General features: G+C 41.4%; 1 protein-coding gene across 2 annotated transcripts; it reads right to left on the reverse strand.

Moving 5' to 3' along the window:
- Positions 1–13,566: 13,566 nt before the first annotated feature.
- Positions 13,567–43,022, reverse strand: RGMB (repulsive guidance molecule BMP co-receptor b). Of its 2 annotated transcripts, XM_044264998.1 has the most exons (5): positions 42,999–43,022; positions 41,952–42,027; positions 38,464–38,735; positions 32,418–32,926; positions 13,567–16,964 (listed from the first exon to the last, which is right to left on the reverse strand). In XM_044264998.1, the coding sequence occupies exons 2-5, from the start codon at positions 41,954–41,956 to the stop codon at positions 16,296–16,298; spliced, it is 1,455 nt and encodes a 484-aa protein (XP_044120933.1). In that variant the 5' UTR covers positions 41,957–42,027; positions 42,999–43,022; the 3' UTR covers positions 13,567–16,295. The 2 variants fall into 2 exon arrangements, with proteins under 2 accessions (XP_044120933.1, XP_044120944.1); XM_044265009.1 differs by lacking the exons at positions 41,952–42,027; positions 42,999–43,022 and adding an exon at positions 39,236–39,251.
- Between the last annotated feature and the right edge of the window lie 29,067 nt (positions 43,023–72,089).

Below are 72,089 nucleotides of genomic sequence, written 5' to 3' on the forward strand. Positions count from 1 at the left end.
AAGTGTTTTAAAATTATGATCCCATTAATTCAAATAGGGATGGTAAATTTGATTTTTATAGTAACAACAAAATATTGAAGCAAGATTATAGATATGTGATTTACCTTCTTATGACAACATCTTTAATGTAGGCGCATTGTTAGCAAACAAAATGATTATTTGTAGTATTTATTTATTCATAAAAGAATGATTTTTTTTTTAAGATTTTATTTATTTATTTGACAGACAGAGATCACAAGTAGGCAGAGAGGCAGGCAGAGAGGAGGAAGCAGGCTCCCTGCTGAGCAGAGAGCCCGATGTGGGGCTCGATCCCAGGACCCTGGGATCAGGACCTGAGCCGAAGGCAGAGGCTTTAACCCACTGAGTCACCCTGGCACCCCAAAAGAATGATCTTAATAAGCTATTTATCTAGATTCTGGGCATTTTCTTTCAAGTAGGTGCTATAAGTTAATGTAAATCATATAGCAACAGGAAGACATGATTGGACTGGAGCATGGTTTTACATGGCAAGCGCGGGTTTTATAATCTCAGTGAGCCTGGATAACAACATAAGCTTCACTGCTCACGGCTTGGTGATGACACTCTAATTAGTCACTCTACTCTCTCTGCTCATTTTCTTCAAACTGCAGAGTTTGGAGGTTGCTTGCCCTGACGCAATAGATAATCAACAAATCCCTTTGTTTCCTGTCTGTTGGGTGCAGGATCAATCCAGTTCTAGGATTAACTTGATCTCTTGCACGTAGCCTCCATCTTGGTATTCCTAATGGGTGTCAGAAAAAGTGGCTGCCATGAGCTTAGAGTCTTTATGATGTTAATGGTTACATCTGGCAGCTTATTCTTCACTCCTCCCTTCTTTGTTTCTTCTAATACCTGTCCTAGTTTACTCTTGTGGCTCACTAAATTGAATTTCAGCTTGTCTTCATCCCTCCCTTTTTTCTTTCCTCCCTTCCTTTCCTTTCCTTCCTCCCTCCCTCTCAGAGCCTGAATAAAGTGGGCACCAATGTACTCGAACTTGAAAGTGTCAAAACTTCACGGAGGTCTGTGGTGAAGTGGGGCAGAGGCTCACTGCCCATTTTGGGTTGTTTGTCTATCTGTCCCAAGCTGGGCCAAAGAGATTGTTCCTAGGGATGTACATTCTCTGCAGGGAGCTGGAACTACAGCTTCGTGAGGTGGCCGTGTTCCACTGAGAGTTCCTGTGAGGTTGAGAAAGCAGCTTGCAGAGTGAGAGAGAAAACACTTCTTGTAGAATCCAAAGCAGAGATGAGATCCTAACGGCTTTCCAGGCACTTACCAGCCTTGCAGTCTTCACTCCATCCCTGCCCTTAGGGTTCTCTAAGATACCTCTGAAACCTTAGAATAAGTCCCTCGTTCTCCCTTTGTACTTGAGGTAGCTCAAATTGAATTCTGTTGAGGAAATCATAGAGTCTTGATCAGTCATTACCCCTTCCAGTGCCTGAGGTGATGTATAATAAATTTTAAAAGCAAATATATAAAAGGAAGATGTGATATTTAATTTCATATGTCAACTTGAGTGGACTAAAGGATGTCCAGAGAGTTGTACAACATTATTTCTGGGTGTGTCTGTGTAGAGTGTGTCTGGAAAAATTAGCATTTGTTTCAGTAGAATGAGTAAAGAGATCCATCCTCACCAATTTAGCTAGACATCATTTAATCCACTGGGGACCTGAATAAAACAAAAAAGATTGAGGAAGGGTGAAATCCTCTCTTTCCATGTGCTGGGACATCCATCTTCTCTTGCCCTTGGATATTGGATTTGCTGGTTCTTAGACTTTCAGAGTCTGGGACTTACACCAGCTGTCCCGCAGTTCTCAGGACTTTGGACTCAGACTAAATTCTACCACTGGCTTTCCCAGTATTCTAGCATGCAGGTGGTAGACGGCGGGACCTTTCAACCTCCATAACTGCATGTGCCAGTTTCTGTAACAAATTACTTGCCCCCCCAACCCCCATCACCTGACATTTGAATAACAGAGTGCTTAGGGGTCCCAATTCCCAATACAGTGAAAAATCCTCGCATAACTTTAATTGCCCTAAAGGTTAACAACTAATAGCCCACTGCTGACTGAAAGCTTTACTGATAACATAAGCAATCGATGAACATGTATTTTGTATGTCATATGTATTATATACTGTATTCTTTTCCTTAAAGGTTTTATTTATTAGCATGAGAGGGAGAGCGAAAACACGAGCAATGAGGAGGAGCAGAGGGAGAAGCAGACTCCCTCCTGAGCAGGGAGCCTGACGTGGGGCTCAATCCTGAGTCCTTGGGATCATGACCTGAACAAAAGGCAGACACTTAGCTGATTGAGCTACCCTAGTGCACCTATATACCATATTCTGAAACAAGAGAAAATGCTGTTAAGAAACTCCTAAATGAACCCATGCAGTTCAAACCTGTGTTAAGGGTTAGCTGTATATATTTACACACACACACATACACACACACACACAATGTATATACACACACATATGGTCATATATGTGGGACACTTATATCTAGCTAAATATATATATATATATATATATATATATATATATATATATATATATATATATTCCATTGGTTCTATTTCAGGGAGAACCCTGACTGATGCAGAGGATATATCTGGTTACTCCATGCCACTGCTTTTCTTCATAAATGTCTCTGGCATTCCCTGCATTTTTGTGTCTCTGTTTCATGTCTTTTTTTAGCCATGTACAATTTTTTTAGCCATCCCTCCTACACAGCTTACTTTTTTGTCACTTTCTCTTTCCCAGTACTATTATTTTTGTAGTCCTTTTCAACATCTTGTCATTAACCTTTGCCCAGGTTGCTTTCTTATTGAGTCTATGAATAATTTCTCAAAACTCCTCCTCTCTCACTTGATACATTTGAAAAAATTCTAAGATCAGAGAGTGGAAAGGGGCCATGATGACCCTCTTGCCTTTTGCCATTCTCTACTACAAGTCATTCTGAAAAGTTAAGAATGTTGTAACTGGGGGCGCCTGGGTGGCTCAGTGGGTTAAGCCTCTGCCTTTGGCTCAGGTCATGATCCCAGGGTCCTGGGTTCGAGCCCCGCATCGGGCTCTCTGCTCAGCAGGGAGCCTGCTTCCTCCTCTCTCTCTGCCTGCCTCTCTGCTTACTTGTGATCTCTCTCTCTCTCTGTGTCAAATAAATAAATAAAATATTGAAAAAAAAATGTTGTAACTGGCCTCATCTGAATGACTGGAAGGGATCTACAGACAAGAGCTGAGGTTATGATGCAAACATCACAGGCCCTGTCTCCAAACCCTTTATGTGCAACCCAGTCAAAGAGAACATTTTAGAGTGCCCTTTCCTGAAGCTGTATTCTCCACTGGGACTCTTACTTGCTGAGGTGTAGAATACAGGACCAGTGAGAGATCTGTAGCAGCAATTTCACTGGCAGCAGATTTTCTTCAGAGTCCTTCTTGTCCCTCCAGGTCCTTCCAGGTCACTCCTAATCCCTGAAGTTCTGTTCAGGGCTTATGGTTGTTTGCAAGTTAGGAGGAGCCTTGAGATTTCTGGGGCAGCACAAGAGGAGGCAAGCCTGAGTCACCTGGTATGTCCAAACTTTGCATTGGTCTCATTCCTTCTTTTAGGAGACATGGGTACAGAGTTCAACTCCCTTATGGGATTCTGGAATGTTCATAGGGGTCATCAGTGCAAATTTAGTTCTAGGAATAGCTCAGGGGTTTGCCGGTTCCCAAAGATGAACATAAAATTCTCCATCTCATGTGTATTTTGGAGTAACCTATTGATTGCTAGGTCTGCACTAGGTAATGTGCTAAGAACTTTAGATGTGGTAACACATTTAATTCTTACAATGAATATTTGAGGTTCAAAGTTCTAATAGGATCTTCATTTTATTTATTTATTTTTAAAGATATTTTTTATTTATTTGACAGAGAGAGGGGTCACAAGTAGGCAGAGAGGCAGGCAGAGAGAGGGGGGAAGCAGGCTCCCTGCTGAGCAGAGAGCCCGACGTGGGGCTCGAACCCAGGACCATGGGATCATGACCAGAGGCTTTAACCCACTGAGCCACCCAGGTGCCCCAGCATCTTTATTTTATTTTTTTATCTTATTTTATTTTTTTTTAAGATTTTGTTTATTTATTTGACAGAAATCACAAGTAGATGGAAAGGCAGGCAGAGAGAGAGAGGGAAGCAGGCTCCCCGCTGAGCAGAGAACCCGATGGGGGACTCGATCCCAGGACCCTGAGATCATGACCTGAGCCAAAGGCAGCGGCTTAACCCACTGAGCCACCCAGGCGCCCCTGTGTGTCTTCATTTTAAAGATGAGGCTATAGTTTGGCATTAACTAAGGCTGTATAACTAGTAAAGTTGGTGATTTTGAACTCTGAACCCTGTGATTCCACAGTCTATAATCTCGATCCTTATGCTATGCTGCCTGTTGTAGCGCCACTTTTATGTAGTGTGTAGAACATATTTACACACAAATGGACCATAACAATGCTCCTATGGCCTAAAAAGTAATCTGTATCCATTCCATATTTGTCTTTCTGGTTTGTGAGCTCTTCCTCTGGTATCGGCACCCTTCTTCCCAGATGCCCAAATACTTCTACCTCTCTCACAACCTCCAGGTGTCAACGAAATTTCCAATTTAGCAGAACACTGACAATCTTCATTTTGTGCCATCCCAAGTTATTTTACTACTCTTTCTTCTTCCTTCCCAAGAAGGAACGTGGTGACTCTGGCTTAGAATTCATCCCTTGTACTTAGGGTTAGCAAATGATTAGCTCTTTCTGCAGTTCTCAGTGCACCAGTGACCAACAGTGTAATAATGACATTGCTGTTTGGCAGCTCAAAAGAAGATCTTGCTAGAAAATAAATGTATTGTCTCCTTTAGTGATTACTACTTTGCTGTGTCCTCCGTGAAGTCTTTGAAAACCCTTTGTGTCCTAAGTAGCACCATTGCCCTTGGCAGTGCCAAATTAATTTAATTTTTATTATGACTGATGTACAATATGAGTTTCAGGTATACATGATAATGATTTGATATTTTTACATTATGAAATGATCCCTATGATAAGTCTACTTACCATCTGTCACCATACAAAGTAATAATGATACCACCGACTTTATTCCTTGTGCTATATATTACATCCCCAGGATTCATTTACTTTATACCTGGAAGTTAGTGCTTCTCAAATTTCCCTCACCTATTTTGCCTGACCTCCAGCTCCTTCCCCTCTCTGGTAACCAACAATTTATTTCTTGTATCTGTAAGTCTGTCTTTCTTTTCTTTCTTTCTTTTTTTTTAATATTCCACATAGAAGAGAAACCTTATGGCATTTGCTTCATTTAGTATAATACCCACTAGGTCCATACTCGGTCCATACCGAGTATCCATACTCGGTCCATACCGAGTATGGACTTGTAACCGGTTGTTACAAGTGGCAAGATTTCACTCTTTGTATGACTGAGTAATACTCCGTTGTTTGTATATACTACATTCTTCTTTATCCCTTCATCTACTGAGGAGCCTTTGGGTTGCTTCCACATCTTGGCTATTGTAAATAATGGTACAGTGAACATAGGGATGCATATATTTCTTCAAACTTGTGTTTTTGTTTTTTTTTCAAATATGCAGAAGTGGAATTTCTGGATCTTATAGTGGTTCTATATAATTTTTGTGCAGAACTTCTATACTGTGTTCTATAGTGGCTGCACCAACTTACATTCCCACCAACGGTGCATGAGGTTCCCTTTTCTGTATATCCTTGCCAACACTTTTGTCTTTTTGGTATTAGCCAATTTTATAGGTGTCCTGCTGGATCTCATTGTGGTTTTGACTTATGTGTTCATGATGATCAATGATGTTGGGCACTTTTCATTTATCTGTTGGCCATCTTTATGTCTTCTTTAGAAAAGGTCGTGGCCCTTTAAAAATTTTTTTCGTTTAATAAGTTGAGTGAGTTCTTTGTATATTTTACATATTAACTCCTTATCATGAATATAATTTGCAAATATCTTCTCCCATTTAGTGAGTTACCTTTTTGTTTTGCTCATGGTTTCCTTCACTGGGCAAAAGCTTTTGAGTACTTTAATTTGTTTATTTTAGCTTTGGTTGCCCTTACCTGAGGATATTCTTCTAAAAAAACAAATACTACTAAGTCTGGTGTCAAAGAGTTAATTGTCTGTATTTTCTTCTAGGAGTGTTATGCTCTGTAGGCTTTCAAGTATTACATTTAGGTCTTTTTTTTTTTAAAGATTTTATTTATTTATTTGAGAGACAGCGAGTAAGAGAGAGCATGAGAGGGTAGAAGGTTAGAGGGAGAAGCAGACTCCTTGCAGAGCTGGGAGCCCAATACAGGGCTCGAACCCAGGACTCCACGATCGTGATCTGAGCTGAAGGCAGTTGCTTAATCAACTGAGCCACCCAGGTGCCCTTACATTTAAATCTTTAATCTACTTTGAAATTATGTTTCTTTATGTTTTAAGATAGTGGTCCCATTTCATTGTTTTGCATGTAGCTGTCCAGTTTTCCCAAGACCATTTATTGGAAAGACTGTTTTTTCCCCCATTGTATATTTTTGCTTCCCTTTTCTTAGATATATTAACCATATAAACATAGGTTTATTTTTGGGCTCTCTACACTGTTCCATTGATCTGTGGGTCTGTTTTGATGCCAGGACCACACTATTTTGCTCACTATAGCTTTGAACTATAGTTTGAAATCAGGGTTTATGATACCTCCAGCTTGCTCTTCCTCAAGATTGCTTGGGCTACTTGGGGTGTTTTGTAATTCCATACAAAATTTAAGGTTATTTGTTCTAGGTCTGTGAAAAATACCATTGACATTTTGCCTTCAGTTGCATTGATTCTGTAGATTGCTTTGGATAGGATGAATGTTTAACAATATTCTCCCAATCCATGAGCACAGAGTATCTTTGTATTTATTTGTGTCATCCTTCAACTTCTTTCATCAACATCTTGTGGTTTTTATCATGTAGGTATTTCACATTTATGGTTAAATTTGGCCCTAGATATTTTATTTTTTGATGAAATTGTAAATGGGATTTATTTTTCCCTTCCTTCTTTCCTTCCTTTTGTTTCCTTTCCTTCCTTCCTTCCACTTAAGATGAATCTTTATTTTTGTGTTTTGGTATCTACATGTTTCATTTTGTTTAAGTACAGTTAACAGTATTATATTAGTTTCATGTGTATAACATAGTGATTCAACAATTCTATACATTAGTGCTTACCATAATAAGTGTCAATATCTATCACTATACAGTTATTACAATATTACTGACTGTATTCCCTATTCTGTACTTTCCATCTCTGTGACCTATTTATTTTATAACTGGAAGAGTGTTTTAAGCCCCTGTATCTATTTCACCCATTCTGCTAGCCATCTCTCCTCTGACAACCAGCTTTTTCTCTGTATTTAAGAGTTTGGTGGTTTTTTTTTCTTTGTCTGTATTGTTATGAATATGACAATGTCCTTTTTTATAGCTGAGTAATATTCCATTGTGTGTGTGTGTGTGTGTGTGTGTGTGTGTATACACACACACACACCAGGCTTCTTTATCTATTCATCTATGGATGAACACTTGGGTTGCTTCCATATCATGGCTGTTGTAAATAAAGCTACAATAAACCTATTGGTGCACCTATATTGTGAATTAGCATTGTCATTATTTTTTGGTAAATACCAAGTAATGGATTACTGGATCATGTGGTATTTCCATTTTTTTTTTCAATTTATTTATTTTCAGAAAAACAGTATTCATTATTTTTTCACCACACCCAGTGCTCCATGCAAGCCGTGCCCTCTATAATACCCACCACCTGGTACCACCAACCTCCCACCCCCCCCCCGCCACTTCAAACCCCTCAGATTGTTTTTCAGAGTCCATAGTCTCTCATGGTTCATCTCCCCTTCCAATTTAGGTATTTCCATTTTTAATTTTTTGAGGAACCTCCATACTGTCTTCCATATTGGCTGACCAACTTATATTTTCACCAGTGGTGCATGAGTGTTCTCTTTCTTCACTACCTTGCCAATACTTGTTATTTCTTGTCTTTTTGAGTTTAGCCATTGTGACAGGTATAAGGTGATATCCCATTGTGATTTTGATTTGCTTTTCTTTGGTGGTTAGTGATGTTGAGCATCTTTTTGCGTCTCTGTTGTCCATCTGGATGTCTTTAGAAAAATTTCTATTCAGGTCCTCTGCCCGTTTTTTCTCCCCAGAGACCACTGCGGTTTAATCCTGCTGCAGCCACCTATATTGTAAGATAAGTTGGTCCCCAAGTGTCAAAACTTCATCAAAACATCAAAAACATGATGGCAATATCAGTAAATTACCAGAGTGGATTTACCTGTGGTGAGACATTTAGTTAGCCAAATAAATGGTCTTGTTTCCAGCAGGTAGCAGATTTTACCAGATACAGGATTTGCTCTTTTTTTGATTGGACTGCTTTGTGTGTGTGTGTGTCAAGCTGTACAAGTTTTTTACGTATTTTGGCTTTTAATCCCTTATCAAATATATCATTTGCAAATATCTTCACCCATTCCATAGTTGCCTTTTGTTGATCATTTCCATTGCCATGCAAAAGTTTTTCATTATGGTGTAGTCCCAGTAGTTTATTTTTGCTTTTGTTTCCCTTACTTGAGAAGGACTATCTAGAAAAATGTTACAGCCAATGTCAAAGAAATTATTTTGTGTTTTCTTCTAGGAGTTTTATAGTTCCTAGTCTCAAATTCAGGTCTTAATCCATTTCGAAATTATTTTTGTGCACGGTGGAAGGAAGTGGTCCAGTTTCATCCTTCTGCAGATAGCTGTCCAGTTTTTCTGGCACCATTAGTTGAAAAGCCTATCTTTCTCTATTATATATTCCTGCCTCCTTTGCCATAGATTAATTGTCCATGTAAGAGTGGATTTCTTTCTGAGCTTTGTACTCTGTATCTGTCTGTTTTTGTGACATTGCCATACGGTTGTGATTACTGTAGCTTTGCAGTGTATCTTGAAATCAGAGATTGTGAGACCTCTAGCTTTGTTTTTCTTCCTCAAGATTGCTTTGGCTATTCAAGGTCTTTTGTGGTTCCATAAAATTTCAGGATTATATTCTGTGAAATATATAATTCTGTGAAAAATGCTATCTGTATTTAACTGTGATTGCATTGAATCTGTAGATTGCTTTGAATAGGATGGACATTTGACAGTAGTCTTTCTATCCATAAGCATGGCATGTCCTTTGTATATGTATCATCTTCAACCTCTTTCATTATTGTGTTATAATTTTCAGACTACAGGTCTTTTACCACCTTGGTTAAGTTTTATTCCTATGTGTTTTATTCTTTTTGGTGCATTTGTAAATGGGATTGTTTTCTTAATTTGTTTTTCTTTTCTTTACTTTAAGATTTTGTTTCTTTATTTGATAGAGATCACAAGTAGGCAGGGAGGCAGGCACAGAGAGAGGGGGAAGCAGGCTCCCCGCCGAGCAGAGAGCCAGATGCAGGGCTCAACTCCAGGATCCTGGGATCATGACCTGAGCCGAAGGCAGAGGCTTAACCTATTGAGCCACCCAGGTGCCCCTTAATTTGTTTTTCTGATAGCTTGTTATTAGTGTTGGAAATGCAACCAATTTCTGTTTGTCCATTTGTCTTGTGACTACCAATGCAAATGTACTTTTTCTCTTTTCTTGGCAATTTGGATGCCTTTTTATTTTCTTCTTTCTTTTTTTTGTCTAATTGCTATAGCTAGAACTTTTAGTATTTCATTGTATAAAGGTGGCAAGAGTGAGTGTCCTAGCCTTGCTCCTGATGTTGGAGGAAAAGCTTTCAGCTCTTCATTATTTAGTATGATGTTAGGTGTGGGCTTGTCATAAATGGACTTTATTATATTGAGGTACATTACTTTTATACCCACTTGTTGAGTTTTTATCACAAATGAATGTTGAATTTTGAAATGCTTTTTCTGCATCTATTGAGGTGATCATAGAACTTTTCTCCTCTTTGTGGGGTGCCTGTGTGGTTCAGTGGGTTAAGCCTCTGCCTTCAGCTAAGGTCATGATTCCAGTATCCTGGGATCAAACTCCGCATCGGGCTCTCTGCTTAGGGGGCAGCCTGTTTCCTCCTCTCTCTCTCCCTGCCTCTCTACCTACTTGTGATCTCTGTCTGTCAAATAAAATCTTAAAAAAAAACAAAAACCCAAAACTTTTATCCTCCTAATTGTTACTGTTGATTGATTTGCAAATGTTGAACCATCCTTGCATCCCTGAGATAAATCCCACTTGATCATGGTGTATGAGTCTTTTACTGTATTGTTGAATTTGGAAATATTTTGTTGAGGATTTTTTGCATCTGTGTTTATCAGGGGTATTGGTGTATAGTTTCTATTTTGTGGTGTCCTTGCCTTGTTTTGGTATCAGGATAATGCTGGCCTTGTAAAATAAATTTAGAAGCGAAGCATTTTTTCCTACTCAATTTTTGTTGGAATAATTTGAGGATAGGTACTAACACTTAGCTAAATATTTTATAGAGTTCACCTGTGAAGCTGTCTGGTCCTAAATTGTTATTTGTTAGGAGTTTTAGAAGTAGTGGCTTAATTTCATTTCTTGTATGGGTCTATTCAGGTTTTCTAAATTTTTGTGAGTCATTCCTGGAAAGTTGTATGTTCACAGAAGTTAATGATTTTTTTCTAGATTTTTCAATTTGTTGGCATGTAATTAACAACTGTAGTAACCTCTCACGATCCTTTGTATCAGTTATAAGTTCTCTCTCTTTTTTTAAAAATTTATTTGGGTCCTTTATTTTTTCTTGATGAGTCTGGCTAGCAGTTTATCAATTTTGTTTATCTTCTTAATGAGCTTTTAGTTTCATTGATATTTCTATTTTTTTAAATCTTTACTTCTATTCTAGCCTTTATGGTTTCCTTTCTTTTACTAACTTGGAGCTTTACTCTTCTTTTCCTGATTCCTTAAGGTATAAAGTTAGATAATTTGAAATTTTTCTTGATTCTTGAGGCAGCCTGTATCACTATGAACTTTGAACTGGTTTTTCTGCATTACATAGATTTGCTAAGTTGTGTTCCCATTTTCATTAGTCTTAAGGTATTTTTTGATTTCCTCTTTAATTTCTTCACTGACACATTGGTTGGTCAGTTATGTATTGCTTAGTCTACACGTGTTTGTGTGTTTTTTTTAATCTTATAATTTCTGCTTTCATAATGTTGTGGTCAGAAAAGATGATAGGATTTCAGTCTTCTTGAATGTATTCTTGTTTTGTGGCCTACCAAGTAATCTGTACTGAAGAGTGTTCCATGTACACTTGAAAAATAGGTCTATTTTGCAGTTTAGGATAAAATGTTCTATATATATCTATTAAGTCCATCTGGCCTAAAGAGTCACCTAGGGCCAATGTTTTCTTACTTATTTTCTGTCTGGGTGATTTGTCCATCGATGTCAGTGGGGCTTATTAACGTCTCCTACTATTACTGTATTACTGTCAATTGTGCATTTGTTAACATTTGCTATATTAGTAATTGAGATCATTTTTTAAAATATGTCATTTATGGCAAGTGAAGTTCCTGCTTGGTTAATTTGTGTATGGTTTGGTCTAAGGTATTACCCGTCTGGTAGCAGAGTGTTTGCTTTTTTTTTTTCTGGAGTTGGGAGTTTTCATTATTTTAATTTTTAAAAAGTTGGGGACTCATTGAGCTTTGTCCATGAAGAACCCTCAATTAGAAAACTTGGCTCTGTTGCTATCTTCTTGTGGAGTTTGATGGACCTACTTTAATATATGTTAGTTGACCAGACTGGTTTGTTCACTTGGTTTGAACATCAGCGTAACTGGCAAAGGTGCACGTTCCACCTGTGTAGGAGCTGTTAGCACATGTTCCCGGGCTGTAGATGCCCTGGTCTCCATGTACACCTACATGCTACTCCAAAGAAACACAGACACTTCTGCACTCCAACCATATGCTTCCTATTTTGGGTATAGCAGGCTGTATATCCTATTATTTAGTTGATAGGGTCACACATCTATGTGTGTGATGGAGGAGGTAGAGTAGCAAGTTCAGAGTAAAATACAGTTTAAATAATGTTGTGAATATGCCTGTTCCATTTGGAGGACAGAAAATGAGTGAAAGGAGAAACCATATGGTGAGCTAGGCAGTCAGATAACAAGGAGCCGTGAACTGCTTTCTCTGAGGCAGGGAGATGCTCCTTGCCACACATGCAAAGACATTGCTAGAGTTTTTTCCTGCTGTTCCCATAGACAAATTATCTTTGTTCAGAAAGGAGTGCAGTGATCCAAGACTGTTACTCTGACCACCTTTAGGCATTAAAATGCTAAATGTTGTGGTTACCAAACAAAAAAAAAAAAAAAAAAGAGGTAACAGGATTTTTAGGATTTGTTAAAGTCCCTGTTTACTGTTTAAGACAATAAAGACATCTCTGTTAGGTTTTTGGACAGTCGCTTAAGTTTCAATCCCTGCAAAGCTGTGGGTCTGGACATAAAGAGTACGCTGAGAGAGAAGTTTTGACTTCTAAGCATAGACTTCATTGTAATGTGGATTATTTCTTAGTGTTCAGTGAATACCAGTTTATGCATTTAGTCAGTGGCTTTATCACTGTCATCCGATTTTGTGTGTTTCAGACATTTTTTATTCTGAACTAGATATAAGCACTAGGAGTATGGATTAAACCTTCGATTTAAGAAATGATTATGTAGGTTTCCTCCAGCTGGAATTTGTCCCATTTAATATTTGACCTAGTAGCAATAATTGATTTTCTTTGCCTTAAGTTTGGGTTTCTTTTTCAGTTTGGCATGTTTCTTGCACAAAGAACAAGTTGAGATCTTGTGATGTCTCTTTTTTTTTTTTTTTTTAAGATTTTTATTTATTTGACGGACAGAGATCACAAGTAGGCAGAGAGACAGGCAGAGAGAGGAGGAAGCAGGCTCCCTGCTTAGCAGAGAGCCCGATGCGGGGCTCGATCCCAGAACCCTGGGATCATGACCTGAGCCAAAGGCAGAGGCCTTAACCCACTGAGCCACCCAGGCACCTCATTTAGTATTTGACCTAGTAGCAATAATTATGATTTTCCTTGCCTTAGTTTGGGTTTCTTTTTCAGTTTGGCATGTTTCTTGCACAAAGAACAAGTTGAGATCTTGTAATGTCTCTTTTTAGAACACCCAAGAAAAGGGGATTTACAAGTTCCCAAAGCCAAAAAAAATCCTGCTCCGAAGTCTTGCCCACCAGAAGGAAGTTGTTGCAGTCCGTGCTATCTTAACCACAGTGCAGGTCCCATGTCTGTAAGCCACCAAAACTATTACTAAAGACAAATTTTGGATGATACCAGAGGACCAGTTTCACAGCCAGTGACTTATTTGAAATTTCTTTAAGCTTAAAAATGAAAAAACTCTAAGAAAGATGTAGTTTAGAGAATGAGCGTGGGCTGGCTGTATCATGGGTTGTCAGCGATCACCAAGGGTTTTGCACAAACACAACCTTGCTCCCTTTCTTCTCCTGTTCTGCACTTCCTCCAGCAGGTGTCACTATAATCACAGAACAAACATTCCACAGCATGGTATGTAACTTTATTTTTCTAGCATAATAATTTAAAGTATTTACACACTGCACACACACTGTTTTACACAGATACTTATTCATATACCTATGAACCACATCTAAAGGTTTCTTTGCAAAGACTCGACACACGGGGAATTTCCAAGCATAACAAAGACAAGAAAAGGACAAAAGAAAGTTTTGAGTCTTTTAAAAGACAGCCATGTGGAGCATCTGTGAAAACCAGTGTTTTCCCCCAATTTTAAGCTCCCCCAAGAGACCTCTGAATAGCTACAGCCTATCCACGTGTTGATACAACCTGAAACTCTCTGGGCTGAGGATTTAAAAAAGTAAAATGTACAAGTACTATTTTCTCTAAAAGTTCTAGACAGAAGAGGAAATGGAAAAACGATCTGGTCCTTCTCTAGAGAAGCATCTGTATTTGTCAGTTATCTGTGGGGATTGTAAATGTTGTGCAGGAACACTGGCTGTAAAGGGCAATAGCCAAATACACTGGTGTAAATACTAGTAGTGATAGAGAATGCTTTTAAGTGGCCTTCCCAGCTCTATATGGCTGCACAGCGTAAGTGTCTTTCCCCAACTGTAGAGGTGGTGGTTTGACTTTCCCTGAAAAGGACACAGGTTCTTTTAACCATAAACACTCGAAAGCCAGATACTGTAGAAAGTTCTACTGCTTTTACTTCACTTTCATACTGTTTGTACAAGAATAGTGGTTGTAAGTACTCTATTTTTCCTCCTCTGTTCTATTCAATTACATAACAAAGTTGCTAGCTAACTAGCTTCTGATCCTGGCACATGGTTCCATAGGTGAACCAAAACAGCCCCAGTTTAGAGGTGATGGCAGGTGGGCCCCTGTCCAGTTTTATAAAAAGGTTACCGGGTGTAGGTTTCAGTTCTCTCGTGTTGCATCTTCGTCAAAGAAGTGGCAGGATGCCTTTGTGATTTTTCCCAGACTTGCCAAGTGATTCTGTCATACACTAGAAAACGAGCGGAGGCTTGCCGCCTACCCATGAACCCACAGCTCCGTCCTGTGTTCGGATGATAGCTCAGTTCATAAGAAATAGACTTTCACAACCTGAAATCCTCTTTTCCTGCCAGTTGGGGCCTCTGGCAGTAAGCCTAATGAACGGGACATGGCAAAAGGCAGAAATTACCTGGCTATCTAAAACGGAGCACAGTCTGGATCCAAACTGCTGTGGTATTTAAAGTTCATTACCTTCTTCTTGCACTTAAACTAGAAATTGTCTCCTTTCTCCTTGGTACCAAACATTTACAGACACACAAGAGAAAGTGACCTACCCTAGAAGGTAGGTGACCTGCCTCATGGTTCTTGAATTTTGTTGGTGGTGCTCTTCCTGTGCAAGAGCATGACAACAGTGAAAGGCAAGAGGCAAGGAGATACTTTATAGGAATTTTACCAAATTAAATGAGCAACTGACTAAAGGATATTCACTACAGATGTTAAGAGGGAGCTTATCTGATAAAAAGACCTCCCAAGGAGCAATATGGTTTAGTGAGAATGTCTGGATTAACCAGCACCCACTTAGTCGCCTCCTGGTTCAGGCCAGGACAGTGTTCCTGTCGTCTAACACCCTATTCATTCCACCATGCATAGATACATCGGCGACTGTTACGAAGACCGTGGTGTGGAGGGCGAGGAGGAGTGGCAGGGCCTTTGTGACTGAAGCAGGGCCTTGATATGAAGCAAGAATCCAACAAAGCCTGATCTCTGGGTTCATAAGGTGAGATTAAGGAGGGTTTACTGGGATGGGGTGGAGTGCAGACAGGGTTGCTTCTGAGCAGAAGCAACCAAGGACCAGAAGGCAAGGAACTTGGGCTTGCACGAATTAGAAAAGCAAGGTGTGAAAGACACAACAGGGACATGGGGTGAGGAAAAGTCTGAGAGCTCCTGGGGTCTAACAAAATGCCTGGTATTTATTTATCTGTGAAATTGCTACCTCTAGACCGTTCTGACCTATTGGAACAGCAGTTTTGTCTGGCTCAACCCCACATACGGTAAGTGCTCAGATCACAAGATCTTAGTTCGTAAAACTGTAGTGATATTCTCCCTGCCCTCTGAGAAAGTGACAGCGGTGAAGGAGGGCGAGGGTTCCTTCGAGATGCGTTGTGTGCGTTGCTTCACAAAAGCCAAAGTGCCTGTCATGGGACTTGGCTGTCCGTCCACACCGAGTGAGGGCAGGAGGAGGCTAAAGACACCCCCTAGCTCACAGGAAGGACGCAGCTTCCCCCAGAAGGCGGCGAGTGAAAGCTGCACCCCCAGGGAGGCAGATCAGTAGCCAAGGGAAAAGGCAGGATTGAAGGGCCAGGAACATATCACCACTGTCACTGGGCATCTCCGAAGGGAACGCTGCATATGGTGTCTGTGTATATGTACTATACGTACTAACCAGGTACACACATAAATATTTAATATATAAAAAATAAAGTGCTTTCTAACAGGTCCCCAGGCAGGGACATTATAAAATATTTCACAAAACTGCCAAACAAAATCAGTACAATCAAAGAACACTACCTCCAACATACATGAAAACAGTCAAACACAGTATGTACAATCTGGTGGGTGCCCCAGGACAAACATCCTGTCATATACATGGTATATACATATATACTCTTTTACTCAATATATTATGACAATATATATTTTAAAATTCTGTTATAGACAAAAAGAAAAACCCAAAAAAACACAAAAGACGACCCCTACAAAAACACAATGAAGATCAAGCATGGGAGTCCGAGGCTGACAGCCCAGTGGCCGCGTCCGTGGGGCGTCCCCTGGCTGCCGCTGGGGAAAATGTGCCAGCGTTCCTTCCGCGGGTGCAGCGCCTCCACGTCCTCCAAGGCACTGTGGGCAGCGGCGGTGAAGTTGGCATCACCAGTGGTGAGCAGGTCAAAGACACAGGACTGGAAATAGATGTCCTTCACTGGCATCTTCTCGTGGCACTGGGCATTGGCAGCCTCCAGTGTGTAGCCCGGCCAGGCCGGTGCCAGTGAGGTGCGAGGCACGCTGTGCCCCAGGATGGCAGACACCTGGCCCTGCCCGTCGTCGATGCGCTCGCTCAGGGGGCAGCCGTTGACACACAGCTGCAGGTCCTGACTTTCCTCGTAGGACATAGCCAGGTCCTCAGGCATGCGGATGGCGAGCGTCAGGTAGCGACCCAGCTGCCGCACGAAGACAGTGGTCCCTATGTAGCGGGCGTGCATCTCCACGTAGCGGCCACTCTCCCTCTCCAAGATAAGCAGGCTCTTGGTGTCGCCATCCCCGCCGCTGGTGCTGCCGTCCACAAAGGCAGCCGGCAGGTCATCGGTCACAGCTTGGTACACTTTCTGATCTGTACACTCCCGGTGAGCTTTGAAGATGATGGTGATCTGGGGGAAGGAACACACACAAATTGAAACAGGCGGGCAGGGACAGAGGTGGTGTCGTCCGCCAAGCTGGAGCTGAATGGCCAGATACAGAATCTCTCAACTCACTCAGCCCATGGGCTCCTGTCTCAGAAATGAAAGGTGTCACTGGTAAGGAAAAAGAAAAAGTCGTATAGGTTTAGAATAAAAATTTGATGCAAATCTTGGGGATGTACATTACGAAAAACTTTTCCTTTACTTTCCTAAAACAGAACTATGTTGCTGTTGGGGTACAGTGATTTTTACTGATAATCTGATGTCCTGTCTTCTTCCCCAAACAGGTGAGTGGTGGTATAGCTCCGAGAAAAAGACCAATTAAGTCAGGTAGAAACGTCAAGGGACATAATTAATAATAAACCCATCAGAACTTTGATTTCTACGAAGATTCTTCTACAAACTTTCTTACTAACACTTGGGAACAAAGCAGAGTTGAGTTGAGGGGGGCCATCTCATCCACAGCCACCAATCATGTGCCTCAGCAAAGATTTCTCTAAGTCTCTTAATCAAATGTCTCACATGACTGGCTAATCCCTGTGACTTGGAAATCACTTGGCAAATACAGCTCCCAGGCCCTGGCAGAGAATAAATACCCTCAACCTAGTTACAGCAAATGTTTTCCCCAAACAGCACCAGGCCCTTGAACTTCTTGAATTTTTTCTCGAGCCAACTCTCAATTCTCCTAATTAAGCAGAAAAAACCTGATGCTATAGAAACTTTCCTTGTGTAAACCCATTTTCCTTCCTTATTTAGAACAATTACAAGACAACGGAATTGTTCCACCTCCAAAATACTCCATATCCTCTGGCACACGTGGTGGAAGGGAAGAGGACTGAAGACAGACGGGGCCTTCTGGGTCACACAAGGTGGGAAGAAAGAACATTTTGAGATCTATGTTATTTTCAGGAACTGAAGTAATGGCTTTTCTTTCTTCTTAAAGGCCAAAAAAACCCCACAAAAAACAAACAAACAAACAAAAAAAAGGAAAGTACCGGTCAAGGAAGAAGGTAGGCCACTCTACAGATTTTCCTGGATAGAGGAAACCTACCTCCTGCAAGGGAACTAATCCAAACAATAGACCCTTGTTAAAAAGGCCAGAAAATGCCCTGCCTGTCCCCTCCCCACGCCTCTCGACAAGTCCTCAACGCCACCCTCAAGTTTATGTCTGAAGTTTTTTTCCTCATCCAGGCCAGCATTTACTCACACTATTTAATTCCACATGTTCCCACTGGTGTTACTTGACTGGAATTTTCCAGCCATTTCATTTTACTTCAGCCAGTTATAAAGCTAGATCTGAACCAGCTGCACTGTAGCAACTGGTTAAATTCATATCCGTTGTTTGCAGCTGCAACTAAGAGCCAGACAATATACTATGAAAATGCTTGGTTTTCTCTCTTCCTAATTACCCTGACCCACAATTTAATTTCACTACCAGCCTTCTCAGATTTCAACACCTTCTTAACAACCCAAAGGAGGTGTACCAGAGATGACTGCCGGAAATTTGTTGTGCATCCAACCATAGGACCTTCCAGAGTGAATGGGATTTTGAGCGAGCTATCTAATGGGACTATAAAATAGATTTATTTGGTGGCTCTAAAGACAGTTTGACAAGTGTTTTTAGGGCAAGCTAGGATCCCTTGGAGGTAAAAAGATTAATTCAAGTAAATTCTGCACCTGAAAGAGTTGAAAGCTAATACAGATGGCTCCAATAAGGGTGAGTAAGACTTTTCATATAATCATTGTCTTCATTTTCAACTGGAGCATTCACATTCGAAGACTCTCTTTCTAAGCTAAGAAACCTCAAATTTAAACTAGATTAAAATTATTTGCAAGAATTAAGTACTTTTTTTGTTCATCTCAGGAATAACAACGAGGAATTAGTTTTGTTGAGACAATAAAACAGATCCATTTTCAAACCAGTTTCCAAACGGGCAAGCCAGCCCAGTGCATTCACTAAGCACACCAATTCCAACTCAGGAGTCATTTCAAACACCTCATGCATTACTGTCCTCTGCCACTAACCCCCATACCTCCAGAAGATTAAATAACACTCAAAGCTTGACTTCTGCACCAGGATCTACACTGACCAAAGATCCCAGTTTACGTAACAGATTTTTGTCCAGTTTTCTAGCAGTCATTTTCTCCTTGAGACAGTGAAGCTGGTATTAATTTGTCTCTCTTCTAACTGAACTAATTCTCACACAGAGCAAATAAATGTACAGAATTAGCCTGTGCATCGAAATACTGAGGGTGATAATGGATCTATCTCCAACCACGGAGATAGATGAGTTGTCCGCTAGTCTGAGTGTGTACTGAAGAGGTATCTAGAGGTACAATCAGTGTAGGTGTAGAAAACACTAGGCAACTGTTGCACCTGACTTAACATTTTGTAATTTTAATTTCGTTCCTCATACTCAAGCTTTTAAAAAAGGCATTCAAGCCAGCTGGGGCCAGAAATTCAATTTCAGAAAAACCAAACTTGTTCATTCTTATTAAGGTTTTAAAAAAAAAAGAATTTTTGGAAATTCCAAGTTTTTTTCTATTTAAGCTCTGATAGCAAAACAGGATATTCAAAACTGTATTATAATGCTTTCAAACAGATAATTTAGAAACATCAGCCATGCCGCTTACTTTCCCCTTCCGTGAACTGATCCATATGCTATAATAACTCATTTTGGCACATCTCTTCTCTGCCACACCATTTATTATTAATGGATGGCATTTCTGTGCATTTAAAACATCAATGCCTTTTGTTAAACCTTTCCCACCAAGTCCCTCTCAACCCCTACCTCAGACAAACTACTCTAGTTCCCCTCATTCATTTTTAATGCTTCACTCCCTGAGATCTTTACCACCCACACAAGGTCTATTAGGAAGACACAGATACCAGCTACAAATCAACCTTTCTACATGTGATAGAAGGATATGAGGTCCGTTGTGAAAAATCAAAATTTAGAGGCACTGCCATGAAAAGAAAATGCATTAAGGAAAACAAGGTAGCCAAGGACGGAAAACCCAGGCACTGCTTTGCCAACAGACAGACATGGCTTCCCTAGGCTTGGGCAGCTTTGCAAAGTGCTGGGCATAGGTTTTCAAACAGTAGATTCCCTGAACTCTGTACACTTAACTACTTGTGCTTCTTGTATCTTGGAAGAAACAATTACCACTGTGTAGTTAGACTACTTGGTGTTGCATGTGCAGGACCGCACCAGGTTTGATATGAACCTGAGGATTCACCAGAATCCTTCAATTCTAGAACCGGACTCCCAGATCAAGGGACTCACAGCTGTTGGGTTAAAATGGGCCAACAAAGTAACCTGAAATAGTCACAGAAATTAGGGTGGAAGAGAGAGAAACACAATTTTGGTAAGTACCTGGTTAAAATTCTGCTTGAGGTAAAGGAAGCTAAAACAAATTCTATTTCATATAATTAGCTGACATGTCTACTGCATCAAATCCTCTGGGTGCAATTATAGGTTGAAAAAATAGGCACCTCTGGGAGGCTAAGAGAACACTGCTCACAGCCCCTTTTACTCTTACACAGGTCAGTAGCATCCAGCCTCTACATTAAGTCCCCAAATGTGAGCAAAAATAAACTACTCCAGTAAGGACACATGCTTCCAAAGAGCACATGGAATTGTGAATTTTCTGATTACATGGACCAGGAATAAAATAAAGATATCTACTTTTGCCACAGCAATCAGACAAGAAAAAGGAATCCTTCCAAATTGGTAATGAATAGGTACAACAGTCACTATTTGCAGAGGACACTGATCTAGCCTCACCAAAAACCCCATTAGAAGAAATCAATCCAGTAAAGTTACAGGACACAAAATAGATATCTGCTGCCTTTTTATACACTACTAAGAAGTTATTAAAGAGTAATTAAGAAAATTACCCCATTTATAATTGCAGCAAAATGAATAAAATACCTAGGAACACATTTAACTGACTAGGTGACACACCTCTGCTCTGGAAAGTACAAAACAATGATGAAAGAAATTTAAGGGACAAATAAACAGATGTACAAATAATTAGGATACACATGCTTATGGCCTGGAAGAATACCATTAAAATGTCCACACTACCCAAAGCAGTCTACAAATTAAATGCAATCTCCATCAAAATGCCAATAGCATTTTTCACCGACTACAATAAATAATCCTAAAGTTTGTTTTAGCTATCCAGGGTCTTTGGGGATTTCATACAATCTTAAGAACAACAAAGCTGGAGGCATCTCAATCCCTGATTTCAAGCTGCAGTACAAAGAGGTAGTAATCAAAACAGTAAGGTGCTGGCACAAAAACAGATACAAATATATATGGAACAGAACAGCCCAGAAAGAAACTCGTGCTTATATGGTCCATTATTAATCTGTGATAAAGGAGAACAAGTACATACAATGGAGAAAAAAGTCTCTCCAATAAATTGGTGTTGGGAAAAATAGACCATTTTCTTACACTATAAAGGTAAAATCAGAATGGATTAAAGACCTAAATGTGAGACTGGAAACCATAAAACTCTTTTTGAAGAAAACACAGACAGTAAACTCTTGAACATTAGACTTACCAACAATTTTCTCTATATGTCTTCTCAGGCAAGGGAAACAAAAGCAAAAATAAACTACCGGGACTACATCAAACTAAAAAGGTTTTGCATAGTGAAGGAAACCAACAAACAAAAAGGCAATCCACTGAGTGGAAGAAGGTATTTGCAAATGATGTACCTGGTAAGAGAATAATTTTCAAGATCTAAAAGGGCACCAAAATCCAATAAAAAATGGGCAGAGGAAAGTATTTAAAAATACAGATTCAAAGGGGGTACATGCACCCCGATGCTGATAGCATCATTATCGACAACAGTCAAACTATGGGAAGTGTCCATTGACCAATGAATGGATAAAGAAGATGTAGTATGCATGTATACATTGGATTACTCAGCCAACAAGAAAAGAAATCTTGCCATCTGTAGCAACATGGATAGATAGAGCTGGAATGTGTTATGCTAAGCAAAATAAGTCAGGAAAACAAATACATGATTTCACTCATACATGGAATTTAAGAAAAACTGAAGAATGTGTGGGAAGAGGGAAGAAAAAGATGAGAAGGGGGAGGCAAATCCTAAGAAACTCTTAACAACGGGGAATAGAATGAGGGTTAACAGAAGGAGGTGGGTGGTGGACAGGGTAGACAGGTGATGGGTATTTTTTTTTTTTTTAAAGATTTTATTTGTCAAAGAGCAAACAAACACAAGCAAGGCGAGAGGGAGGTGCAGGCTCCCTGTCTAGCAAGGAGCCCGACGAGGGACTTGATCCCAGGACCCTGGGATTATGACCTGAGCCAAAAGTAGACGCTTAACCGACTGAGCCATTCAGGTGTCCCCAGATGATGCATAATACGTATGGTACTTGTGGGGAGCACTGGTGTTATATGCAAATGATGAATTACTGATTTCTACTCTTAAAACCAGTATTACACTCCATGTTAACTAGAACTTAAATAAAAATCTGGAAGAAAATACATGGGCAGAGAACCTGAATAGGTATTTTTCCGGAGAAGACCTACAGATGGCCAACAGACACGTGGGAAGATGTTCAATATCACTAATCATCTGGTAAATGCAAATGAAAACCACAATGAGCGATTACCTCACACCAGTCAGAAGGGCTAGTATCAAAAAGACAAGAAATAACAAGTACTGGTGAGAATGTAGAGTAAAGGAAACTGTTGGTGGGAATGTGAACTGGAGCAGCCACTTTACAGAGCCACTATGGGAAACAGCATGGAAGTTCCTCCAAAAATTAAAAATAGAAATATCACACAACCCAGTAATTCCACTGCTTGCTCTTTTACCCAAAGAAAACAAAAACTAATTTGAAGAGATACATGTATCCCTAGGTTTATCTCAGCGTTATTTACAATCAACAAAATATGGGACCAACCTAGGTGTCTACCGAAGTAGAGCGGATAAAGTAGAATGGATAAACACACATAAGGTGTTGCCATTTGCAAGAACATGGAGGGATGGAGAAGGGATTACATTAAGTGAAGTAAATCAGAGAAAAGAGATACCATATGATTTCACTATATGTGGAATCGAGAAAACAAACTCAAAATAGACCAAACTGGTGCTGGGTGGGTGGGTGGATGGATGGATGGAGGAAAGAGATAAAGGGGATTAAGCAGTACAAACTTCCAGTTATAAAGTAACTCCTGGAGATGAGAAGTAAACAAAGTCAATACAGTCAGTAAGACTGTAACAACACTGTATAGTTACGAACAGTGATTACACTTACTGTGGTGAGCATCTTTTAATGTATGGAATTACTGAATCACTATGTCGTACACCTGAAACTAATGTAACATTGAGAAGAATACTTGAATTAAAAAACAGCATTTATATATGTGTGTGTATATATATATGTTGAATTAAATTACATTTAAATTACATTAACAGCATTTACACACACACACACACACACACACACAGGATTTAGGGAAAATGTTCAGATGGTTACTAACATTTTTGTAAAATGTAACTTTACAATTACGACTTAACGTATATATCAAGTATCCACCTATGGGAAGGCTGAACTTCAGACCTAGAAAAGTTTATTTTGTTAAATGCTAACACAAAGATAGTACATGTGCTAAAAGGGAAGGCAGCAGATGAAAAACCTTACCCTAGATTCCTCTTCAGGCTGGAATGAGTGCTTAAGGTTCTGCTACCTTCAAAAGCCGTCTCAAATTAGGTTGCTCTACCCTCAGAATCTCTTTGCACAGAGCTCTGTTCTAGGAGCTCTTCCAGAATTCCAGAGAAATGGAATGGATCAGCCTTATTTATTCTTCAGTGTTGCCCCAGGTAATACATGCAGGAACAAGGGCTGCCTTGGCTGCTAGAGGGCTTCTTGGCAGCAGCCAGAGAAAGAAGAAACCAAAGCAGAGGCGAAGGACACCCACAGCTGAGGCAGCTAGGGTGGTCCAGGGGAGAAGCATTAAGCTCAGGGGCTGGAAAGAATATGCAAGAGTGAAAGGGAAGCAGGCCCAGGGAGGATACATGAAAGAGGCACAAAAATGTCGACTTCCAAAGAGTAATTTCTGTACACTTAAAGCAAGGAAGGCTGGAAGCATAAATAGGCTCTGAGACAGCGAAATTGGGCCCGCTTCCTTGTACACACCAGAGCCAGGCTGCGCTGGGCATGAGGAGGAAGGGGCTGGAGTCCTCAAGTCTTAGCCACTCAGAGGACTCAACATGGAACGTGTTTGCTGTGTTCAGACTTCGTGTTATAAGGAGGCCAGCAAGTACGGGAGGGACCCCTGATACTTCCAAATGGGAAGTTAGGCATGTGTGGACAGTATTCTGGGCCTCAGCTCTCACTGTACTTCAGACCAGAGGCCACAAGTATGGGGAAAGGTGAGAGCCAGGGCTGGAGGCAGCGACTGCCCCAGCACATTGTGCCTTCAGGGAATCTCCCTTCTGGGGGTGGGGTGGTCAGGGCTACAGATCCTGAGGCCCTAGAACGGGACCCCTTGCAAACAGCTCTAGGCCTTGGTTCAGCACAGCTGTTGCACGAAGCAATGGGGATTAGGAAATAACAGCCTCTGATCATTTTTCAGTTTTGAGAGGCGATTTAAAAAGGAAAAGGGCTTGAAGGTCTTTACAGTACAGTCGCACTCCACAACTTCTAGGTTCAATTTCAAGTTCCCAGGACTATTAAAAAAAGAAAGAAAGAAAGAAAGAAAAGCCCATTCACAAAGAGGTGGTTAGAGGCGGTGACCCTCTATTCCAAGAAGCCAGTTAACTGAAATGCTACAAAACAATATCCTCTGTCTCCACTGGCCTGAGGCAGGGAGAGAGGAAGGCAGCAAAAGCAGAGAAGCGCAGAGGGGGACACACGGACGGATGCACTCTCCCACACCTTTAGATCTAGAGATTAAACCCTGACCCCTACATGTCAGAAGCAAATGCAGAGCAGAAGAGAAACTTGGGGTTTAAATGCCGTCCTATCAATCTGCTCACAATATACAGACTGTGTTCTAACACTGAAAGAACCCCACCAGAATTAGCCAAACATTCTTTTGGCTCCCACTCTTCAAATAACCAGCTAACTAGGACACAAAGAACTCCTCTTGCCACAGACCCAGTTTCACCGAAAGCTCCTTCTACAAGCAACAGTGCGGTGTTGTCACTGCAAGCCCGTCTAGTTCGAGTCTGTACCTTGCATGTGTGTTGCTGTTCTTGTTGGTTATCACCTACAAGCTGAGCAGTTTAAAAAGTCCTTCGTTACCCCACCCACGAGAACACAAAATTCAGAACGGTGGAAGAGCAAGTTCTACTGCAGTCAAAACAAATAAAGACGGAATGGGCAAGGTAGATTTTGCCTTGTTCACTACTGTAGGTAACTTGTGACGTGCCACATTCCACACTGGCAGAAACTGTTTGGTTAGCATTAACTGAAGCCAAGAGAAAAGTACCAACTATCCAAGGTTTCCTTCTCGCCCCTTCCTCTCAAAATTCTGAGTCACAGAAAATCTGGCAGGGCAGAGAGACACTGGGAAATGCCACAGTGAAAGCAGTTCTAACTCTCAGCTGTGTATCAGACTTGGCCTGTGCCTCTGGTTTCAACTGCGGAGCAGCGAGGCTCTGTTTAGAAGCAGCAGAGGCCCACAGCACAGTGATGGAATCCTGCCTGGCTTGGGCAGGAGTTGGGTTATTTTCATTTACAAATGGGGGATATTTTGAAAAGTCTCCTCCTCCTCCTAAACCACAGCTGGGACAGAGGGAGTGGCACAGTGAAGGATGGTTCAAAATACAGAACTCAGTAGATACGCAGATATAAACTTTACACAATTTTAAATGGTTTCTACTAACATCTTTAAGTCTCTTCATTCTAGAGAATTAAGATGGTAAAAGATCATTATGCAAGAGTATTTACATGCATGCGGACAGCGTGATGATATGCAGCCTATACAGAAAGCACAGGGATGTCTCAGTGGCTCAGTCTCGGTTAAGCGTCTGCCTTAGGCTCAGCTCAGGTCCTGGTCCCAGGGTCCCGGGATAGAGCCCCACACTGGGCTCCTTGCTCAGAGGGGTGTCTGCTCGCCCACTGCACTCCCCCCGACCCCGCTCATGCATGCATGCTCAGCACACTCTCTCTCATGCTCTCAAATAAACAAAATCTTTAAAAAAAAAAAAAAGGACAAGTACAGCATAAACAATAATCAAGGTAGGCCCACTTATCTTATAAAATGATCTTTCACACTTTTGGATATATCGTACAGCTAGTAATTTCTCCTCCTTCTTCTGCCTGCCCTTCCCCTCCCTCATACTTGGAAAACCTTTTACCTCCAGAAAATTTGCTGAACCTGTATGAAACAAAGTTGAATATTTCCTGGGCCTCAAACCTTACATCCAATACAAACAGGAGCTATGCAGGAAATGGAAAAGGGAAAAATAAGAACATTACCACCTGGAATGATAGCTGACTTCTGCTCTTCTGTTCTTCACAGTTTTAATATTCTTTCTACAATAAGTAAATTCAGGGAGGAGGAGGTCACTGACAATATGCTTTCATGGGTTTTAAAAATGAGACAGGACCCAGAAAAAATGAATTTAAGAATTGGAGATTCTGATGGTCAAATTCTAGAAAGCTTTTGGTATTAAAGACCAATAGCCTTTAAAAAGTGGCAGCCAGGGTTCTAGACCCTGCTGGGAAGACAGAAATCCCAGAGTAGGTGAGGGGCCCACCTTGACTGTGGTAAGTGGAAAGCGAGACTGTGCCAAATCCCGGGAGTAAAAACAGTGAACTGTGACCGCGAGCAGGGGGACAGTTATGCGCTGGCTACATCAGCCCATCTCTCTAGCCTTTCTTGACACCGGTGACAACTTGCTAAGTAGGATCACTGAGAGCCAGTCTACCAATGTTCTAGAAAGAAACCCTGAACGGCTTGTTTTACACACAGCACTCCAACGACTGCTGCAGGTTTGTTCTGTGCTTCAACTGAGAGGGAGACAGATCCCCCCATATCTCCCTCACCGGTTCCTCACTCCCACAGGGGGCCCTCTGACACAGAGTGGGTTCCAATGCAATGCTGAGTTAATCGTGCGTTTTTATCAGAGAAAAGGCTACACTGAGCAGGAAGCTACAACTGCAAACTTCTTCCCCATCCGTTCCCCAATATGCCTCCATCAGTCTCTTTCTGTTTAGTAACCATTTTTGCAAAAACGAAGACCAAGATAAGGAGCTATTATAAAGAGATGGCAAGAATTTCCTATGTAACAGATACTCATAACAAAAGAAAGAGCCATTTTAGCCATTAAAAGTTAGTAGCAATGTATCTGCAAGAAAGTTTGTGATCTCTGGAAAGAAAGGGCTTTTTAAAAGATTTTATTTATTTATTTGACAGAAAGAGATCACAAGTAGGCAGAGAGGCAGGCAGAGAGAGAGAAAGGGAAGCAGGCTCCCTGCAGAGCAGAGAGCCCGATGTGGGGCTCCATCCCAGAACCCTGGGATCATGACCTGAGCCAAAGGCAGAGGCTTTGATCCACTGAGCCACCCAGGCACCCCAGGGCTCTAGAATTTTAAGGAAAACACCACTGCCCTGTCTGTAACAATGCAACATCCAGAACAGTGTCCATAGATACACAATACAATCCTGCCACTGGAGTATGAGGCACTGTCTTTAGTTGATAAAAATAAGAATGATCACTATGTGTAGCTCAGACTATCTCTATCAAGATACTAAAAAACATACTGGGGGGACAAACACTTGGCCACAAAGAAGATGCACTCGGCCTGGGGTTTAAGGAGGATGGTTTCTCCAACCTTGATCCAGAAATTGCTTAAAATGACAGTTGAAAGCCTCTGAAATGCAGGCAGGCCTGGCTTTTCCCCTATTCTCCAATAGAGAATGGGTCCAGAACACTAGTTAACAAGCCTGTATACCGCTGTGAACAGCAACTACAAGCGAAGGGGCATCAGAAAAGGGGAGGACTCAACTCAGGCTCTAGGACCCCACAAAGGAGAATGTCTTGTTGTGAGGGAACACCTTGGGTTACACAGTTTGAAGGAAGGAGAGGGAAAGCAAGAACAAACTGAACAATCTAAGTCTTCCTTAGATGATCTCTACTATCATCAACCAGTCCAAGTTTTCAGGCATTTCCCAGAAAGTAGCTGGAATCTGGGATTGAGGGATAATTATAATAATTTTCAGGCCATTTCCCAGAAAGTAGCTGGAAATTGGGACTGAGGGACTTTAAAAAATAGATAACTGCCAGGCCTGGCCCTCTTCCCATGCTTTGGATAGGCACTGGTGCTACTGCCCATGGGATTACCAGGAGCTGGAAGCCCGGAGCCATAGCAGTAACATGTGAAGGCGTGCGGGAGCGCTCACCCAGCTGGTCTGCAGTCACCTGGCATGGTGAAGACAAACAACACACCTCTTTCCCAAATGCAAACACTTTAAGGTAAACCATTTTTCTCAGTCAAGGAGGAAGTATGGAAATTTTTGTAGCAGATCTATAAAGGAACCTGCTGCTGTCAACCCCCCACCTCCCCTTCTACTCGTAAATTTGTTTTACAGCATGACAAAGCTGGAGTGATGGAAAAGGACATGATTACATTAAAACAAACAGAAAAATAAACGAAAGGTATCCAAAGCACTTGTAAAAAGTAAGTTTGAAAAGTATTTCCATTGTTTAGGTGTACAGTAAATGCATTCCTGAGGTTTTTTGGAAAAAGAATCACTTTAAATGTACCCGAGAGACTGGCAATCTTAACACACACTGCTAGGAACGTATCTGTACAGAATCTCATCAGAGAATTCACTGCAAAATCACTTTCTGTAGCCATGGCATACACAAATCCTTAGAGTGCACCTGAACAGAAACAGACACACAGGAGACGAAGGGGCTGGCAAAGGGACTTCGCAAGAGATGGACCAGGAGATAACCATCTGCACAGGTGATCTAGCCTAGTTACCGGTCTGAGGCCCACGTGAGCTAGGTACACGTGTCCTCTGTGGAACCTAAAAAGTTTCCTCCACCCCGCAAAATAAAAACTGCTTTTCTTTCCTATTTAGCCAACTCTGCCAGTTCTAAGCCCGTCCCTCTCGTCTCTCCTCTCCAGGGCCGGCAGGCCTGCAGCTGCCGCTCACAGCCAAAGGTCGGGGAGATGGCCCGGGGCTGGTGTGGATCTCCGTTGAGGTGGGCACGTATGCCAGAAAGCCCCGCAGCCCCTGAGGTGGAGACAGAAAGCTAGCCCTGGCCTCCCCTTTAGGAGCACACCTCCTGGCAAAGTGACAACCACACAAGACTCCTCTGAAGAGAGGGAGACAGGCGCAGGATAGGGGGCGGTGGGGGGCTAAGGGGGTGGTGGTGTGTTTGTGTGGCTAAAAGTACGAATGGCCTTCAGGAAGTGTACCTGTAGCGCCACACTAAGGTTCCCAGGGCAGGGGGACAGAGAGGAGATTGGGGGGGGGAGCTAAGGTCACACTGCCGAGTGTCGCAGGTCTAGCTGCCCTAAACTGGCTGCCTGCTCTGTGGATGAGGGAAAAGGCTTAACTAAGAAATGGCCCCTTGAATGCAGAGGACTTCACTTCCTTTTATTCAGTTTAGGTATTTTTCCCCTCACCTTTTGTCTTTTTGTGATGAGAGAAAGGTACTTGAGGGCAGTTAGGGATCACAAAGAGGACCCCGAGACTGCTTGCTCAAGGAGCCATGTTCCCAGGATTGAGGTAGTGTCTTAAGGACCTCACTGCGCCTCAAAGCCTGGCTCAGTGACTTCGTTCAGTGCTGAAGGTATTGAAATGAGTAAGTGCTTACAGACGACAATTTCAGCAGCACAGATGACCAATGTCTACCATAGCACTGGTCAGCTTTTCCAGCTAGTGACATCAGCACACAGGTCATTAAAAATGTCTGACCCCAAGGATGATACGGTATCTGTCAAGTGCAGTGCTAAGTTACCAAGCAGCTGGTCTATGTATGTGTTTGTGGGCTCAGTCGAGCAGAGACCTGTACAAAAAAATCTTCTGAAAGGTTTTTTTTTTTTAAGTATTGCAGTAGACATTAAAAAAAATCAGATCTTTTGGGGAACTTCAAATGTATTTTTTGCTTCAGTGTTATTTTTATTACCATCATTTTTTCATTGCTTAGAATTTTTAAAAGATTTCATTTTGGCCCTGGGTAGGTAAAAGGAAATTGCACTGCAAAATTTTAGGCCTTTAGTTGTGCTTCACCAGCACAGGTCACATCATCACGGAGATAGGTCTTTGGCAATCACTTTCCAGATGCTTTTGGGAGCTTTGGAGAGAGCTGCAAAAAACAGAAGGAAAAAACCCCACAACTATCAGAGGCAGGTGAAGCCACAGAGTCATGGGCTCCTGAACAGCATGGTCACCCGATGTGGGAATTACTTTCCAACAGTGCACTTAAAGACCAAGTATTCTCATTGTCCGCTGAAATTTAAGTCAGAGGACAACTTGCCTCCCTCATCCCTTTTGGAAGGGGCAAAACTTTTGATCCTTATCAAACTGTGGGAGAAAATGAAGCTGTACTTCTTATTCATTTGCTAAAAACGATGGCAGACCTGATCACAAATAAAATGGATCCCAACCTAAAGTACTTCAGTGTCAACTGTTCCATTTATAGAATATTGATACTCAAAAGGTAACTAGTTATTCCAATTAATTCCAAAACGATCACTAAAAAGTACAGAATTCTGAAAGGCTAATTAACAAGTAGAAGTGACACACGACTGGATGGAAGGCACGGAAAATTAAATTTAAGGCTTGAGTATTTCCCCATGCACAAAGCACCTGCTCCTCTCCAAAGTACCGCTGACGGCCCTCCAAGCCCTCAATTACCTACCTACACCATCGATGACGACTTTCTCCATTCCCAGTGGAACTGCTTTTTTGATTTTTTTGGTCTCACGTTTTCCCTAAAGGCTATTCCCAGGTTTTATGCCCTAAGACGCTGCAGCAATGATGGATTTTTGGCCACAGTTTGTCTTATAACTTCATAATTGTATAACTTTCTACTGTAACTTACAGCCAACACATATTTTAACATACAGATAGGAAAAATTATTTACATACTTATAAAAACCAGTGGAGGAAAGGTTTATATGAGATGTAGGATTTGGAAAGGCAAGCCTGGACTTTTACTGGGAGCTGAAGTGTAAACATTTTTTGAGTTCCCCTAGATGTCTGGACTTTTAGTAACAGACTTCTTTGTTTCGAGCAACGACTTCTAATCTTAGATTTGTGAGACCCCTGGGTGTCTCTAGGTATCTCTGGAGGTGCTATAAAATTACCTCCTCAAAATGCCAAGTAAAATAATTCAAATTCACTTAAAAAACATGCCACCCATGTTTGGAGGCAAGGGAGGGTGTTCTGAAATCAAAAGAACAGTCACAAATATTAGTAAGCTTGATCCTTGTCAATTACATTTTAGTCTAAACCAACTGATGAATAAAGGAAATTGAGCAAGATGAAACAGTTCTGTGTGATTTTTGTGATTAGGGGAGACTGGGAAGAAGCTGGTTACTTGGGACAGTCTTTCTTCTGGAAAACCTTTTCTGACCTCTACATTTACTTACTAACGCCTGAATTAGTACTCACTGGCAGCTGGGAACAAGTCACCCATTTGCACTGAAAATGGCACCTTAAAGTTGGTTTAAATGAACTCTATTAGGTATCCGTTTCTTTAAAACAAACAAACATACAAACAAACAAGAATACAGACAGGCAGGGTTAGCTGAACTTACTTTTGTCAGTTTTCCCCCCGGCTTCTTCATTAAATTATTTTCCTGAGATTACATACACGTTATACATCACTGCTCCACAATACCCAATTCTAAAATTGCTTAGTCATGACAAGGTTAATAACAAAAATACTCTGGGGTGCCACTAGGAAGCTGGCCTATACCATTGTATTTTTACTACAGTTTCCAAATTTCCAATAAATTATGTTTCCTGACGGGCTATTGCCCCAGGTTTCAGAACTTTCTCCGAACACCCAAGTGAGTCATCTGAAAAGTCAGAATATGGATTTAGAAACCAAAGTGACAAGAATCACACTCAAAAAAGACACCACAAAAAAAGTATACATTTTCCCCTTAAACCAACGTGTCTTTTCATAGAAACTCAACTTGTGTTTTTTTAATTTTTTGTATCACTGCTTAAACTTAGATCCACATTTTACATAAGCCCTAAGATTCCAGTGAGAAATCCTTTACAAAAATTTTCATTTAATCCTCCATTCACCCTGTTAACTGCTTGCCAAAAACAAGAAAAAGTTCCTTTTAAACTAGGTCTTCTGTATCATACTTCAAGAATTGTCCAAAGGAAAAAAAAAATTGTCTTAAGAATCAAACACCTTCAAGTTACAAGTCAGAAGGAAAAAAAGTATACTTACTTTATTTGTAGCAGTAGCACTGGATCCAGGGACCACAGGCACATTCGTTACTTGAACTGAAAGATAATTATTATCTATGAGTGGCCAGGCTCCTTCCACTTTGCACGTCTGAAAGTGATCCTTGAAAGTTCTAAGGTGAGGATCTCCGAACAAGCCACAAAAAAGGTAACCAGGAGGGTTCAGATCCCCTCCCCTGTGTTCTCTGGCTCCTGCGTGGCTGTGATAGTTACAAGGGTCATGGGTCACTTCAGGGTTGGTAGAGGATGTGGGTCCGTCCTTAGAACAATTCCTCTGGCTCATGAGGTCACTGATACCCAACACAGCAGAATGGTATACCAGGTTACCACGGCAGGCTTTTGAAGTTCGCTGGGTGCAGCCAGCATAGGCACGCAGAGCCTTGCAAAACTCAGAGTCAAAGCCGTCAATGGCAGAGTTCAGGTGCGAAGTCAGGGCCACAAAGTCCGTGCTACATTTCTGGATTCGACACTGGGCCGGCTGTTGGCAGTCACCTATGAGAAAGAAGGTAAGACCCAACATTTTTTTGAATGCTTTGCAACTTCCTGAACTTCATGAGAAAATGACATCCTCCTTTGGAAAATGTTCTATATCGTACCCTCCTATTTTAAGAAGGCCTTCAGAAATAGGGTGGCATTGTGCTTCCGTGTGTCTCACAAATTCAGCCACTGGGAGAAAAACTGCATGCAATTAGTTACCTTAAAACTTGAAATCATGAGCTGCTGTGAGTGAACACGAGTCTGGCCCAGTATTCTTACATGAAAATTATAAGGGAATGGCTAAATGGAGTACTTTTTCACCCCTGCTATTGTTTACAGATTTTGAAAAAGATTCCTTTGCTCTAAGGCCAAGCCAAAGATGTGAACTTTGTTTGGATTTTGGAAAGGGCGTAAGTCATTTGCTTTGGAAAGCATAGCGTCTATGCACAAAACCACAATTAAGGCTCCACGCCTCAGGTTGGGACCCCTAAATTATAGCATGATTAGTTAAAACCCCTTTACCTGACTCTAGTACAGCTACAGGGTAACAAGAAAAAAATCCAGGTACTAAGTTATTCTGTATTTCCTTAGGGGTGTTTATTAAGGAACTGTACATTAACTGACAATCTCCTGGATGCTCTGAAATCTGTTCTCTTAAAAAAAAGATAGAGTGACTCATTGTATCAAGCTGTGTATTTACTTCTCCCTTAACATCCATCACTACTGGATCCCAGATCACAAGTAGGTCATCAGGAAAGGTACACTAAATCAAAAAGGACACCAGATTGAAATCATACTGCAAGGACAGTTGATTCCACCGACTGTTTTATTAGAAAGAGAACCAGGGGGGCGCCTGGGTGGCTCAGTGGGTTACAGCTTCTGCCTTCGGCTCAAGTCATGATCCCAGAGTCCTGGGATCCAGCCACAAATCCAGGCTCTCTGCTCAGCACGGAGCCTGCTTCCTCCTCTCTCTCTCTCTCTGCCTACTTGTGATCTCTGTCTGTCAAATAAATAAATAAAATCTAAAAAGAAAGAGAACCAGGGAACTACAACACACAGAATTCTTAGAGTATATACAAATGACTTCTTTCCTTAAGTCAACAGTTCAGATACATCTAATGATTAAAGCAAAGCTAAAATAATTAAAAAAAACCCCAACTCCAACTGCCTTACTTTTTTAAAAAGTCAATTTTCAAATTATGTTTTGCCACTAGCTCCTCATATAAAAAAATTAAGAGGCGCCTGGGTGGCTCAGCTGGTTGAACACCAAACTCTTGATTTCAGCTCAGGTGAGGATCTCATCATCTTGGGATTGAGTCCCATGCCCAGCTCACTGTGAAGTCTGCTAGTCCCTCTTCCTCTGCTCCTCCTGCCTGCCTTCCCCCACCACACCTGCCCTACCACATGCACACCCTCTCTCAAAAAAAAAAAAAAAAAAAAAAAAAAAATCTTTTTTTAAAAATTAAAAACCTCTCAAAGCATAAAAAGATAAAAGAATTGCCAATACTAGGTCAGTTGTGTGCGCCAGTTTTATATTCTGATCCATAAACTGGGAATGCTAGAATTACTGAAAAGGAAAATACTTTTCCTAAACACCCACCTCAAGTTTTATAGAAACTAATTTTAACACGTACTTTGTGTTACTTAAACATTCTTTTTAGGTCTCTAAACTGGAGAAACTTTCCATACTTTCAAGTCTCAGACTCCTCAGCTCAGAAATGAGAGGAGGTGGTTTTTGTGATTTGCTCCAGGCATAAAATATTTTATAATTCTTATTCAAGGTGATGGGGAAAAAAGAGTATATGTTAAATATGTAATTATTTTAAGATGTGGGGATAAATTTCAGGATAGTATCAAGATTTAGGACTTCAGCTGACGAAGACTTAAAACTAACCCAAGGATCATTTTAGAAAAATACTTTATAATCTTTCGAATATTAAGGTGCTTTTAAACCTGAATGGAATAACCTGTAATCTCTGTTTCTGGCTTGAGTTAAGCAGAAAAGACTGGGGGATGACAACCTCTCAAGCCACCTCTCCCACTGTTTTTACATTTCAAAGACCAAGAAGGGAAAAATGTAGTCTAGATTGAGCTCTAATGTGAGTTAAAAAAAAAAAAAAAATTACTGTTTTGGGGCTATGGACTTACAGCTATCACTAAATCCCATTAAAAACACACACACACACACACACAGACACACAAAAACACCTTCATATGTTTGGCCTATCTCATGTTGGCTCATTCTAGAGTTGACAAAAGCAGCTCCTATATTTACAGAATTCCTCTCTCCAAAGTAGATCAAGTCCTTTCAACCGTTTGACTTCAAAAACCAAAAACCAACCAACAACCTCAAAGACATTAAAGCCATTTTACATACTGGAACAATCAAGACAAAGGGATATTAAAAGCCTTGTCGTGGCTGGATCATAAATAGCTAGAACAAAGTCCAGGATAAAGTGCCTTTCCTCAAATCTTTTCCTTCCTCAGGTCACAGATGCTCTAAATTTCTGATTCTCACAACAATAGCTGACAACTTAAAAAAAGACAACTCTTCTATCAATTATTATTTTTTTCTTCTTAAATAAGATTTCACAGCAAGCAGAAAGCAAGGAAATAAAAACTGGGCCAAGATCAGTGAGTAAAGAACAGTTCCTAGACTATGAATAAATGACAGGACAGGAACTTTCCGCTAAACTTGCAATGCCTATTTGTTCTTTTTATGGTCTATAAAATCTATCCGAGCATACATTTACTTATAATTATTTTAAATAGTCATAAAATATCCAAAGTAAGAAGAGCATGAGATGCAGATGTAACTGTTCGGAAGAGAAGTAGGATATCGACTCCCACCTCCTTTTCCTTCCTTGTCCTCCTCCTCTCTCCCTTTTTCCCAGCAGGCAGGTGCCAGTTCTTTTGAGAAATGTCACATCAAATAGAACTCCTTGTGTTCTTTTGCGTGGGATGAGGTTTCTAACAGCCTTTTCAAATAGAGATGATGGGAAAAGAGGAGGACTAACTAGAGAGTGCATCTGGGTCAGCAGTTTTGGCCCATCACAGGCTCCTGTATAATGACTAATTCGCAGCATACACCCAGAAATATCCAGGCTTCATGAATTTATAATGACAGCGCACACTTTGCCTGTTACAGGCGGTAAAGTAAGCTTCTTGTCAAGATGCCAAGACAATGCAGAGCAGAAACAATCTCAAGGATGTAGCCAACAAAGCCATGAAGGGTATGAGTAAGCAAGTAACTCCTATATTGCATCTCCATTCAGGAATTGTAGAGATTTGCTTAAAGTGGATGTAGGGGAGGGGGGATGAAAGGACTTTTTTATTTCCTAGGGCAGAAAACAAACTCTGCTGTTACAGATGTCTCCATTTTTCAAGTCAGATGATCAATGATTGGTGTGATAGTGTTTTCATTCCAGTTAATGAAAGTGCTAAAGGATTTGTGGGTCTACAGCTTTCGTTAATGATTCAAAGACCTCACCATTCAAGATCATTTCCTTGAGGCCAGGACTGCACGAGTGAATTTGCAGCAGAATCACCAGTTTATAATAAAAGAAATAAGATATGCTGAAGCTGAATTAACACGCAGGGCCATATGGGGTGCCGAGGCAAATTATACCGATCCAGGCATAAAACATATGGTAGCCCATCTGCAAAGAGCACTCCACTAGGCTCTCTGAAGAGAAACAATCTTTGCATTTCAATACCAACACTCTTCAAAGAAATCAGCTCCCCCCTTTTTTTTCTGTAACCAAACCACCCCAACAAGTTGTCCACAGGTATCACTCACCACGGAAACTCTAGGTAGAATCCAATGGTGACTTGAGTGAAGACCCAGGAAGATACTGAGAGGAGTTTCACACCCCAAATTCTTGAAATAAGGCAGCTTACATTAAACATTGTACCAACTTAAGTTTTTCATTACTGGCCAGAAAAGAAGTTTTCAAGGACCACATTCCAATTTTGTCTTAGAACCCTCTGACAAGGAAGGGAAACAATATCCAAGCAGTCATGAGGGACACACAGTCCTAAAGAATACTTCAATTTCCATTTCAAGAAACATACACTTTGACATTAAGAAGACAGATTCTTCACACAAAACACTCCCGAATGTAGCTTTTGACACATGATTAAAAATTTCCATGTGACCATAAACAGGTTGACATTACTAAGATTCTAAAGTCACTCATTTAAAACCTTAATCACGGTAAGGTTTATCACTTACTATCACTTACTTAATCACTTACTACCCCACCCTATGTTTCCCAAGCGAGTGTTAAAACGCAGCTGTTCCATCACAATGCAAATTCCGAAAAGTAAATTAAGTCTCCTCAAATGCCACTTTCCCCCCTCCCATGACTTAGAAGACCTCCCAGATTTTTAGCAAGGCTGCTATGACTTAATAAACAAATACTACTCCACACAGTTGGGCACAGTTGGGTGACATTACAGTTCAGGATTCTCCAGATCAGAGAGCCGTTGAGACTGTGGTCATAAAATACAGGACAAAAAAAAAAAAAAAGTCCCGAAGAAAAACTTATCTCATGCTCTAGTTGTTCTCAAAACAGAATTTATCTTTCAGTCTGACACTGAATAAATTCTTTAGACAAACTCCTAGACGTGGTCCTTACTTAAAAAGAAGGTCCTAAGTACCCCCCCCAGGCTTTATTGAGATACAACTCACACAGAACATTGTGTTAACGCAACTTATTTCACAAGAAAAATAAGTACCACCTGCCAGAAGGCTCGTCTGCGGGCCTACTTCGCTAAGACCAGACAACTCGCTCCTGGCTTCCACCGGGGAAGCGCGACCTCCAGAGAGCCTTGTGAGATCTGTCAACCCCCTCCGGCAACCCGAAAACACGCGGCGAGCCACAAAGCACGAGTTTCCCCCAAAGAGGGTGAAAGCTGAATTAAAAGCAGCTTTCGCAAATACGAAAGAAATTCCTCTTTTAAAGACGTTTCAGTTACTTCGAGATTCACCCCCCGGTTTTCAAATTCCGCTGAGAATCTCTACACGTGGGGCCATTTCTCCCCCTCACGGCCACCCCCAACTCCAGAGAAGCAGCACAAGGCTCCGGGTCTCCCCTCGAAGGGGGCGGCGGCGGCGGCGGAAACCTGATCCCAGCCTGACTTTCAGTAAACACCGAGAAAGTGAGCAATAAAGCACCCGGAACATTTGTCCCGGGGGCGCAGCCCCCGCCGCCCCCGCGCTCTAAATCTTTGATAAGCGGCTGTTGGGAAGGAGATTTACCAACGGTCCCAGTCGAAGGCGGGGAAACCGGAGGGAGGGAAAAGGAGGGAGGGAAAGAGGCCTCTCCACTGCGCCCTGGGCGCGCCGCTCGACCCCGCGGGTGTGTTCCTGCCGCCGCGCCCCGAGCCCGGCAAAGGTGCAGGTCTGGAGCCCAGGAGGCCTCTCCCGTTTCGCCACGCCACGCCACGCCACGCCGCCCTTCTGCCCCAACGTGTGCCTTCGGGACCGGGGTGTTTGGGAACAAAGCACTCGGCCCCGGGCTGGCTCCCCTCGCGCGCGCGCCTCATACCTGCGTGGAGCAGCCCGAGGCTGAGCAGTAGCAGCAGCAGCAACGCCAGGGGCGGCGGGCAGAGCTGGGGGCGGCGGCGCTGCTCAGCCCCGGCGGCGGCAGCGGAGGCGGCGGCAGCGGCGCAGGAAGGTGCTGCTCTCAAGCCCATGCCCGTCCATGCAGGTCTCGTGGGCTCGGGCGAGGGCGGCGGTGCGGGCGCCGTGTCGGGTTCGTGGCCGTGGCCGTGGCTGCGGCATGGACTGGGGGACGCTCCTCGCTTCCTCTTCTTCCTCCTTCAGGCCCGCGTCGGGTACGGGCCGCCGCCACCGCCGCAGCGAAAAGCGCGCCGCGGGCGGAGCGAAGCGGCGGCGGCGGCGGCAACGGGGCGCAGCGGCATCGCGGCGGCCGGAGGCGGCGGGCGGGGCAGAGGGGGCGGGAGAAAAGACACAAAGACCGTGAGCTTAGCGCTGAGCCCGGCCCCAAAAGCGCGGGCGCCCGGGTCCCGGCCAGCGTGGGCTAAGCGGGCGTGGACCCACCGGAGGCGCGCCCAGCCCTAACGAGAAGCCGCTGGCATCCCGGATATCTCTGCGCGGCGGACCTGCGGTCAATCAATCTCAGCCCCGCACTGCCGCCCCGCCCTCCCTACATGCGCCAATCCACGTCGTCCCCACCCCTCCGGCCTAGCCCCTCCCTCCAACCCCATTGGCTGGAAGCGCGGGACCTCTGGGCCCAGCCCGCCACTCGCAGGGCCCAAAGCGCCCGCCCCCCGCACCTCCTCCCGCCCTCAGCGTACTCATTGTAATTCGAGTTCCGCGTCCGCAGGGTGAGAGTGCCGTCCGCCGCGTCCGGGCTCTACCTCCCTCCTGCTCCCTCCGCTTCTCTCCCCTTTCCGCGATCTACTGTTTCCTTGTGCCCGACAGAAACCGCCGACGGCAACTCTCTTGTCGGCGTTAACAAAAGCACCCGGCTTTTGACTTCCCCTTTAATTAATGTTGATTGGGTTTAACTTCCCCTGAAGGTTTTTTGGTGTGTGTGTGTGTGTGTGTGTTTTAAATCACCCCCACTCTGTTCCCCTCCCGCTCCAGCTCCGGCTCCTTAGAGGAAGCGGGCGCTTTTACCCGGAGTCGTGCGGCAGGTCCCCTCGCAGCCAATCACATCTGCGGAACCGCGTTCCGAGCCTTTTCCACCTTTTGTAAAGCAAGCGCCCAGAGGCGTTGGAAATCCGGACGCAACTTGCGGTCCGGAACAGATCGGACGGGCTGGGAAGGGACCCACCAGCCCCCGGCGGAATTCGCGGGCGGCTTGTGCTAGGCTCTGGCGTTATTGTTCCTCTGACATTTCCCTTCCTGAAAGCAGCGGGGAGGAGTCTTGAGAGTGGGCGAACTCCAACGTGTTCGGTTACAATGTAATTAGGTTAATGAGGATGGTGAGTTTTTAATGCAGTGTGGAGTAATTACGCCACCGTTTCTTGTTGCTCGGCGGCTTTTCCACGAATTTTCTTAGTCTATTAGCATAGTAATTCAATGGCAGGTCACTTTCTACTTTTGTCACTTTGGATAGATCCAAAAACGAGGGGGGAAAGACCCAGTCGTGTGCCAGGAAAAAGGTTGCCAAATCTTGTCACAGGAAAGCATGTTGTGAGGTTGATGACAGGTTCCAATTTGTTATCAGGAGGTGCGAAGTGGTATCTAATCTAAAGAATGGCTTCAAAGGCTAGGAGCTACTTCCACTGTCCTTGCCTTTGCCATTCCTCCGAGGGGCTCCGGGTTGCCGTTTTAAATTCACTTCTAGCCAAATTGCAGTTTGCAACCGTACCGGTTCACTACTCATAATCTCTAATTAGCAATTTCGTATCAACCACCGACACGTTAATACTCCACATGTAACAATGTGCTAATCAATGGACTAGGATAATTGAGGGCAACCCTTCGATCACCCCGGCTTTCTCATTAGACACATTATGAACTGTACAAACCACTAGGTCCCTAATGAAGGATGTCTATCTATTTTTACTGTAACTTTTCATTACTTACCTATTACATACTATGATGACTCAAGTGGTAAACACACCTTTCACTGCCCAAGATATAATCCAAACCTTGTGTATATCCATAATATACTTAATAATAGCTTCAGAGTTGCCTGGAGAAATGACTTTTCGCAGGCAGAGTTATCTGATAATGATTTTTAGATAGTATTGTGGAGTAAATACTATGAGACCAAAAATTTATTCTCTTGCAATTCTTACATGAAACACATGAACTGAAATTAGTGAAATGCTGGTAAACATCTTTTAACAGAAACCAAATCTGGGCATTTTTTCAAAGTATTTTGCTAACAAAAACTAACAATAAGATGTTTCTTTTCCCTTAACCCAAGATTTAATTCGACCCCTATGAAAGAAGCATGCCACTTTATTGATCATACTTCAAAACACATAACCAAAAGTTAAGATCAAATTCAGTTTAGGTGGGGTTTTTTCCGCTATCATTACTTTCACTGTTTCTCCCGCCTGCCACTTCTCCCCCACCTCCTTATCCTGTTCCTTAAACCCACAGTGCTCTAAATTATTTTATCAATAGAGGGCATCCTTGAGCCACTACAAATTCTTGTATAGAAATGGAACTGTATTTCAGAGGGAAAACTTCATTTTTTTCTAAGGTGCTTTATTGCTCATCTGTTGTAAAATTTGACAAGCCCAAGATTTATAAGGCTAACAATTCATTTTTTATTACCACATAAGTGTTCAGCCTGCTTGAGTAAAATGTTAATTTTCACAATTAAACCGCAAGGTGGTTCCTGTTTTCAAGTCTTTAGGTCAGTTGACATACTCGCAGGGTAAATTCGGACTGTTAGCAAGATCCCGAACGGGCTTGGAAAGCAAGAGCGTGGTGAATGGTCGCTTATAGCGCATCCATTCCTCCGGCTCGAATACCGTTAAGTTAAGCAGGATTTTAAGATTCTGTAAAGAAAAATCTGGGGATTTTCCTCCCATAAAGTCAATGACTTATAGAAGTCTTACATCTTAATCAGAAAAAAAAAAAATCATGACGTGACAGCTTGCACAGCTCACACACCCACCCTATTTCTTGTTACTTGTACTCTTTCTCTCTTCATCTTTGTTTTCAGGAAGGAAAGATGAGACCAGAACAGCACAATTAGAGGATACAGCAAAGCATCCCGGTGGTATGAACGTGTAAGTGAACAGAATTAAAACACATGCCAACAACATGAATGGATTCTGAATAAGAATGAGAAGTTTCTTTTCCTGAACCTATTATACACGCTGTCTTAACTATTCCCCTGTTGATTTATCTCCATTTCCAGACATCTAATACGAAGGGCTCATCTAGGACAGAGGAGCTAGGGAGCTGACCGCGATAACGATTTGTGCAACCCATTCTAGAGTAAGCCCCCCATCCCATCCCCGCCCAGCTCTCTAGTCCAGGGTGACCACAAAGCGGGGGCTGAAACAGCCCAGCAGCAAGCAGCTAGTGGATTGTACTTACATCATTCTTAACCCTTCCGATCCTGGAGGGGGCTTGACGGGATCAGGGGGCCCCCGAGCTCTGGAGCACGCAGGACCTGGGTGTGAGAGAAGACCCCAGAGCCTGGCGTGAGCGCTGCGCCCCCGGAAGGACGGGGCCCGGGGCGTGAGTGGGGCTCATCACCCGAGAGTACACAGCCGGCGCCCACGATCCCTGCGGGCTCTGCAGCGGATCACACCGCTCAAAGCGGCAGGTGCAAAAAGCATTTGGGAACCGCTTGCCAGCGCGCGGAGGTAATGCGCTTCCTGTCCATTTATCTCAGGAAACCAGCGCAGCCTTCTCTTCCAAACAAAATTAACCTCTCATTAGCCAGCCACTGACTCCCGAGAAGATCTTAAAAGCTTTACCAGCTCGCTAATGTATTTAGGCTTTTCTTCCAGGCAAACGCGGCCGCGGTGGTGACTGTCATCAGCCCTGGGGGGGTTCCTCTGGGTTCCCCTGGGAGCCAACCGCTTACCTTCCTCCCCGCCCCCGCCCCCAGCCTCAAGTCTAGGAAACTCTGGCCAATCTGGATCCCAGTTTGTGGTACTCCGCAGACCCGACACGCCTGAACGGACTTCACACCGCAAGTCGCCAAAACAAGTTCCCACTAGTTTCAAGAGCGCCCCTCATATCACATACTCAGCTCGCCTATCTTCAAGAAATGGGGAAGGGTACCCTGGAGGTACTTCTATGGACAGCTGTCCCTGGGTCATAGGTACTGACTGTCCTTTACAGCGCCTTTACGCAGCAGGGACAGGAAGCAATGATCCGAGGTACGGGGAGTAGTGCCAGCTAGGATCTAGCCGATTCCAGGAGTGGAGAATCAAATGTGGTTCTAGGTCTGCAAGAGAAGCCTTTTGGAGCGTTGGGGTGTTCTCACCCTGGTCCCCCGCCGCCCTGAGGCTGGCAGATTTATACCACACAGGTGGACCAAGACCTAAACAAAACAGTCCGGGCCTCTGCCGGCTGCTCGCCCCCCACGTCCCCCTTGGCCCACCGCAAACTTCGACAAAATAAACAACTCACCACAGGCATTCCCTTGTCTGCAGCGCGACGCTTGCCAGCTGGGAAAATAAGCCGCAAGCCACGCGGTGGGGGCGCAGAGGGAGGGCAGCGTGGCGCCCCCCCTCTCTCCCCCAGGTGGGGGCAGCGATACCCGGGGGCAGGACGGAGGCTCCGCCTCGGGGGCCGCTTTCTCGCCTCCCTGACTGCTGAGTGAGCGCCGGACGAGGGGCTGCGCCCTTCCAGCCAGCGCGATCTCTCGGCCACCCAGGGAAGGGGGCGGGGAGGCAAATCACTCAGTTCCCTCCCGCGTTCTCGAAGTGTCTTTCTCTCGCCTTAGGTCTCAAAGAAGACCAAGCGAGGGGCCTTCACCCACCCCCTCCAGCCCCACACCGCCCCCTGTAGGCACTACCCGGATCTTTCCGGCGCCGCCGATGAGTGGCGGGGACCGGCGTCCCAGAGTCCCAGCCTCCGGGTCCCCGCTCCGCTCTCCATGCTCACCGCCTCCTTACCCCCAAGTCCCGCACAAAGAGGCCTTTCACGCTGCCAGCGCCACCCTCCGCGCCGCCTTCCACCCCGCCGCGTTGCCTTTGCCCACCCGCAGGACCAGCCGATTCCGGGTTGGTGATCGTGGCAGCCGTCTTGGGGCAGGCCGGCCGCGGATGCGTGCAGGCTGTTCCCGCTCGGCGCCTTGGCAGAGGCACAGATGGAGTCCCCCGCCCGCCTTTCCACGATTTTCATCAGCTGTGCACCAGCCGCCACAAAATGCACCCCTTCTTCTACATAAATGATCTCTGAGGGTCTCCCGAGTGTCTATAAATGGTGGGTGTTTGTGGCGGGGCCCGGGAGGGGGTTGGCGTAGTGGCGGGCATGGTCTCTGGACTTTCGCTGAAATGAATCCAGCGACCTATCCTGTCCACCCAAGGTGCCAATGTGGATGTTTCAGCTTACGAAAGCCCAGGATAACGATTTGCGAATTGTGATTGGGGGGGGGGGGAGAGTTGAAAAGACGTCTAAGACCCAGGTGAGGAAGTAGGTTATAAAGAAGTCCACGAAATGTTCGGGGAACGACAATCACTTGAGTCAGAGGAGAAGGTGTGGAAAGCAAGAAGGAAGGGATTAACTTTCTCCCCCTAGGCTGATCTTTCAAAGTTAAAAGTAAGCATCACAGGTATTCAGAGGTAGCTATTGTTCTGTGCCTTCAATGCTAGGACCAGCAGGGTGCTTTCTTTTTTATTTTATCTTTTTTTTTTTTTTTTGTCCAGGGAAAGGTTGCAGCATCTTGACTTAGGGATTCCACTTTTTTTTTTTTTAAATCTCCTTAGAAATATCTTTGACCCTCTCCAGCTTTGCTTCTCTTCTGTCCCCACTCTTCCTTATAATTTCTTGATCTAACGCTAGAGGCAGCATAGGGCAGCATAAAGAGGACAAAGTGGAAATCCAGAGAGGAGGGTCTTGACTTGACTTTCTGAGTGGGACTCTTGGGCAACTGATTTAATGTCTTTGAACTAGAGGTCACTATCAAGAAAGTGTGTGTTAGGGGCAGTGGTTTGGTTCCTTCCGGTTCTGAAATTAGGTCACAAGGGAAGCCTCCTCACACCTACAGATCCCCCCTTTTTAAACAAAGATTTTATTTATTTATTTGACAGGCGGAGATTACAAGTAGGCAGAGAGGCAGGCAGGGTGGTGGGGGGAAGCCTCCCTACTGAGCAGAGAGCCAGATGCGGGGCTGGATCCCAAGACCCTGGGATCATGACCTGAGCCGAAGGCAGAGGCTTTAACCCATTGAGCTACCCAGGCACCCCCAGATTCCCTTTTAAAATGTTTTCTCACCTTGCTTTAATCTCTCTCAGTGCCGATCAAATTGGAAAAAAAAAAATACTGGGAATATTTTAAGATAAATGTAAGATACACTGAAAAATCGTGTTCTTGATACTTAGAATTAAACAAACAAACAAACCTAAACCAAAATAAAAGTCCCTCAGCTCCAGGTCCAGAGAAACAAGGAATTTCAATGTCCCCACTTGCTTTGCCTTTGAAAAGCCACACCAGCAATCAGCAGAGCAGAGCTTTGATTCAGAATCTAAAGGCCAGTCTTATGTTTTTCTTTTTCTTTTTTCCTTCTACCAACACAAAGACAAGCTGATACATAAATAAGTGGTGAACAAGAGTTCAAAGCAAGCTTTGTGATCTATTTCCTACCTAATGCAGACCTAGTCCCTCCCTACTTCTCTGCTCAAGTGGTCTGGATGGCATGGAAATAGTAGGCACAAGCTGCCAGAATCCTCTTCCCACCCTTCCTTTCCCAGAAATATTGGGCAGTGGAACCTGGATGCTCACTTGTCAATCATCATGTAAATGCATTCATTAAATCAATACATTCACCTTTTCCTTAGCCTCCTAACACTTTCCAAGATTTTCAATTCACTGTCCACTTTGGAACTTTGAGGCTTAGTTCTCCCTCTAGGCAACCCCGGGCTGTTTTCTGTGGAATCTTTTCTGAAACCAAGACAAAAAAGGGTGAAATTTCACAATCAAGTATTAATTCTTAAATTACAAATTTCTTGCTTCTTCAATTTCAACCAAAATTTCAAAATTGCTTAGCTTTCATAGCAATGCACACTTTAAAAAAGTATCCATTAAAGAGTACACTTTTCACTGGGGGAAAAAAGGTTCTTTAACAATAGTGGTGAGAAAATATTTTGTGCTTATCTAATATGGTTTCTTTCATTTGTTTTGAATGGGACCCACCCACGGTCCCATTCATACATTCTATAAACTACTATATTCCTAATTGGACTTTGGATGTTCCATTAGTAAAAGGACATAGTTTATTTTTTCTCCCCAAATTTTTTATCTTGCTTAATGCTCTACTATTTTTTCTCTTATCTTACCTGAATCTTTCTTTTTTTCTCCTACCAACCAATATAAGCCAAAGACGGGAATAGAAAGGGGTTAGGAAGTCACTTTTCGGTAAAATCGACTGAGCATTTGTCTGTTGACTGTTAAGAGACCTGAAGATGCACTGTGTCTTTGCACCATCTTCTGAATTTCCACTTAAATGTGATAGAACTTCAGTTTTTAAAATGTTCAGCTAATGTATACATCACACTCTCCAATTGTTAAGATCATACATAATTTGCTTACTTTTGATGTTTCTCAATTTTTCCTTTTGCAGTTTGGGGGTGTCATCTCAATTATCTTGTAGCATATGAATCTGTTTTCTAGTGTTTCTTGTTTTGGTTTTCCTGTATATTTTGTTGAAATTCTTCTCTAGCTTCAGATTGATTCTCAATTTGACAATTCCTTTATGTACTTATAATGTTTGAGAATTATTATTATTGCTAATAAATTATACTATTTTAAATATTAATAGTACTTCTAATAAGATTGGTAAGAAAGAGAACATTTATAAAATAATGCTAGGAGAAATACTGCTTTCTACATGTGATTAAGAAAAATAGTTTATTTATGGGGCGCCTGGGTGGCTCAGTGGGTTGAGCCGCTGCCTTCGGCTCGGGTCATGGTCTCGGGGTCCTGGGATCAAGTCCCGTGTTGGGCTCTCTGCTCGGCAGGGAGCCTGCTTCCCTCTCTCTCTCTGCCTGCCTCTCCATCTACTTGTGATTTCTCTCTGTCAAATAAATACATAAAATCTTAAAAAAAAAAAAAGAAAAATAGTTTATTTAGATAAATATTATTGAAGTTCATCAATGCCTGTTTTGTTTGAGAGGATTATTGTTTAAATTGAGTAACCATGTAAAGGATCCAAGAGCTACTTCTGCTTTTAAAAGGATGAGAATTTGCTGTGCTTTTTCCCTCTATACAAAGAGGTAAGACCACTGACTTGAACCATCAGCTCATATGATAGTGAAGGTAAAGAATTTCTGGTAAATTGCAAATTAAAAAAAATGAAACATCTAGACACAGAGCTATTGAACAAAGAAAACAAACAAATAAATGAAATAATATCAAAACATGACACTGTTTCATTCTGTCAGCAATGTAAGTCTAATTTTCTAGAGAAATCCTGCACTACTAAAATATCCCTGCATATGTATACAATAAAATAGGTAAATGAAGGTATATTAAATTAATAAAGTCAATAGTCATGAAAAAATACAATTCAAAAAATGGACCATAATCTCCTTCAAGTGTCAGGAGAAAAACCATATTTTTTTTGCCTGTGTGCTATTAGAAAATCTTTTGTCATGAACCTTTTAGCCATCCAGCACAGTGCAAAAGAGTAGAACATGAAACTGCAGGGACCAGCCATTTCCCTGTTATATTTGTTGATTATTTCAATTGCAGTCATTATACACACAGACTATCTTTTCTAGATCTTATAATAAAAAGTTTAAGAGGCAAAGTATATATCCACTCTTATATTATATTTGCTCTATAAAAAATAAACTCCCAGAAGTTGGAAAATTACCTTTTTAGAGACGTAAATAAATGCAACATTATTCTTCTGTGAACCAGTTTAGACCTACCACGGTAATTTATAGTTTCTTTTAGAGGCAGAATCTCTATCCGGACACTCACTTGTAAGAACAAGAGTGGCAAGAACATTATAAAAATATTATAGAATGGAATATACTGCAATCCTTGAGATTCCATGAAATCTAAGGTATATGGGAAACTGGATACCCTCTATTCTATTAGTCAACACTACCAATTAAGAATTTTAGTTGCTGTTTTAATATAATAGATGATTATGTTTATACTTTATCAATGCTAGAGAAAATTCCAAAAATATACATTTTAACTCAATTTAATAAATTGGAACAGTAGTGGGACCAAAGGAATCTGTTCAAATAATCACAAGTATGAAAATAATAAGTTTTCTCTTCCTTCTTTTCTCATATTTCATCATCCCATCATTTCGAATCATCCAAGCTGTATCAGAGGCTCAGATAGTGTTTGTGCCAGAATCAAGGCTAGACTCAAGCCCAACAATGAATTCAGGGATGAAAACTCCATGTTTATCAGAAGCTTGAGTGAAATAAATCTGGCTGAATTCAGGAGTGGTGTTTGTTTCAAAAGAAGAGGATAGTTTAGGAGTCGGAAAGGATCATCGGAGGTCAGGTTCTTGCTGTTGAGTAGTTAATGTGCGCTTCAGCTGTCTCAGTTGGGACTGTCCATCAACAAAGAATGTGAGGAATGGGTGAGTGATTGAGGAATCTATGTGAACTGGATGAAGCTTCCCTTTTCCCTGTGCCCTGGGGGCAGGGTCCATGGGGGAGAGGGGATGCATGCATCAGAGCCCCTGGTAAGCAGTCAGCATCCGGGATACTTGCTCCTTATTAAAGCCAGGATCTGATACTGACTAGATAAATCCTTTCTAATTTTTTTATTAAGCAACTGATTTATGAGCACTCACTAATGAGCCTACCAGTCTTCCAAGTCCTGGGGATAGCGCTGTAAACAATTCAGACAAGGCCCTCAAGAATGTGCACGCTGGTGGTGGTGGGAGAATAAAGAGGTAAACAAGTTAACGAACAAAATAGCTTTAATAATGCTATAGAGTTTAAGGAACAGGGGGCTATGATACAGAGTAAGACGGCCGAGAAGAAGCCACCATTACTGAAAGGGACTTTCTGAGATACCACATCAGTAATGAAGGCCTGTAATGAAAAGGGACAAAGGCTTCCAGGCAGAGGTCAAAGTCCAATCTTGGAGCGTTCAAGGAGCAGAAAAACCTACGGCAGAAAGTCCCTAAAGCTGGTAGAATTTTTAGCAATTTAAGCAGAGTTCTTTAATTCCCAGTTGGCATTTGAATGAGGGAGACTTCTGGGTTGGTCCCACACCTCAGGAAGATAGAAAAATGAAGGCAGCATTTATTTAATTGCTAACAGGAGCACCACCTGGTATGTGACTCTCTGGAAATCTATCTGCACCCTTACAACTGCTCTGAAGCACAGATTATTGTTCTCATTTTCTAGATGAGGAAATTGAAATGAAAAGATTTAAGAACACGCCCAAACATACTTAGTAAGTGGTTGGTACAGGGTTTGAACTGAGTCTTTCCGATTCTAAGCCCCAGTTGTTTCCTTCAGACTTATTGTTCTAGATTATTTACTGGGCAGTCTTGTTAGAATGCACACAGATTCATCCTAAAGTGTTTAAGCCACAGACAAATAAAATTAGTGTAAGTAATAGGTGAATTGAAAATGAACTGGTTGGGAAAAAACCCTTAAGACTTATTTTTAGAGGGGCACCTTGGTGTCTCAGTCGGTTAAGCTTCTGACTCTTGGTTTTGGTTCAGGTAATGGTTTTCCAATTGTGGGAACAACTCCATGTCCAGCTCTGAGCTCACTGTACAGTCTTCACATTCTCTCTCCCTCTGCCTCCTGCTCACTCATTCTCTCTCAAATAAATAAATAAATAAAATATTTTTCAAAAATTATTTTTAGAAATTTTATATAAAACCTGTGATCCGTTCTAGCCCGATCAAGAATCTCTCCTCAGGGGTGCAGAGAGCTGAAGAGTCTCTAATTTCCCCAACTCACGTTCTGCTACTCCCTACAACTCTTATTATCAAGACCTGAATGAACATTGTGGACTTGATTGAATGCCCAGTAGTACCCTATGGCTTGATCTTCGAAGTACAGGTTTTGGTACACACTCCTTCAAACGGAGGCCTCTAAGTTTCTAACGAATTCACAAACAGAATTTGTCTTATGGACATACTCTTGCCTGATTCACAACTTAGCTTCTGCCATTTCCTTATTACTTAGGACTGTGTGACTATGGTCATGCATGAGAGTTGTCTATGCTTCCAGATATACGGTAATACTAGTGTTTCCTACCACATTCAGAGCCTGGAAAGAGAACTGGGATATGGAAAAAGTCCAACAGAGTCGTAATGGAAAACAATCCAGGTCATCAGTGCACAACTGCAGTACTGCGTTCATTATTACTATAGAGAGACAGTTAGTATTATTATGTGTTACTTATTCATTCAATCAGTCGAGTTAGTTATCTGGCCAATCTTTCAACAAATATTTATTAAACCACCTACTATGTACCAAAACTCTTCTATGTACTACGGATATATCAATGAAAGAGAATAGAGTTGGGAACTAAGAAATACATCAATGAATAAAACATAAAAATTCCTCTCCCTCCTTGAGAGAGAAAGACAATAAACATAAACAGGAAAACATTCTAGAGTATATTTAGAGGAGCAAAGTGCTCTGGGAAAAATAGAACATGATAGTGGGATGTGGAATGCTGGTTTGTATGCCCAGTGTTTTAAAGGGTGGTTAAGGTGGGCTTCACTGAGAAAGTGACATTTGAACAAATACTTGGAGGAGTTGATTGAATGACCTAAGTATCTTATCTGAAGGAAGGGAGCTCAAGGCAGAAGAACAGCCAGGGCAAAGATTCTGAGGCATATTCAAGAAAGAGAAAAGAGGCCAGTTTTATTTGCCAGAACGGAGTGAGCCAGGGAGAGTGGTAGGTTATGAAGTCAGAGATACTATGGAGGCCTGGATTGCAGAGAACTTCTAGGACACTGTAAGGATTCTGACCGAATTTAGGAACCTGTGGAAAACCTTTGAGATTAGGTGATTTAAATTTCAGTAGTTTGTTCATGTTGGTTTGTGGAGAATATCCCAAGGATGGAAGGTGGAAGGATGGAAGCAAGGATGGAAGCTCAGAGTCCAGTAGGACGGTTATTTAATAAGCTATGTAAGATGGTAGTGGATCAGATCAATGGTACTGAAGAAATTGTTCAGAAGTGGCTAGATTCTGGATCTGTTTTGATGTTCGAATCAAAAGGATTTCTTGATAGATCAGATGGGGATGAGAAGCCAAAGATGATCCTAAGGCGTGTGGCCTAAGCCACCATCAAGATGGACTGCCTCAGGCGAGCTGAGGGTTGGAACAGGTTTCTGGTGAAAAACAAAATGCACCAGACAATTAAGGAGATGGTTTTATTCAGTCTGTGGCAATAGGGAGAAAGATGATTAAAAACAAGGACCCTCTCAAGGAAAAAGAAAGGGGCTTTGAGGGAGTGGCGGGGAGGCAAGGGAATCTTCAGGTTGTCTTATGGAAGGAGTCATGAGGAAGGATGGAGAAGACTGTTACTTGAGTCCTTGAGGAAGTGGAGAGATGGCTTATCTTGGAATATTTGAGCGCAGGGTGGTGCTTTGGGTTATCCACTTCTTTAAATGCAAAGGGGTGGGAGCACAGGGCTCGGGTAAAGTTAAATTTTGTCTGGGGGAGAAGCAAGAGTTCAGTTTTTGGATGTCTTGGGTTTAAGGTTTTTGTTAGACTTCCTAGCAAAAATCTCTTCAGTATTTTCTTGTCTGACATCAAGATATTTGCTGTATCTAGCCCTAAACTCTCACATTGCTTGTAGAAATACATGATTGAATAATTTTATTTCAGAAATCAGAGGAAGTCTCTGAATTATTATTTTTTAATGTAAGAATTTTCATCTTCAACAGCATTTGTATTACTAAAAATCTATTTTAATGAAATTGGAGCCAAGTTTTCCTTCATCTGACACTTCAGATGTTCTGGGTCTCAGGGATAGGACTCTTGAATCACAACAGACTGCTGGGTGCGCCTCAGGATTGAGTTCATATTCACATGTCTCACGTGCATCATATGATCTCTCTCCCGTGGGCACTTAGGTATCCAGTGAATTAGAAAAAGCATACCTTTCTTTAGTAAGGTCTCCTAAAGATATCTGAAAGTCTTTTTGGTGATTATACACAGTAAAATACACGAAATGGCGCATTTGGTTATAGTGTAAGAGGTTACTGATTTAGATTTTCACGTCTTAACCTCATGGAGTGCCTCACCTTTCATATGAAATTCTGGACAACCAACTTTTGATCAAAGTAGTTAGAGAAGTAACAAGAAATGTAGGCCTTTGCGAAAGACACTGGAAACCGTGGACTTCAAATTATATTTATGAGGAATCTCAGAGAGTGAGGAGAAGAGGTTTTAGGTAGGAAAGAACACATTACGTTTAGAAATCTTGTAAGTTAAATTTAAGGCACAAAAGACAAAAAGAGTGAGAGCAAGCTGTAGCCCAAACTGGCAAAATGTAATGGTATATATGAAATAAACTTTGTTTGCAAGTTTGGAAATCTGATTTAGACCATTCCCTTTATTTTGGGCAAAAGATGACTTGGTTTTAAAGTAATCCATGGCTGGTATGTAGTCTCATATTTCTTTCTTTCTTTTTTTTTTTTTTAAATTTTATTTATTTATCTGACAGAGAGAGATGACAAGCAGGCAGAGAGGCAGGCAGAGAGAGAGGCAGAGAGAGAGGAGGAAGCAGGCTCCCCGCCGAGCAGAGAGCCCGATGCGGGGCTCGATCCCAGGACCCTGAGATCATGACCTGAGCCGAAGGCAGCGGCCCAACCCACTGAGCCACCCAGGCGCCCCAGTCTCGTATTTCTTGGTTTTCACTTTAGGAAAGCATTATTGTAACTAAATTCTCTCTCTTTTTAAAAAAGAGATTTATTTATTTTAGAGAGAGAGAGCACAAGCAGGAGGTTCAGGGAAATGGACAGAGAATCTCAAAGAGATTCTGCACTGAATGCAGAGATGGACGTGGGGCTTGATCTCACAACCCTGAGATCATGACCTATGCTGAAACCAGGAGTGGGGTGCTTAAACAACTGTACCATTCAGGTTCCCCTGTAACTAAATTTTATTAATGAACAAAGGAAATAAGACTCAGAAACCAGTGGAAGCTCTAATATATTATCTCACTTATTCTCACAACAGTCCTAAAAACCTAGATATTATTATTTTCTGCATTCTACAGATCAGGAAATTGAGAAGGTGAGATAATTTACCAAGTCGTGCTCTTTTCTGTGAACAGTAGGACTACGTCTCTCTCTGCCTATAAAGTCTCTTAACTATCACACCGAGTACTACTTTCCATGTATGTATTAGCCAAGAGTTCTATCATTTTCACTTAGCCTTCTTTTTTTCTGGACTAACAAATTCCTGTGACCTTCGTATTGAAGGTATTTCTTTCCTAACTTCTAATTCTTCTCTTTTCTTCAAAATGTTACAATCAGTGTCTTTTATTACATAATTCTCCTAGAATGAACCTCACTTGGTACTTAACCAGAGCAGTGCAAATAAAATTCACTCCATTGTGTTAAATACTATCCTTAATGAAGGATAAAATGTATTATAGAATTTTTGTATTGGTGACACATTATTGGCATCTTTCATTTTTCTCAAGCTCTTTTGTGTTCTGTTCTCATTAGCATTTTGTAGTACTCACAGTTTTCTGTGTGAACCACGTCCCTCTTTTCCTTTATTAAATGAATCATTTTTGGGGAACCTGGGTGGCTCAGTGGGTTAAAGCCTCTGCCTTTGGCTCAGGTCATGATCTCAGGGTCCTGGGATCGAGTCCCACATCGGGCTCTCTGTTCAGCGGGGAGCCTGCTTCCTCCTCTCTCTCTGCCTGCCTCTCTGCCTACTTGTGATCTTTGTCTGTCATATGAATAAATAAAATCTTTAAAAAAAAGAATCATTTTTATTGTTTCTAACCTGTTTCTCCAATTTCTCAGGCTCATATTCTACTTTAATTCTAATTTTCAGAAAAGTGTAATTTTTCTAATCATTTAATCTAATCAAATAAGTTTGATTACTATGAATATCTTCACTCTGAGCTTTTAATGAAAGTTTTCATTTATACTAGCTTCTAAAGGATTTTGTGAAACTCTAGGTAGTGTTTTCTCTCAGCAGGATATTTTACATTTATAATTACTTCTTTTTGGGCTGGGTCCCCCCACCCCCCCGGCCGAAATGGCTTTTTTTTTTTTTTTTTTCTTTTTTAAGCAATGTTGTCTCACCAGTAGTTCAATTTCGGTTTCTTCCATCTCTTGTCACAGAAGAAATGACACACCCTACATATTGGCTTGAATAGTAATTCATAGATAGAGCTATTTTGGCTGCAGGGGCTTTGGGTCATTTTGCCTTCCTAGCTGTCAAAATGCTAATAACCTCCGAGGGTTTCCTGCAAGGGCTAACTGAAGAAACTTATCAGGCTGTGTGCACCACCGATACTCAGAACCTGGTGACTTCAACCGTGCAGTTCCAGCCAGGAATCCTAGAGCCGGTCAACACAGAGTAATCCACTAAGTGAGTCAGTAATGAAACCATAAAGCTGGTTGCATGTTATAGCTCAAATTTATGAGAAAGAGATAATTCAAAATTTAGCATGTCATTGAATTCATCCCCTCAAATTTACCTTTTAAACATTTAGTACAAGGATTCTGAGCCTTGGTTTATTCTTTGGTTCTTCTATCCTTCTTTGCAAGGCACTCCATATTAACTCATGGGTTTTCTTAAACTGTTAAGACTGATGGCAAGCAAAATGTCAATCAAATGCCATTTTCTAATGTGAAACTTCTAGTGCATGTTTGGGTTTCTGCCAGAATAGATTTATTATGAGTAAGTCCTCAAGTCAATCTTTCTCTTCTCTTTTCTTAAAAATAATAAAATGCAATTTGAAGAGAACATTTTTTCTTTCTTTCCCTTCCTTCTCTCTCTTCTTTCCTTCCTTCCTTCCTTTTTAGTAATTCTTCAGAGACTGTTTCTTATCAGAAGGGTTAAAAAATAATTTGACATTTTATTTCTTTATTTTTTAAAAAGATTCTATTTATTTCGTTGAGAGAGAGAGAGAGCACAAGCAGGGGGAGAAGCAAACTCCCCACCAAGCAGGGGACTCTCGAATCATGACCTGAGTTGAAGGCAAACACTTAACCCACTGAACCACCCGGGTACCCCTAATTTGATATTTTAAATCAAGTAGGAAAAGAACCTCTGTTAGGTACCTTCTATTACTGTCCTTTGTTCGGAAAATATCAGGTAATTGGTAGAACACTTAGAGATTTCCAATCATCTACCTCTCATGTGTGGTTTGGCAATATACAGTTTGCATCGTCATACTATAATATACAGCTGTAAGAATCCATGCTATTTTGAGGTGAACTGTTCCATAACTGTTTTAGGATTTTTTATTTTTATTTTTTTTAAAGCTTTTATTTATTTATTTGAGAAAGAGAGAAAGAAAGTATGAGCAGGGGGGTTGGGCAGAGGGAGAGGGAGAAACAGACTCCCTGCTGAGCAAAGAGCCTGATGCAGGACTCCATCCCAGGACCCTGAGATCACCACCAAAGGCAGACACTTAACAAACTGAGCCACCCAGGTGCCTCCTTTTAGCGTTTTTTTTTTTTTTTTTAAAAGAATTTGATTATAGCAAAACATGGAATTTTTAACTGACTCATAGAAGAGTGTTAAGCTTGGTAGATTTTTTTTTTTTTAAACTACATTATAGGCAGTTAATCATTTATTATTTTGTAGTTCCTGGACGTCACCAAAGACTTTAATTGTTGGGGTGCCTGGGTGGCTCAGTGGGTTAGAGCCTCTGCCTTTGGCTCAGGTCATGATCCTGGGGTCCTGGGATTGAGCCCCACATCCAGCTCTCTGCTCAGCAGGGAGCCTGCTTCCTCCTCTCTCTCTGCCTGCCGCTCTGCCTACTTGTGATCTCTGTCTGTCAAATAAATAAATGAAATCTTTAAAAAAAAAAAAAGACTTTATTTGTTGAGTAAGTAAGTTCTAATATAGGGAAAAACCGAACTTTCCGGTTTATTAAACATATTTTACAAATAAAACTATTTAAATAATCACTCCTAGGATGATTAACAACAAAAGGAAATAAATGATGTCATGTCAGAAAAAAATATATATTATATATAACAGGTGAAGCGTAATATAATGTGTCAACTTTTTGGTATGCAGATGAGCCTGAAGGAAATATATTATTCAGAAAAATGCTTACTGAGAAACACTTGGTGCTGGAAGAGCAATTCACTTTACTTTCTATGGTACTCATCTCTCCACTCCATATATTGTTATTAGTTTGTATTATGTAGCATGTTCCCAAGCAAGAGACACAAAGATGTACTGAAACCAAGCAACCAAGAAAGTAGATAGGCAGATGGACAGTCAAAACAACAACAACAACAACAAAATCCAGAACATTCAAGTTCTTACCAAGTAGAGGAATTGGTTACATGCTGTAGCTAAAACCTATGAGAAGGAGGGGTGCCTGGGTGGCTCAGTGGGTTAAGTCTCTGCCTTTGGCTCGGGTCATGGTCAGGGTCCTGGATCGAGCCCCGCATCTGGCTCTCTGCTCAGCAGGGAGCCTGCTTTCTCCCCTCTCTCTGCCTGCCTCTCTGTCTACTTGTGACCTCCCTCTCTCTGTCAAATAAAAACAAAACAAAAGAAAAACTTACGAGAAGGAGACAATTCAAAATTTAATATAAGCTTTTCTTAATGAAACATCTTGGGGCTGGCTTCAATGTTTCAGATTAATTTTCCTCTCACCAAAGCACATTTTCTGGCTTGTCATCATCCTATTTTTTCCTTCCTGAAATAAATTGCCTTTTAGCTAGCATTTTCTTGTTGAGACCATGCATAATGATGTGCCTAGATGGAATTCAGGGGAGAATGAAAAGAGATGAGAAATTTTCTGCATAACACAAGTCAAAACTAGAAAGTCTGTGCTCTGAACGTCAGAGCCCACAGTTCATGTGTTTCCTCCTCACTGGATAGCAGAAGTGGATCTGCAGTGTCATATCCCGGACAAATAGCATCTGCATCACCAGGGAACATGTTAAAAATGCAAATTCTCAGATCTTACCCTGGACTTACTGAATCAGAATCTCTGACGATGTTAAAACAGAGCATCCAGGGATTCTGGTGCATGCTGTGAGAACTTTGGGCTGCCTCTTGCTACCCCAGCAGCAAAGGTGAACCTGGAAGCTATTAAGAAATACAGACCTCAGATCCATGAAATCAGAATATACATTTTAACTGGATCTTCAGATGATTCTTCTGCTTATTAAAGTTTGGGAAGCACAGGGCTAGTCATTCTGCTCCCGAGTTCAGCCTTAGGTGCCCAGTGAAACCTCCTGTGGATGTTTAAGACCACCTTCAGAGATTCTGATTTAATTGGTCTGGAATTTTTTTTTATTTAAGCTGCCCAATTCTAATGGGCAGGCAAGGTTGAGAACCACTTCTCTGAGCCCTCAAACAGAGTTTATTTACTAATAAGCTACTTTATATGATTTCCAACACTGTAGGAGATCTTAATCCTTAGCTAAATTGATAGAAGAAGATCCCAGATAAGAGAGGTGATTATTTCACCTTATTCACCTTATTCTGAATGATCAGATTACACCCAAAGCACTGCCTTCAGCTGTGGGCTCCCTTCTGGGAAGAATGTAGAAAAACTGGAGCATGTTTCGAGGGGTGGGACCAAGAGAGGCAATGCAAATCATTCCTGGGAGAAGTGGTTACAGGAATTTGTAAAGTTTAGGCAGCGAGAAGATTCTTTTAACTATAAATCAGATGTTATCACTCTCATGCCTGTCACTTGCCTTTGCATCTGGAAAGAAATCTAAGCCTGTTACCAAGTCCCTACATGATCTGGTCCTTCCTACCTCTTCCGCTCCATCTTATACCCCCAGCTCCACCCATTTCTCACTCTCTCCACCCACTGTTGCCTCCTTTATATTCCTTGATCATTTCGAGACTTTTCTTATTTCAGAGTGAATTCACATTCTGTTCCTTTTGCTTAAAGCGCTTTCCCTTTAAGTTTCGCCATGGGTGGAGCTTCAACTTTCCCATCTCCTCAGATAGGGTGCCTTCCCTCTGTACCCCATCTCTCCCAGTACCTTTCTGTAACAAAAGCCTACTTAGGCTCTTCCTGATACATACTGTCATCAGTAATTATCTTGTTTACCTATTTATTTTCTTGTTGATTATCTTCCTCACTAACCTGTGAGTTTGATGAGGACAGAGACCTTATTAGCCTTATTACCATATTACCCGTGTCTACAGCAGTGCCCAGTACAAAGTAAGGGGTAAATAATGACTCATTGCTTGAACAAAAAATGAAGGAGCAGATGGGGCGCCTGGGTGGCTCAGTGGGTTAAGCCTCTGCCTTCAGCTCAGGTCATGATCTCAGGATCCTGGAATTGAGCCCCATACCGGGCTCTCCGCTCAGCGGGGGGCCTGCTTCCCTCTCTCTCTCTGCCTGCCTCTCTGTCTACTTGTGATCTCTCTCTGTCAAAAAAATAAATAAAATCTTAAAAAAAAATGAAGGAACAGAGAAGAATTTGGGTACTATGATAGTTATTATTATTATTTTTTAAAGATTTTTATTTATTTATTTATTTGACAGAGTTCACAAGTAGGCAGAGAGGCAGGCAGAGAGAAAGGAGGAAACAGGCTTCCCGCTGAGCAGAGAGCCCGATGCGGGACTCGATCCCAGGACCCTGGGATCATGACCTGAGCCGAAGGCAGAGGCTTTAACCCACTGAGCCACCCAGGCGCCCTATGATGGTTATTTTTTAAATGTTTCGAGAATTGTAACTGGAAAGGTGTTCAGATTTGAATGGCTTCAAGGGTTATCCTTAAAACCAAAATGTTAACATTGTAGGGGAGCTAATAGAAAGAAATTTGCAGAACTGAAAGGAGCAATAGGCAGCCAGAGGGAGAAGTTGTAAGTGCATGGGTACGAGTTTCAGCTGAATGGCATTTGACAGAGTTGTCATTGAGGTGACTTGAGCACTCAGAAGGTCATTGGTTCCAAGGATCCCTGACATCTTACTCAAGCTCATGAGTCTAGGAGAATGAGAATGGAGGAGGGCTGCTACTGACAGAGGTACTATCAATATTGAGGAGACAGAGCACATCGATGTATTGCAGTGGAGAAAGGCAGAAACATGTAAAAACTCAGTCACGAGACCTGAAAAGGACTAGAAGGCCATCTGATTTTTCAGTGTGTTAGAGCTCTATGCTCTATGCTCATCACCCCTGTCATTGTACAGTATCACAATATTTTCGTAGTAACATAGTTTCCTTTTTTATTTTTATTTTCTTGAAGATTTTATTTATTTATTCGGGGAAGCAGGCTCTCCACTGAGCAGCGAGCCCGAGGTGGGGCTCGATCCCAGGACCCTGAGATCCATCGTGACCTGAGCGAAAGGCAGAAACTCAACCCACTGAGCCACCCAGGTGCCCCATATTTTTCTTTTTTAAAAGTGTGACATGTTTCTTGTCATTTTTCATCTTGTAAAAGTATTGTAAATGTTGTGTATTTTATTCACCGTTCACCTTACTATTTTGATGGTTTTTTTTTTTTTAAAGATTTTATTCATTTATTTGACAGACAGAGATCACAAGTAGGCAGACAGGCTGGCAGAGAGAGAAGAGGAAGCAGGCTCCCCACTGAGCAGAGAGCCCGATGCGGGGCTCGATCCCAGGACCCCGGGATCATGACCTGAGCCGAAGGCAGAGGCTTTAACCCACTGAGCCACCCAGGTGCCCCTATTTTGATGGTTTTTGAGTATACATCTTATAAATAATTATTTATGAAACCAACCTGACATGAATAACCTTGTAAAATTTAAGACTATGCTATAAACACACATTCTTAGTAGTGCAAATGTTAACTTAAAAGGTACTCAAATATTTAAGACTTTAATAATTGTTATTTATCATGATAAACTTGAGTCAATATTCTTTGTATAAGGAGTCAGGCAAAAAAGTGATTTATTTTGGAAAGAATTCTGCCCAAGATAATGAAAATAAAATTATGAAGTCAACTTTCAAAAAAAATGTCAGCCATCTGGAAATTTCTATTTACTAAAGGTCCCATAGCCAAGATGCTATCTATGCTCTATGTCTAAATTTGTGTACCTGGATTTACATTACTTGAACAGAAATGGTTAAAACTAGAGATAATCTACATTTAATCTCATGCCTTATTGGCACTGTCCCCTCTGTTAGCAGAAATACATTGTCATAATTAAACTTTGCTCTTCTCTAGTATTGAAAAAGAGATTAGTAGGCTAAGATATATCACTCATTGATCTGTACAGTATGTGTGTATCGAATATGTTTTGACATCTGCTTCATTCTGATATTTAGATTTATTGCTGGTGTTTCTAGTCAGCAAATCTCATCAGAAAGTTTCAGTGGAAATTCTATTGGAAGGTCTGGGATCTCGAGTAATTAGTGAGAGAATGATACCAACTAATTATTAAAGTAATTTCTAGAAGGTAGTTCTACCCTATGTTGGATATTCAGCTGTTTCTTTTTTGTCGTGCTATACGCTTCATTATCATTAAACTGTTTATCAATGAGCTCAATGCTTGCAACTAATTTGGGCAATTAATTACTGGAATAGCTGATGGTAACCCTAACCAAGAATTAGAGTCTGGCTAATCAATGTGTTCACACAGTTAAATTATAGTTTAACATTGCCATTGTCAGTTACATTGTTAGTACTCTGGAGGAGGATTTCTTGACCAGCTGATAATATGCTCTGTGCTTTTTTCCTCTGCATCGTAGTGAAATCATTAGTGGTCTCTCTGAGTCCCCCTATCTTCTAGGTTATATTTAACAATATGTGCTTTTCACTCTATTTGGTCCTTTCCCAAAATTTGTTCTTTTCACTTTCTCTTCTAAATTTGGTCTTCTCTTTTCCTGTAACTATAGTTTTCCATCACATTTTCATGACCACCTGCTTGAATTATCAACTTATACAAAACTTATTGGGAATAAAATTGAAAAACTGATAACTACTGAAGACTTCCTGTAAGCTAGGCATCACAGAAACCTGTTTTGAACATTTGCTTTTCATGCACAATCATGAAAGTTATATTATTATTCCTATTTTACATATGGGGAAACTGAGATGGCAAGATATTTTACACTGCGGTTAAGTAGCTAGCTGGAGCCCAGCTGGGCTTGCTTTACAGCTCTCTCCACAGCACCACACCCACCCACACTATCTCTATAATTACTCTGAATACCTACTGTGTTCCAGAAATTAAATCGTGTAGGCTTTCTGAATATGAAATGGATAAAACATAAATCCTTGTCTGTGAGGGCTCATATTTCAGAAGGGAAACAGGCCTATGCACAAATAAGACAATTCCGGAACACAAGTACAAGTATTTGGAAAACGGTAGAAGGAGCCGACTCACGGAAAATAAGGTGGATGGTTGAGAGAACCAGGAATCGTTCACAGATGAGGGGGAAAACAAAAAAGAGAAAGAGTATATCAGTAAGAACTGACAAGAGCAGAGAAAGTTAAAGGTTGGGTGAGATGGGGGAAAATACTATGGTTCTCTTTTCTTTGCTGAAAGCTGTGTGTCAGAATAAATCTGTGGGACAGACACATGGTCCAGCTGGATTTAGGGGTTCAAGCAATGCCAACTGGAGCTGAGGTTTCTCTTTCTCTCATCTCTGGATTGTTTTGGTTGACTTTGATCCTAAGAGGGTATCCCCTCATGATCAGCAGCAGTTGTTAATCTTTTGTGGTCCGCTCTTCAAATTCCATATACAAAAGAGAACCTCTGACCCCCGATTCTTAGAATTATCTTTGTCTCTAATTAGGTCAGGCGCCCATCACTGAATTGTTACTGCCCAGGGTAATGTGCCATGCCAACTGGCTTCGGTCTGTGCTGGACACGATCCCTAAGCAGTCTGTGGAGCTCACCTGGAACCCATGCACGGAGAGGGAGAACTACAGCAGGGCACTGTTCCCGGGAGAAACACGAGCAGGCACTGGATGGTAAAAACAGCCATTTACCAAAGTCATGGTTCTTCATACATGCTGGATTTTCTCGTGTTCCCTTTTCATGAGAGATCCAGCTAAAGGCACCAATGCCTTCTCAATTCAATTCCACTTAACAATCAATCACTGAATACTTGTTTTATGCCTGGCCTTGTGTTATTCCCTGGAGAAAAGCTGAAAAAGACATGAATCCTACTCTCAAGCAGTTCAGAGGCAAGAAAACAAGCCAGGCTCGATCCCAGGACTCTGGGATCATGACCGGAGCCGAAGGCAGCCCCTTAACCAACTGAGCCACCCAGGTGCCCCAGGTCTCATCAGAATTGTTTGCCTTGTAATTTCTCTCTGTCAAATAAATAAGTAAAATCTTTAAAAAAAAAAAAAAAAAAAAAAAGAATTGTTTGCCTTGGATAGCAGGATTATGGAAGACAGGAACATGCTCTTTTTAGCTTTTTTTACTTTTACCTTTTCCTTCTTTCTTTCTTTCTTCCTTTCTCTTTCTTTCTTTCTTTCTTCTTCTTCTTCTTCTTCTTCTTCTTTTTTTTTTAACTAGTTCTCAGCTTTTCAGACAACTGCTTTTCAGTGAAGAGTATTTCAGTGGACATTATTTTCCCAAGGGCAAAGAGGACATTGGGGATTCATGAAGTTTATCTCTTTAGCTTCAAGCTGCGTCACACACATTGGTGACAGGTCAAAGTAATGGCAGGGAACTCAACAAACTTCATCATGAACTGCATCCTATTTAACTACTTTGTTCTTAAAAGTACCTAATTAAAAAAAAAATCTGTCATGTAAATTGTCAGATTTTGCCTATTTTTGTGATGCATATCATTTTGTCTTAGAAATTTAAAAAAAGCATATATGTAGAAAAAACATTTGACAAAATGCAGCATCCTTTCCTGATTAAAATTTCACAGTGTAGGGATAGAAGAAACGTACCTCAATATCATAAAAGCCATATATGAAAAGCCCATAGTGAATATTATTCCCAGTGGGAAAACTCACGCAAACCAATGAAAATGAAAACACATTTGTTCAGAACCTATGGGATACTGCAAAGGCTGTCCTTAAAGGGAAGTACATACCCATCCAAGCCTCTTCCCCAAAACTAGAAAAATCCTCAATGCACAAGGTAACTTTACACCTAAAGTATCTGGAGAAAGAATAGCAAATAAAGCCTAAGCCAAGCAGAAGAGAAATAATAAAGATTAGAGCAGAAATTAATGAAATAGAAACTAGAAGAACAGTAGAACAGATCAATGAAACTAGAAGCTGGTTCTTCAAAAGATTTAATAAGACTGATAAACCTCTGGCCAGAATTATCCAAAAGAGAAGAGAAAGGGCCCAAATTAATAAAATCATAAACGAAAGGGGAGAAATCACCACCAATACCAAGGAAATAGAGAATTATCAGAGCTTATTACCAGGGGCCATACGCCAAAGTAGGAAGAAATAGGCAATCTGAACATACCAATAACCAATAAGGAAATTGAAATAGTAATCAAAAACCTCCCCTAAAAACAAGAGTCCAGGGCCAGATGGCTTCCCAGGAGAATTCTACCAAATATTTAAAGAAGAAATCATACCTATTCTACAGAAGCTTTTCCAAAAAAATAGAACTGGAAGGAAATCTTCCAAACTCATTCTATGAAGCTAGCATTACCCCATCCCCAAACCAGGTAAAGACCCTATCAAAAAGGATTACAGACCAATATCCCTGATGAGCATGGATGCCAAAATACTCAACAAGATCGTAGTCAATAGGATCCAATAGTACACTGAAAGGATCATTCACCATGACCAGGTGGGGTTTATTCCTGGGCTGCAAGGGTGGTTCAACATCTGCAAATCAATCAATGTGATACATCACATTAACAAAGGAAAAGAGAAGAATCCTATGATCCTCTCAACTGATGCAGAAAAAGCATTTAAAAACACAGCACCTTTCTGGATTAAAACTCTTACTTCAGGGACGCCTGGGTGGCTCAGTTGGTTGGACGACTGCCTTCGGCTCAGGGCGTGATCCTGGAGTCCCGGGATCGAGTCCCGCATCAGGCTCCCAGCACCATGGGAAGTCTGCTTCGCTCTCTGACCTTCTCCTCGCTCATGCTCTCTCTCACTGTCTCTCTCTCTCAAATAAAAAAAAAAAAAAAAAAAAAAAACTCTTACTTCATACTTCAATATATAAGTTGTCTATGAAAATAATTCTCAATGCGAATATCAGTCCAATGGGGAAAAACTGAGAGCTTTTCTCTTAAGGTCAGGAACAGGACAAGGATGCCCACTCTCACCACTGCTATTCAACATAGTACTGGAAGTCCTAGCCTCAGCAATCAGACAACAAAAAGAAATAAAAGACATTCAAATTGGCAAAGAAGAAGTCAAACTCTCTCTTCACAGATGCCATGATACTTTATGCAGAAAACCCAAAGACTCCATCCCCAAATTACTAGAACTCAAACAGCAATTCAGCAATGTGGCAGGATACAAAATCAGTGCACAGAGATCAGTTGCATTTCTTTAGATTAACTTGATCTTATATCCTTTCTGCTTATATTGGTTTCATGATGTCTTGTTATTTCTAAATAGAAGTTGTACCTTCATTTCTTTTTTAAGTCCTCCATACAGTATTCAAGCTCAATTTTATGTTTTAATTAAATAAATTCCACCTCCAGGGTAATCTATTTTCTGATGGTTTTTGTTTTGTTTTCAGCTTCTCTCTTTCCATCCATCACCCCCCCCCGCCCTTTTAGAATTTGTAGGCTTATTTTGAATGCTTTGTCTGTTTTTTGTTTTCTCTATCCGCCTGTGCTATTGACCTGCTTTTTTTTTTTAAGTTTATTTATTTATTTGACAGAGAGAGAGATCACAAGTAGGCAGAGAGGCAGGCAGAGAAAGAGAGGAAGGGAAGTAGGCTCCCTGCTGAGCAGAGAGCCCGATGCGGGGCTCGATCCCAGGACCCTGAGTTCATGACCTGAGCCGAAGGCAGCGGCTTAACCCACTGAGCCACCCAGGCGCCCGCTATTGACCTGTTTTATGATTGCTTCCCCTAGTTCTCTGGGCCCCCAATCAAAAACTAGGATTTATAATCTGCTGCACTGATAAGTAGGAGTATGGAAGACACAGAAGGCAGTTCAGCATAGCTTCTAGCACCATGGTTATCTTTTTCCTTAGGCTCACTGCTACTGATAAAGCTGAAGTCCCCATCAACAAGTCTGCCATCTTTTCTCTTTGCTTTACATGTGAGAGAACCCACAAAAGGCCCTAGGATTAAGCAATGACACTACTGCCACCATCTTGCATGAGACACTTTCAGCATCCCTTCTTCCACAGGAGTCAAATTCCCAGTGGCAACTGCTCCCTTCTGACCTGAATGGCAACACACTTAACACTTCAGGCCCTATCCACTCTTTGGATAGTATGGATATTACCTTTTATATGAATCTGAATGCATCTTTTTGGTTTCTCTTTTCATCATTATTAGGGGCACCTGGGTGACTAAGTCAGTTAAGCACCTGATTCTTGATTTTTGGCTCAGGTCATGATTGAAGAGTTATGGTGGTCGAGCCCCATGTTGGGCCCCATGCTGGGCATGGAGCCTGCTTAAGATTCTCTCTCTCCCTCTACCCCTCACCCCTCTTAAAAAATAGTTCAACCATTATTGCTGTATGTTTTGAGTAGAGGGTGTTTACAAAGCATGGTCCCACTGCCCAAGTTTGACCCTGAAGTCAATTCAAGATCTTCTATCCTCTCTACTACACACAAGAATGCCTCTATATATTCTTTTGCTTGTTCCTTTCTATGTATCAGAAAATACATTAAGTTTTCCTTTCCATTGTTTTGCTTAAGCCAGATGATGTAGTCTGGCTTGTATGAAGCCAAACATCCATGACTTTAGAATTAAGGTGAAGAAGATGGAATTAGTGAGTATTTACATGTAAGGTGGGAAGGGGAAGAAAGCGATAGGGGAAGAAGGGATAGTGTTTGTGAAGAGAACACATTAGAATTTTGGGGTTAACAGTCTGTGGAGTCCAAGTGTGTGGGCTACCATCCTGGCTCCACTGTGTGCTAGCTCTATGATACTGAGAAGGTGGTAAACCTCTCTAAGTCTCATATTCAACAGCTGGCAACAGAATTCCTCTTAGGGAGAAAACTTACTTTTGATTCAGAAAAAGACCTTGATATGCCATTGGTATAAATGATGAAACTCTTAAGGTATCACTTTTCATATTGCTCCAGGACAAAATAATCAGATAGTAATTTCTCCATAGGAGAAAATTAAATGACTTTTTTTTTGGCTCCTGAGAGGAAATAGTTATGGAGTATGGTGTTGTGACGTTAGGGAATGGAGGAGGAGAACTGAATTCTGAAAGTTTTCCAGGAGTGGTATGGCTAAAGGACATCTCAAGAATAAGAATGCATAGTGGTTACTGAAAAGTTGTTTGTTTTCCTAAACTGTGATCCTGTCTTGTTCTACAGCCCCAAACTTGAGCAATATCTCTAACCTCATCAATGGTTTATGTGAGATTTTTGTGTATTTATATTTTTTAATGTAAATGGCCTGGTGAGGCAGTCCATAGAGTGAATGGAACCCTCAAAACCAGTGGAATGAGCCCCAGAAGTTAACAAGAAAACATATGCTTGGGTTTTTATAGAAATCCCAAGGAGGCTTCAGATTTTGATTAGGAGACCCCAAGTTAACAAATGGTCCAGGGAGGTAGGGAAAGAAAAACTCTTAGTTGTGTGGGAGGAGATTGAAGATCAACTGAAGGCATCTTGTACCCATCATCTGATCATTCATAGACTAATTCTGACCACAAGTACTCACAGAAGATTCTCATTATATGCAGTAGGGATGTTCTCTAAAGTTGCCACAAACACTGGATTAATGAATAGTGAGCTAAGGGAAAACAGAGTTAGATCCCTTGTGAGCCTCTGATCACAACATTGATCAGTGGTATGGTTGACCAATACGTACCTTCTTTAAGGTGTGCTTCTGTTTAGAGGCACCTTGTTTAACATACATTGTTGACACATTAACACTGAACTCATGGCCACCACCTCTATAACCCACTCTTGAAAGAAGTTTATCTCATACATACACTTTCTATGTGAAGGACATCAAGGTTTCCTGTGCTTAGAAACACTAGACAGAACTGCATTACTTCACTTGGGGGCTATTTTAAATAGCAAAATGACCAACAAAAAGCACAAAAATGTGAAACACATGTGGCACTAAATAAACCATAGAAAGAACACTGGTTTATACCATGAGAGCTGAAACAAGAAGGTAGAGTGTCACCTTTTCAACTTGTTAGGAATGTGGTCATCAGATGACAGTTGTTTTTTTTTTTTTTTTTTACTGCTTTGCACATGTCTGTGAGTAACCTCAATGGCACAGCAAGTATTGATTTTGGGGTACAAATAAATTTTAGTGACTAGACAAATTAACAAGTACAGAGTCCATAAATAAGGAAGATTGCCTGCATTTTAATTTTGACAGGTGTCAACCTGTACTTAGGACTTGGCACGGTACAATCTTCAGTTGTATTCCTAATATTCCAAATGAAAAGAAAAAGATAGAACATGATCTTCAATTATATACTCCTATTTAAACCCCAGTTAGAGAAAATAGGACCAGTTCAGCAACTCTGCTTCTTTTAGAGGTTTTGTTTTCGTGAAAAGTGTGTATCTCGAGAAAATTAATGGAATAACCTTAAAATTTAAAACTCAGAAGTTTGCAGACTTATGAGTTCTAAGTAAAAATTATAGAAAAATTTAGAGTAATTTGATACATTAAAATTAGTTTTACTCTCTATTCCCCAAAGTCTCAATTGCTTTTTAAAATCGAGCACTTAAAAACATTTATGAAACTACAGTAATTGCTAACAGTATCTATAAAAATGTGCAATTGCTAAGGATTATTCCCTCGTACCCTCAATTTCAAAGTAAGTCAGTTATCTAACTCCACAATTCAGACCACAGTGACTGGATCAGAAATATAACATTCAAATAAAAAATAACAATTTAAAGACATTAGTGATAAAAATACAGTATTAGGTATCTGCCCTCAGAGAAAGAATCATGTTTTTTTAAGACTTCGGTATCCAGAGCCAATCAACTGTTCTGGCATCTCTTTTTCTTCTTCCCTTTTATTATTCTTGGGCAGCCAAGATTCATCCAATATAAAAACTATTTGCAGCAACAGGAAATACTGTTATTTTTTAGAAAGTATTTGTATGGGGAGTTCATTATGGTAAGGTGTAATGAAGGATATAATAAAGCCTCTGTTTACATGGTATCAGCATAAGAGTAAGACAATTGAATAGGGTTAGAAACAAAGCTCCTGGGTCCTGCCACATGCTCCAACGCTGGAAAGTGGCAGTAAATCAAAGAAATTTTAATCTGAGAAATGCTTTAAAAGACTCAGAATTATAGGTACCGAATCAGTGGTCAGAATTTCTCTTTTGGGTGTGTGGAGCAAGGGAAATTGATGGAATGACCGCTGGTACTTTTGTCTTTCCCTTCGAGGGTACTTGCTCACTTTCTGTAGGGTTTGTGCCTTGATTCTTTTGTCTGATAGCTATAGCTTCTTGCTTGCTTTTCCTTTTCTTCTAGGAGAGGATACATTTAATTTGTAGTGCCAGAATTCGGTAAGCACTCTGTGACCAGATAATAGATTTGTATTCACTGGATCTTTTGGGAGCTTGAATTACAAATGTGGTCCCACTAGCGCCATGTGTAACCTGAGTAAACTACATGTTGTACCTAATATTCTTGTCTGCACATGGGAAGAAATGTAAGTAATAAGTGTTTGTTGATATTACCCTAATTAAAATGGACACAATATATAGACTAAAAACTCCAAATCTTGTCTTTTTTTATTTATTTAATTGTTTGAATTATTAGATACGAGAGTAGGTGATCATTGAAGGGCATTAGCTATTTGAAGAGGTTAGATGCTAATTGACTTAGAACTTTTTTGCCTGTTGGGAGACAGAATCACACATTATAGAATCTTCAGAGTTTCCTTTCAGCAGTATGACTCTATGATCCCATTTTACAGATGGTGATGGAAATAAATATAGGGAGACACTATGTAACATACCTATGAGAAACGAGCTTAATCAGAGATTGAAAATGATATAAAGTATATAAAGACAAAAGTGATTAATTCCTTTCTCTAATTATTTACCTAACTCCTTTGTTTCTAGCCTAGGAAGTGGGTTTTTGTTTATTTTTAAGGATTCTGGTTGGAGCCTATCAAAACTAATGGACCCAGTGCCCTAGGATCTGCTAACCAATGGTAAAATACATGCTCTGACTTGGTTAGAAATTGCTTAAACCATTAATCACACCCATACCACTTGACCAAACAGTCTACCTCCCTGTTTTATTTCAATCACTATGCAGTTGTTAATGAAGAGAAAGCATCTTTTTGTACAGTTTATTTTCTACTTGCTTGTCTTAATGCATTCTGTTTTGCCTTTGAAAGATAAATACAGAAATATGCAGTGATTTTAAAAGAATAGAGAGACTTCCAGGCAAGATTCTACCTTGTGTGATGGAGAAAGAAGGCAGACCCATTAATGGAGGATTTGATTTCCTAGGAGAAGCACTGGACTTATCAAAGCAGACATTTATAAGCAGTCTATTTACTCAGATAGTAGGCATTTCTCCAGCCTCAGAACTCTCACAAACAAATAGCAAGAATAATTTCTTACTTGTGGTCAGATATGATCTCTCTTTCCTGATCATGCTTAGCATCGACTCACAGTTACACTTTACAGAGAGATGAAGACTCTGGAAAGGGAGAGACCCAACACACTCTACTGAGTATCTATCATGTGACAGATCATATGTTAGAACATTCTAAGCACATTATCATATTCGATCCCCCCAACAACCTATGGAAGTAAATAGCATTTACATTTTATGGTGAAAGGTTGAAACTCAAACAATTTAATTATTTGTTGAAGATGATATGGTTAGTAAGTTGAGATGGTTGCTAAAGTTGGGCACAAAACAAACATAGAAGCTTGGCATAAAATGGGCTGAAGAAGAAAGCAAAAAGGGTACCACACCTGTGAGGAATCAAATCTGCTTGGAGTCCTTTTTGGAAATCTCAATCATTCCTTTCACAGAATCAGAGGAGTAGCACCGTTATCTATGTCCTTGTTCTTTTTGAATAAATTCATCCTCCCCTCACAACGGGGGAAATTTCCATTCATTTAAAGATCATATTTTTAAAGCTATTGACCTAGAGTTGTCATCACATTCTTCCTACTTCAAATAGTCTGAATATTAAGATAAATATGTTCTCACTCATTTCACTGCTAACCAAACTGACCCTTCAGACATAGGGAAGGAACTCATGAAAAATAATACATAATTCTTGCCTCTATGAAGGAATTTCTCCCCTAAAATATACGTGGGTTAGAATATCGCCACTTTGAGATAGAAATAGCCAATATAAGAAAGGGGGGACTTAGAAACACACACACACACACACACACACACATATATATATACATATATATATGTATATATATATATATGAAGTACATTGAATACAATGGATAAGTAGAAAAGGCATAAGGCAGCTGGGTTCAGGAGAGGGAAAGCAGTGGAGAGAAGCAGAAAATCCCTCTTTGGACATTTTCTTTGACACATGCTAGAAGAAAAAGGAATCAGCAGAGAGGGCTTCTTTAAATGTGGAGCCATTTCTCCAGCTAAGGTTGGTCTTCCTCTTTCATGTTTCTCAGTGGTCAAGTTCCATGCTACAGGGCTCTAACTCCTTAGCACATCTAGGTTTTGTGGTCTACCTTGTAATGGCCACCTAGGAAGCCAGGCACTAAAGATTCAGTGTGGCTTTTTATGCAAAAGTGGAGAGGATACCCTAGCCATAAGGAGCACATAAGAATGAGATAATCAGACATTCGAGGAAGGCACAAAGTTTTGTGTCTGATAAGCAAGGCTGTTGAAGTCTCCCTGAAGGTCATCTCCTTTCCAGCCAGCCAGAAAAGAGAACATAGAGAAGTGTATCGGGGATTTTTTTTGTTTTTGTATTTGTCTTTTTTTTTTTCTTCAATTTATTTATTTTCAGAAAAACAGTATTCATTATTTTTTTCACCACACCCAGTGCTCCATGCAATCCATGCCCTCTATAATACCCACCACCTGGTACCCCAACCTCCCACCCCCCCGCCACTTCAAACCCCTCAGATTATTTTTCAGAGTCCATAGTCTCTCATGGTTCACCTCCCCTTCCAATTTATCCCCCCAATTTTTTTTTTGAAGATTTTATTTATTTGGCAGAGAAAGATCACAAGTAGGCAGAGAAGCAGGCAGAGAGAGAGGAGGAAGCAGGCTCCCCGCCAAGGAGAGAGCCCGATGCGGGACTCGATCCCAGGACTCTGAGACCAAGACCCGAGCTGAAGGTAGAGACTTAACCCACTGAGCCACCCAGGTGCCCAATCTGGGACGTTTTTATGGTACAGGCCTCCAAGGCACACATCACTTGTGTTCACATTTTATTGATTATAATTCAGCCACATGGTCACATTTGGTTGCAAGGAAAGCTGGGAAATGTAGTCTAGTTGTATACCTAATAAAAAGAGGGAAACATGGGTTTAGAGGGACCTCTGACATACTTGGTGTATATTTTAAAATGTAAGGCCTAGAGAAATTGAGTGCCTTGCCAAAAGTCGCACAGCATAGAGTCCAATTTCTCCCTACAATATTACGTTTCTTACCTTTTGCCTCCAAAACAATCTCCAAGTCTGTGGATATAGCATCTATACTGTGTTCCAGACAGAAGAGCTGACCCTTTGTTTGGTTTTGAGAGGAAAGCATGACACTCAGAAAATACATTTAATAGACCTAACCATATTTCACCTCTTTCTGTTATCTTAAAAGAAAATCTGGAATTATGGAAGAAGAGTCAGTTTACATGATATTAAAATTTAAGTTTAGCAACAATTGGTTGTTTTAACTAAGGAAAAGAGAGAATTTCTTGTTTGACCAGTCAGTGAACCATTGAATCAAAAGAATCAAATTATGGCTCCCCTGTGAGAATAAAGTCTAAGTAGATAATTCAGTTTTTCCAATCATTGAAGAAAAGCAAGGCATTCTAGTTTAGTAAATGTGAGTTAGATCAACCCGAAATATGTGTACCCAAACAAATGTTATAAACAAAATATTTCAAATACTAGGTAACATAAAGTAAATAGGATAGTAAAGTAAATAGGATATCCTGATAGTTCAGAAAATTGGCTAAATCTCAAAGTTTTAGCCAACAGATGGTAAGTACTTCATGATCTGAATAGATGTCCTAGATAGATCTCTGCAGCATGTGCTTAACAAGTGACTGTATAGATCTGTGAGTATCACTCAACTCTAGTCTGTATTAAAAAGGGCTAGAGGGGGTGTGTGTGTGGCTCAGTGGGTTAAGGGCTTTGCCTTCAGCTCGGTTCATG

This window comes from Neovison vison, chromosome 1 (assembly GCF_020171115.1).
Source record: "Neovison vison isolate M4711 chromosome 1, ASM_NN_V1, whole genome shotgun sequence".
Classification (NCBI taxonomy): domain Eukaryota; kingdom Metazoa; phylum Chordata; class Mammalia; order Carnivora; family Mustelidae; genus Neogale; species Neogale vison.

Excerpts from the sequence above, each read along its gene's own strand:
- RGMB (XM_044264998.1), bottom strand. Across the intron at positions 32,927-38,463 it reads CCTCGGGCTGCTCCACGCAG|GTGACTGCCAACAGCCGGCC; the intron begins GTATGAGGCGCG and ends TCTTTCTCATAG. Across the intron at positions 16,965-32,417 it reads GTGCTACTGCTACAAATAAA|ATCACCATCATCTTCAAAGC; the intron begins GTAAGTATACTT and ends TCCTTCCCCCAG.